This window comes from Pinus tabuliformis, chromosome 2_1 (genome assembly GCF_031772625.1).
Source record: "Pinus tabuliformis cultivar Carrire ecotype Pingquan chromosome 2_1, CPIR1, whole genome shotgun sequence".
Taxonomy (NCBI): domain Eukaryota; kingdom Viridiplantae; phylum Streptophyta; class Pinopsida; order Pinales; family Pinaceae; genus Pinus; species Pinus tabuliformis.
In genome coordinates this window covers 813,434,462-813,506,550 of record NC_142299.1, presented here as the reverse complement: position 1 = coordinate 813,506,550, position 72,089 = coordinate 813,434,462, and the positions used below count along the sequence as shown (strand labels likewise).

Sequence of the window (72,089 nt, the reverse complement as noted above, 5' to 3'; positions counted from 1 at the left end):
CATGACATGGTGATGGGGAGAAGAAGGGTCGCAACAAGAGTAGACATGAGAGGTAGGAGAAGGGAAAGAGACTAGAGGATGAGGGAAAACCAGCACATAGTGAGTAGGGTTATGAAATTTAGAAATAGGGGTAGAGAATAGAGCCAGACCTAAGTGAAGCATAGAGAGGCATAGCAAACAAAACCATAAAATAGAGAAGCCTCCTTGAGAGGGAGAGAGGTTGTGAACCCTTCGCATAAGATGAAATAGGTTGCAACCACTAACCATAGGATCAAAACCGACCACCTAAACCTGATAACAAGTGGCACAAAAATGAAACTAAAACACTATTTGGAAAGGTAGTAGGGAATAAAATTTACTAGTAAGCTTCGAAGAGATAAATTCCAGCAAAACACAAAAGAAACTTAGAGCATGTCATTATACCTTTAAAGGAAACAAACATCCACATTCTCTGTAGATGAGAATCAAGAGTTATAATGTAAAATCAACAAAAGAGAATGAAAATGGAAGGCCATGCTGAGAGGACCTACACCTTCCTTAATCAACTTGCAACAATCTTAAAAAAAGGGGATGATAAATCCTATAAGTGGTTTGAATACATAATAAAGACTCTAGATAACTACAAAGAGCCACTAGCTAAACCAATAAGATGAAGTGGGAGAGGAAGCTCTAGGTTTATTGCTTTGGGGTGTCGTTACCTTTGGTATTGTTTGAATGCATGGGGTTATTTGGCTACAACACCCCCTATTTAATTTATGGGTTGGAAATGGGCTTGCTAGTTTCCCCCCTCCTTCAACATGAAATTAAACATGTCCATCGAGGAGTATTGATCATAGGGGATGAGGATGCTTAAATGGTCACACCGCTCTTTCCATACTTCATTTCTCTAAGGGGAATAAAGATTGATATTTTGGTTCTTACATCCTAGTTTTGCAATATAGTCAACCACTTTATTTCCATATTGACAAGAGTGTGAAGGAAGGAGGACATGAAAGGATGGAGACAAATAATTAATGCGAGAGATGAAATTTCCAAGCCTCTGGATTTGATAGATATTTTTTGGAGAGGGTCCATTAATAAGAGTCTTCTAAGTATTAATAGCTAGTTGGGAGTATCCTTCCACTTGAAGCTTCATAAATCCATTGATAATAGCTAAGAAAAGGCATGATTCCAAAGAAAAGAATATCGTTGCATTATGATTTTTGACTTCACAACTACTAGTAAACAAAATAAGTATTTACTATCATAGTTTCAATAGATACCTCTAAAGCCAGCCAACCTCAATTTCCTTGTAAATCACATCAAAATTTAATTTGATAAACCCTACTGAGGAGATAAATATTTTAGGTGATCCAATGCCATGATGTAAGGAAACATCGTCCAAAGGGGGACAGATAGCAAGGGAGAGCTCAAGTCTGGCTAAAATAGTTATTCATGTGGGCTTGCTTCCCAATATTGTTGATTCTAGTGGGAGGATAAATTTTTTTCTTAGACACTATGTAGGGTGATTCGCCAAACCACAAAATCTACAGAGTGAGCTTGATGTTCTTCTCTTCGCATATGAGTCAAAGGAGAAATCCTGGCATCATACTACCAAGCTTTGTTAAAGATAATATTATTGAATATTCCATTATAATATCAATAAAAAGTACCTATGAGGCCTGCATATTTTCTATCAAAATTCCCAAAGAGCATCAAAACCCAATCCCATGTTCTTTCTAAAACGTTGCAAGAGTTAAAGAGGTGCTCTGTGTCTTCCTTGTTGGCTCTATAAAGAAAGAAATTGAAGGACCCTCAAACCCTTTTCTTCTAATTCTATTCTAGGAGAAAGCTCAACATCGGTAAGACTTTAAGCCAGAGATGTTGAAGCCGAATTATGCTCAAGATAAACCATTTCATTTTTTTGCAAGAGCTCAATATAAATTTGCAACTCAATACACCCAATTAAATAATGAAATACACATAAGTATTGTACTAATGCATAGATAGGAAAGAAACTAAATGTTCGGTGGACACATAGTTATTGTACTAATCCATAAATAGAAAAGAAACTAAATGTTTAGTGGACAAATAGTTATTGCACTAATGCATAGATAAAAAGGAGACTAAATGTTCAATGGACAAATAGTCTTGTTGTGACGTTGAAGATGATGATGTGCTTTACAATTGAATTCACATATTGTATGATCATCTTGATTCTAATGGAGCATTTTGAATATTTTAATGAAAAAACATGTGGACTTATTAAGTGGAAAGGTGTTGTCTATATTGGAACCAAGGTTGGGGAAATTTGTTTTTTATTAAATGGATGTATAAGATTTCCTCTCTTGAGAATATTCTTTTGTCTTATACATAATTGGAATATGTAATTAGGGATTTCTAAAAAGTTTCTTAGTTACAAAATTTATAGCAATTGCATTTCTTCCACCTCCATTGACTCACATCCTCCATCACCCATCCTAGCCATGTTACAAATTTGAATCATGCTTTGTGTTTTGAATTCATTAGTATATGCATTTATGATTATATTGATGGAGGAATTTCAGTTTTCTTGCTGAACAATGGCATGCAAGCATCGAGTTGACGTGAAATTGAACCAAAATAAATTAGGTTTGTGGGGGAATACATAGGTATGAGAAATATTACAATGACTTTTAGTGTGACTATGCCTTTAACATGGAGGTCATGAGTGCCATTTATGTATTGTGGAGTGGGTTGCATGATCACATTTATTGTTTTTTATTTTATCATTCCACTAGAACATGGGAGCAGAGAGCTAAGGTCCTATGTCCTTGAATATGAATATATATTTGTGCAAAGCAAAGAATGATGGTGCAAAGAAGAGAATGGAATACTACCATCCTTGCCATTCTTCTTATTTTGAGGTTGACAAGTGATATCGTGCTATGCAACAAAACAGGTAGTTTCAAGAACCAATCATAAAGAAGTTCTTGATGGTCAACTCTTGGATGCCAAAATGGTTGTTGGACAAAATAATCTAGATTGTTTTGCTTGTATTCTCATAGAGGCCATGTTGTGCCATGACATTTTGGCAAACCCTATGGCAAGAATCTCGATGATATTCTTGAGAATAACAGAGGAAGATGCTACCAAATTCCATTTTTGTAATACCATATTTCTCCTCTTCTTGCTCACTGAATAGATATGTATACATATTATTTGAATTGATGAAATTACTTGCGTGCTAATCTTTTTTTTTTTTTTTTTTTTTTTATCGCTAATATTTTTTGTATTCAAACAAAGAGAAAACTATTGATGCATGGTAAACTATAATAGAATATTGTTATAAGGGATTCCTAGGCTGCAAAATGGACCTAAAAATATTCCAACAACCTCTTGGACAACATAACTTAGGTAACCTTATTGGTATTATGAACCTTAGCAACGTAGTTTTCAATGTCCACATACAGTAAATAACCCAAAAAAAAATTGAAATGGGAATGGAGGCAATGGCCATAATTATTCCAATAAAAAGATTAGAAAATAAAATATTGCAGGTCTATTAAATTTTGGCAATTCCCTTAATATATTTTATTCTTTAGTTAATTATATATATATATATATATATATATATATATATATATATATATATATATATATATATGAATGGTGATTTAAAAGTGTTTTTTATATATATATGAATGGTGATTTAAAAGTGTTTTAGAAAATTTACAAGTAATAAAATTCTCGATATTTCATAACTATAATTTTGAAAAATTTATATAGAATTTTAAATAAAGTTAACTACAAAAACATTTAAATGACTTTAATATTATCATATTAAAAATTTTATTTAGCGTAATGTAAAGCATTAACAATATACACTTATATATTAATAATATACCTGTATATCAACTATAAATACTAGTATAGTTGTACTAATTATAATAAAGTATACAAATTATATAATCATCTTTATTTCAATGAAATATTTTCAATACTTAATTATTAAAAATTATGAGCTTATAACAGGTTTTGTTCATCCCATCCCTATTCTAGTGAAACATTTTCTAAGATTTCCTCTCTAAAAAAATAGGTAAACTTATTAGTCCCTGCCATCTGGCAATGGGCAGGGACTATAGTCATCGAACAGCCTTGCTTTAGCATTAGTTTCCAGTTTTAGTCCACTGTTATTCGGTGATGATTACAAAGTTCTCAAACGTGCTGTGCCGGGATGTGCCGAGATAACCAAAGTCTTATTTGGAGTTGAAGCTTTGCCATCTTATTTGGCCTCTTCCTGAGGTGGAAGAGGCTGGAGCATAGCCTAAATTGCTTTAGGTCTTGTTCATTATCACTGACCGTCAACGGTCTCATGTTAATGTTAACATTAATTTGTATTATCGGCACAATTGTTTGCAGGTTAGGCTAAGGTTTGCAGGTTAGGCTATTTGAGCATGTTAACGGGTGTTGTGCAGCAGGTGCTGCAGGTGTCCATGCATGGCGGGAGGTGTCATGAACCACTGCCTATGTCCTTGCCTACTGTGCCTCTATACCCACCTTTGTCTTTGTGGGATCAACGGGCTATGCTTCCACTCCGGCTGGGCAGACTTCATCCTTCAAGGCCAGAACGGGGCTCAGGGGAACAACTCGGATGTTTCGTTGGGGGATTGGCAGACTTCATCCTTCAAGTCCAGAACGGGGCTCAGGGGAATTCCGAGCTCATCGTCTGAAGCCTCCAGCAGATAAATCAGATCAATCCCCAAGTCTGAAGCTAGGGTTTCTCGGCCTTCATGGCCTCTAGACTTGTCGTAGGCGGCACTCCAGATCTCGGCTGCGTTTTCTGAGCATCTCAGACATATGTTGAGCCATTTTGCAAGCCCAAACTCGCACAGTTTGAAGACATCTGTGTTGAATTTCTCGGGCAATTCGTACATGAAAATCCTTCGACCTCTGCAACTGTCCTCAAAGTGCCAATTTTCACCAAAGGATTCAAGATCCGGGTTGTTGAACAAACACTCGGATGTTTCGTTGGGGGATTGGCAGACTTCATCCTTCAAGTCCAGAACGGGGCTCAGGGGAATTCCGAGCTCATCGTCTGAAGCCTCCAGCAGATAAATCAGATCAATCCCCGAGTCTGAAGCTAGGGTTTCTCGGCCTTCATGGCCTCTAGACTTGTCGTAGGCCATTGAATCATCCCCAAGGTTTGAGGACGGATAAGAAGTCACGCCAATTTCTTCCTCCAGCCTTCTCATGACTTCATTTACGGCCTCCTCGCTAGGAACGTACTCTTCTTCTACTGCTGCTAGGGTTTTATCTAATAGCAGAGGATGATGAAACTGATCCATTTCTTCAACCTGGAAGCGTTTCCACTCCCGGACATCAGTGTAGTCGGGCAGGCACTCCAGATCTCGGCTGCATTTTCTGAGCATCTCAGACATATTGACAGAGCCTGGAGATAATCACAATCACATCAGTGAAAAGAGAACAACGATGCTAAGGAGGTTCCTGAGCAGCTCTAGCCAGCCAGCAGGTAGAGACAGATGCGCGGAATGGCTGGTAAGATCCTAAGTTCAATAGGTTATATGGCAAGTTAATGAAGCTTAGTATTCTAATTTTTATATTAATGCTAAAGCGTTATAACATACATAAAGAAACGTGGGAGACCTGACATTCAGTTCCTCTAGATTTACGTGTCCGAACCCCTCCTATGTGTACTAAAGTTATCCTCAACATCTGTTGGGCCATCACCTAAGCTGATTTGATGGGGGTTAAGGTAATCTAGGCCATTTGTTGGGCCATCACCTAAGCTGATTTGATGGGGGTTAAGGTAATCCAGGCCATTTGTATGTGTATTGTGTACACATTTCATTCCATTCCACATTATGCATGCAGCGGCCGCTACGTGTAAGTTACTTTTGTTCTTATATAATAAGGTTAGAAATGATTTCGTTGTTACCTTGCTTCTGCTTCTTATTTTGCTTGCGGTCCACTACATTGATCTATTTCAGGTATTGTTTATGTTATTACATTGTTTTGATATATTTTAGCCTCTGCAGATTTTCAGCTCAGCTTCTATGTCTTGGACCTTACCAACAAGTTCACATATCTTCATTTCATGTTGCTGGATTTCTGTATACCTCCTCGTTTCCGTTTTGGATATCTTCTTTCTGCTGTTTTCAATTTTGTTAATCAAGTTTAGAAACTTTTCATCTATTTTTAGCATTTCTCCATAAGCTCTGAATTACAAGAGATTTACAAGAGATTTCACTATGCTTACAGCCCTGCACATTTTCAGTTATTTAGATTCACATAAAATTGAGTTTATGTGGGCAAGTAATTGATTTATTAGTTTATCTTCTTTGATATTCTTGCTGTTAACTATTAATGTGATTGAATAAGCTTAAGTCTCTTTGTGGATGAAACCTCATGTTCCTACATATGTATCATTAGATTTTTTTCCTGACAATGGCATTCTATATGTATGAGGCCTTCTGTAAGTAGATGTATGAGGCCTTTATGTATTATTAGTTTTTTTCTGAGAATGGCCTTATATAATACCTGAGATCAATAACTAGATGTACGAGGGAGTGTCATTTCTCTGTGTTTGAAACCTCCTGTACCTACATATATCATTAGTTTTTCTTTCTTTCTTTTCTAATAATGAGGGGGCACCCATGCTTACAGCCCTGCACATTTGCAGTTATTTAGATTCACATAAAATTGAGTTTATGTGGGCAAGTAATTGATTTCTTAGTTTATCTTCTTTGATATTCTTGCTGTTAACTATTAATGTGATTGAATAAGCTTAAGTCTGAAACTCTTTTAGTAATCATCTGAATTGGCCATGATAAAAAAACTGCCTTCCCCATATGTTTCCAATAGTTAAGCAGACTATTGATAAGTTCGTTCTACTTTATCTAGTCAGATCCTAGACTGGGTTTTTTAATATGATAGGAAAATCTCAACTATAGACCGAATGGGCCTGTCCTTGAAACTTGTATGAATCCCTTCTCATGAAAAGGTAAAGGGCATGCTGTGTTTCTTCCGCAGAAGAGATGACAATGTCCTTATGTAATATCTCAGATCCATAAGCAAATGTATGAGGCCAGTGTCACCTCTTTGTGGATGAAACCTCATGTTCCTACATATGTATCATTAGTTTTTTTTTTTTCTGACAATGGCCTTCTATATGTATGAGGCCTTCTGTAAGTAGATGTATGATGCCTTTATAGCCATCCGTTTACCTTCCTCATCACTCTTAATCACCATGTCGGGCTAGGGGAGGTAGTAAGGGAACCTAAGCTAACTCACTCACGATCTATTTACTTTCCATAACTAACTACCTTGTATTGTATCTATAATATTCACAAGGAGCTTACTTATATAACTCTGCTTTACTAGCATCATGAATTAAAGGAATACCGTGGTACTCATTATATTGAAACAGAGCAGTATCGCTCTCTGATCATGTGATTACTGACATATCGCTAGTATCGTTCTCTGATCATGTGATTACTGACATATCGCTATTGTATAACCTTGATATGTATGATCTTATTAGAACAAGCTTATACATCATGATTAAGCAGTAACCTCAAGTGATGCAATCTACTAACACACTTGAAGTGAATCCTTACCCTTATATTGACACTACTATGATTTCGATTACTCCCAAGTCCATTTAGATCAAGAATAACTGTCACCGTTTGCTTCATACCCGTGTTCTCTTACTTCCTTTTTCACTTATTCATACACGTCATCGTATCGTTTAATAAACATTTGTTCATAATTGTATCACATCTAGTTGTGTCCTCTGGAGGCATATTCGGGGATGGTCAGGTCGCATATCGGGCACAAGAACATCTATCTTCTTGGCGAATGGTCAAGGATGGATGGAGGTAGACCCCTGAAAAGCTGTAGTAGGGTAGGAATAAACATATTCTAAAATGGAAATTGAGACGGTTTTCAATATTGGTAGTATTTTCTTTTCCAACCTGACCTTAAGTTTCCTCTTGTCTGAAAAGAATTGAGCTACAGCTCCTAAACTACTTATATGATAGTACACCATGACTCACGGTTATGCTGCTTGATCTTTTCATATTATGCTTACAGCCCTGCACATTTGCAGTTATTTAGATTCACATAAAATTGAGTTTATGTGGGCAAGTAATTGATTTCTTAGTTCATCTTCTTTGATATTCTTGTTGTTAACTATTAATGTGATTGAATAAGCTTAAGTCTGAAACTCTTTTACTAATGATTTTAATTGGCCATGATAAAAAACTACCTTCCCCATATGTTTCCAATAGTTAAGCAGACTATTGATAAGTTCATTCTACTTTATCTAGTCAGATCCTAGACTGGGTTTTTTAATATGATAGGAAAATCTCAACTATAGACCCAATGGGCCTGTCGTTGAAACTTGTATGAATCCCTTTTCATGAAAAGGTAAAGGGCATGCTGTGTTTCTTCCGCAGAAGAGATGACAATGTCCTTATGTAATATCTCAAATCCATAAGCAAATGTATGAGGCCAGTGTCACCTCTTTGTGGATGAAACCTCATGTTCCTACATATGTATCATTAGTTTTTTTTGCTGACAATGGCCTTCTATATGTATGAGGCCTTTTGTAAGTAGATGTATGAGGCCTTTATGTATTATTAGTTTTTTTCTGAGAATGGCCTTATATAATACCTAAGATCAATAACTAGATGTACGAGGCAGTGTCATTTCTCTGTGTTTGAAACCTCCTGTACCTACATATATCATTAGTTTTCCTTGCTTTTTTTTCTAATAATGAGGGGGCACCCATGCTTACAGCCCTGCACATTTGCAGTTATTTAGATTCACATAAAATTGAGTTTATGTGGGCAAGTAATTGATTTCTTAGTTTATCTTCTTTGATATTCTTGCTGTTAACCATTAATGTGATTGAATAAGCTTAAGTCTGAAACTCTTTTACTAATCATCTGAATTGGCCATGATAAAAAAACTGCCTTCCCCATATGTTTCCAATAGTTAAGCAGACTATTGATAAGTTTGTTCTACTTTATCTAGTCAGATCCTAGACTGGGTTTTTTAATATGATAGGAAAATCTCAACTATAGACCCAATGGGCCTATCCTTGAAACTTGTATGAATCCCTTTTCATGAAAAGGTAAAGGGCATGCTGTGTTTCTTCCGCAGAAGACATGACAATGTCCTTATGTAATATCTCAGATCCATAAGCAAATGTATGAGGCCAGTGTCACCTCTTTGTGGATGAAACCTCATGTTCCTACATATGTATCATTAGTTTTTTTTCCTGACAATGGCCTTCTATATGTATGAGGCCTTCTGTAAGTAGATGTATGAGGCCTTTATAGCCATCCGTTTACCTTCCTCATCACTCTTAATCACCATGTCGGGCTAGGGGAGGTAGTAAGGGAAGCTGAGCTAACTCACTCACGATCTATTTACTTTCCATAACTAACTACCTTGTATTGTATCTATAATATTCACAAGGAGCTTACTTATATAACTCTGCTTTACTAGCATCATGAATTAAAGGAATACCGTGGTACTCATTATATTGAAACAGAGCAGTATCGCTCTCTGATCATGTGATTACTGACATATCGATATATAAATATGGAACTGATTAGTACTTCTCAGGTCCTCCAGTTGCTGTGTTTTCCCATCCAGCTCTTTTGCAATCTCATCTCTGCACTCATCTTTTAATCTATTATCTGCTTGAAGTTTTGCAATCAAGGCACTCATGACTTTGATCCTGGTCTCCAAAAGAGAAGTTTACAAAACCCTCCTATTGGAAATGAATAAATGCATTGGTCTAGAAGACAGGCATACACTTTAGACCTTCATATGTAGTTTTATAATGCTGCTAACTTGGTTCTTTTGCAGCCTCTGTCATGAGACTTAACTGTCTGTCTTCGCCTCCACTGCTGCTGAAATAGAATATAATAGTCTTTGTCTCTGCTGCCTTTTCCGCTACTGGTGCTCCTGGTTGTGCCTTCCCTGCTGCTGAAACTACTATTGGTAGGCGTTTATGTTGGGTGCACATTGTATAAACCTTGTAGGATTTTGAGACGATAAGATAGACAGCCTAATTTTTATAGAACAAATAGACAACCAACTCATCAATGAGTCCCATTACTTTGCCAATTGTCCTTCAAGATCCAATTCTCTTGCCTACATCCAACCCTGGTTCTAGAAGTTTGCATGACCTTCAGCTGAACCATCTGCTAAAGGCACAATGCCTCTGAATCTAAGGAAACCAATTAGATCATTCAACAACCTACATTATCCATTTCTAAGATCCACGGACCCTCCCCAATTTGGGGTTTTTGGCCAGTTCCAATTTTACAAGCAAGCCATTTACCTTTAAGGAAGAACTGAGTAAGATTTTATAAATTGTAGAAGCTCCTTCTACTGACTTTGTTCAGGTTCTGATCCAATCTTCAGATAAATATACTCTGATGTAACTACATCTTGTAATAACCCTGGACAGTGTTATGACCTTCCTTCCAAAGGCTCACAAGTGCCTTTCGTTCTCTGATCATGTGATTACTGACATATCGCTATTGTATAACCTTGATATGTATGATCTTATTAGAACAAGCTTATACATCATGATTAAGCAGTAACCTCAAGTGATGCAATCTACTAACACACTTGAAGTGAATCCTTACCCTTATATTGACACTACTATGATTTCGATTACTCCCAAGTCCATTAAGATCAAGAATAACTGTCACCATTTGCTTCATACCTGTGTTCTCTTACTTCCTTTTTCACTTATTCATACACGTCATCGTATCGTTTAATAAACATTTGTTCATAATTGTATCACATCTAGTTGTGTCCTCTGGAGGCATATTCGGGGATGGTCAGGTCGCATATCGGGCACGAGAACACCTATCTTCTTGGCGAATGGTCAAGGATGGATGGAGGTAGACCCCTGAAAAGCTGTAGTAGGGTAGGAATAAACATATTCTAAAATGGAAATTGAGACGGTTTTCAATATTGGTAGTATTTTCTTTTCCAACCTGACCTTAAGTTTCCTCTTGTCTGAAAAGAATTGAGCTACAGCTCCTAAACTACTTATATGATAGTACACCATGACTCACGGTTATGCTGCTTGATCTTTTCATATTATGCTTACAGCCCTGCACATTTGCAGTTATTTAGATTCACATAAAATTGAGTTTATGTGGGCAAGTAATTGATTTCTTAGTTTATCTTCTTTGATATTCTTGTTGTTAACTATTAATGTGATTGAATAAGCTTAAGTCTGAAACTCTTTTACTAATGATTTGAATTGGCCATGATAAAAAAACTGCCTTCCCCATATGTTTCCAATAGTTAAGCAGACTATTGATAAGTTCATTCTACTTTATCTAGTCAGATCCTAGACTGGGTTTTTTAATATGATAGGAAAATCTCAACTATAGACCCAATGGGCCTGACGTTGAAACTTGTATGAATCCCTTTTCATGAAAAGGTAAAGGGCATGCTGTGTTTCTTCCGCAGAAGAGATGACAATGTCCTTATGTAATATCTCAGATCCATAAGCAAATGTATGAGGCCAGTGTCACCTCTTTGTGGATGAAACCTCATGTTCCTACATATGTATCATTAGTTTTTTTTTCCTGACAATGGCCTTCTATATGTATGAGGCCTTCTGTAAGTAGATGTATGAGGCCTTTATGTATTATTAGTTTTTTTCTGAGAATGGCCTTATATAATACCTGAGATCAATAACTAGATGTACGAGGGAGTGTCATTTCTCTGTGTTTGAAACCTCCTGTACCTACATATATCATTAGTTTTTCTTGCTTTTTTTTCTAATAATGAGGGGGCACCCATGCTTACAGCCCTGCACATTTGCAGTTATTTAGATTCACATAAAATTGAGTTTATGTGGGCAAGTAATTGATTTCTTAGTTTATCTTCTTTGATATTCTTGCTGTTAACTATTAATGTGATTGAATAAGCTTAAGTCTGAAACTCTTTTACTAATCATCTGAATTGGCCATGATAAAAAAACTGCCTTCCCCATATGTTTCCAATAGTTAAGCAGACTATTGATAAGTTCGTTCTACTTTATCTAGTCAGATCCTAGACTGGGTTTTTTAATATGATAGGAAAATCTCAACTATAGACCCAATGGGCCTGTCCTTGAAACTTGTATGAATCCATTTTCATGAAAAGGTAAAGGGAATGTTGTGTTTCTTCCGCAGAAGAGATGACAATGTCCTTATGTAATATCTCAGATCCATAAGCAAATGTATGAGGCTAGTGTCACCTCTTTGTGGATGAAACCTCATGTTCCTACATATGTATCATTAGTTTTTTTTTCTGAAAATGGCCTTCTATATGTATGAGGCATTCTGTAAGTAGATGTATGAGGCCTTTATAGCCATCCGTTTACCTTCCTCATCACTCTTAATCACCATGTCGGACTAGGGGAGGTAGTAAGGGAAGTTGAGCTAACTCACTCACGATCTATTTACTTTCCATAACTAACTACCTTGTATTGTATCTATAATATTCACAAGGAGCTTACTTATATAACTCTGCTTTACTAGCATCATGAATTAAAGGAATACCGTGGTACTCATTATATTGAAACAGAGCAGTATCGCTCTCTGATCATGTGATTATTGACATGTCGATATATAAATATGGATCTGATTAGTCATAGAATTTTGGCTGCAGTTATCTATTGTTTACCACAAAACCTTATTGTTTACTACAAAACCTTCAATTTCCACTGGAAAAATAAGCAATTTAGTCATCTATAGAACTGAATATTGTTTGCTAGTATGATAGGTATGAATACCACAATAAGAAAATGGATTGGCATTCTATTATTTTGGAATCTGTGAATGAATATAAGTTTGCTAACATAACATATTCAATTTACAAGAGAAGGCAACAGCATATAGTTTTCATGCTATTTTGTTGACCAAAACAAATGCTTATTTTCAAGGTCAAATGTAATGAATAAGCATCCACATGTGCTACACTACTTCTCAGGTCCTCCAGTTGCTGTGTTTTCCCATCCAGCTCTTTTGCAATCTCATCTCTGCACTCATCTTTTAATCTATTATCTGCTTGAAGTTTTGCAATCAAGGCACTCATGACTTTGATCCTGGTCTCCAAAAGAGAAGTTTACAAAACCCTCCTATTGAAAATGAATAAATGCATTGGTCTAGAAGACAGGCATACACTTTGGACCTTCATATGTAGTTTTATAATGCTGCTAACTTGGTTCTTTTGCAGCCTTTGTCATGAGACTTAACTGTCTGTCTTCGCCTCCACTGCTGCTGAAATAGAATATAATAGTCTTTGTCTCTGTTGCCTTTTCCGCTATTGGTGCTCCTGGTTGTGCCTTCCCTGCTGCTGAAACTACTATTGGTAGGCATTTATGTTGGGTGCACATCGTATAAACCTTGTAGGATTTTGAGATGATAAAATAGACAGCCTAATTTTTATAGAACAAATAGACAACCAACTCATCAATGAGTCCCATTACTTTGCCAATTGTCCTTCAAGATCCAATTCTCTTGCCTACATCCAACCCTGGTTCTAGAAGTTTGCATGACCTTCAGCTGAACCATCAGCTAAAGGCACAATGCCTCTGAATCTAAGGAAACCAGTTAGATCATTCAACAACCTACATTACCCATTTCTAAGATCCACGGACCCTCCCCAATTTGGGGTTTTCGGCCAGTTCCAATTTTACAAGCAAGCCATTTACCTTTAAGGAAGAACTGAGTAAGATTTTATAAATTGTAGAAGCTCCTTCTACTGACTTTGTTCAGGCTCTGATCCAATCTTCAGATAAATATACTCTGATGTAACTACATCTTGTAATAACCCTGGACAGTGTTATGACCTTCCTTCCAAAGGCTCACAAGTGCCTTTTTATAGGCTAACACTAGGAATATTTGAACAAAATTCAGCTAAACTCTACTTACTTCTATACAAAGCTATGAGTTGGGGGGCATGATCTTCTTTGGAAATTGAAGCTATAACATAGCCCAAGGACATAATTTTAACAGCCAACAATACTAGCATCATAAAATGACATTGACTGAATATTTATTTCTAAGACCAGTGAACTAATGTAAACTACAAATTTAAAGGTAGTAGAATATTGTATTGTCGTCCATGCATAAAAAAATAAATAACTGTAATTGATTTTCATCTTCACCTACTTAATAATTGTGTTGAATTTCATTTGAATTAAAGTACATATTTTAAATCCATCAAAATTTTCATCTTTTCCAGAGCTTCGACAATCATATTCAATTTTCAATCAAATTCAAGTTCCAAGTTTCTTATCCAAGAATATCTTTTGTAGGAAATCTTTAATTTGGATAGCAATACTTAAATACAGGGAAGATGAATGCAAGACTGCCCGATACAATGCCAATGTAATCGGCAACATGTTTATCAATTCATAAATATAAATTACAATACGTTCTACGATATAAAAACATTTTATCATCGTAGCATTACAATGAAGCAAGTGCTTCAGCCAGCTTCGTGCATTACAATGAAGCAAGTGCTTCAGCCAGCTTCGTTTTACAAAAAAATAAATGCAAGACAAGAAGAAACAACAATTTTATTCCTTACACCTTAATATTTGCCACAGGTCCCTTGAACCAATACCTTGCACGTAGAAGCCAACTCCCGTAAGTTAAAATAAATAATCCCCCCACTGCAACAGGTGTATAGTTGAGGGTATCTTTTGCAGCCTCCGTCATGAGACTTAACTGTCAGGTGTCGTGCTTGTATTATATTCTTCACATGTTACAGTCTGTCAGTCTGTCATAAGAAATGATTATTTTCAAGGTCAAATGTAAGCTTCAAGGCAGTTTTCATGTTACTGGTGTCTTGAATTGATGACATGCTAGCATTCAGCATCGATTATGCTTTATGTAAACTGCCTTGATTGCATTGCTATTGAAATTCCTTGTTATACCCGTCATCTTTTAGTATGGTACACAGATCAAATTCTCTGCCCCAATATAGTGATCAGTTGTGTGGTGTACGATTTATGCGTACCTACATGAAGCATGGACTACAGGGATACTTTTTAAATTTTCCATGCTCTAGTGCATTCCTTTCATTAGTTTGATTATCCAATAATGGGCATTTGGATTGCAGAAGCTAGCAAGTATCTAATTTCTTGATTCCACTTATTAATTTGAAGCTCTCTTCGACTGGTCATTGGGTTGATATAGATTGATCAATGGATTTACAGTGACTAATCCTAACGTACAACAGGGTCTGTAGGTTCTTTTTTATCTTGGCAGTCATATTTTGAACTTTGGTATCAAAACTGTGCATTGGATGCTACCTGACATAAGCAGCCTGCGCAGCTTAGTAGACATTTGCAGTCCCAAAGGTGCACACAATCACTTCGTGTTCTATATTCATTTTCATTGTTCAACTTGCTATTATGATTCTGTGGTTGTAATTGCATTGCATCAATGGATTTACAATGACTGATCCTAACGTACAACAGGTTCTGCAGGTTCTTTTTTATCTTGGCAGTCATATTTTGAACTTCAGTATCAAAATTGTGCATTGGATGCTACCTGACATAAGCAGTCTGCGCAGCTTAGTAGACATTTGCAGTCCCAAAGGTGCACACAATCACTTCGTGTTCTATAATCATTTTCATTGTTCAACTTGCTATTATGATTCTCTGGTTGTAACTGCATTGCATCAGTAAACATAATATTGCATCGAACACTTAGTCGTCATCATGTCTTCTATGTCTGATAAACACAAGTTGCAATTAGTATTGCAAAAGCATCACTTATTTCGTGTGGACAATTTCTCATATCTAATTGGAGACTGTTTATTCGATAGTTTAGAACTTTTGCTAGATTTCCGATACACATCAGTGGAGCTAAGGAAAGGAACAATAGAATATTTTAGAGACTGTCTCAAAAAACAAGATAGTGAGGCAATTTTGTCTTATGAACATGAACTGCATGAAGCCTCACTTAAAGAAATGCATAACATTAGCAACCGTGAAATCTATTTAGACAAAATGGCTAGATCTGCCTCAAACAATATACCCCTAGCATCTAGAGGTCTATGGGGAGATATTTTCTGCATCCATTGGCTGTCAAACTGGTTGAAAATTCCAATTAGGGTTTGGTCCAAAACAAAGATGAGAGTGTATTTGCACTTCAATTCAAGTGTTACAACAAATACTCGTGACATATTGTTCCATGACGAGGATCCTCTGAATGGGCACTTCGAGCCTTTGGTTCATAGGTAGCCTACAATTGGTTGTACCTTCCAACAACAAACCGATACCTCAAAGAACAATACTGAACCACAACCTGAGACAAAATGTCAATCAATTGAAGCTAAATTAAAACCACCTTGTCACTTAAACAAGCACAAGAGAAGTGTATCTTCTCATGTGCTTAAGGACATTGCTCCAAACAATCTGAAAAGACAAAAAATAGGCATTGAGTATAACAAAGTTACAATGAAACAACAAGTTGTTCTAGAAAACATAGAAGCTGTTAGTGGCTGTCATTTAAACAAGCACAAGAGAAGTTTATCTTTGCATGTGCTTAAGGACATTGCTCAGGAAAATTTGAAAAGGCAAAACATAGGCATTCAATATAACAGAAGTACAATGGAACAACAAGTAGTTCTAGACAACACATAAGATGTTTGTGACACATCGCACACAAAATATGTTAGTGACACACTGAGATTTCGATCACTTAGAAACTTGAAAGAACATATTAGAAGCAATAGACAAACAGAAATTGTAACTTCTTGTCCATTAGAAAAACAGTCAAAAAGTCTATCTTTGCATTTGCTTAAAGGCATTATTAAGAAAAAATTGAAAACACAGAAAATAAGACTTGCATTCAACACAACAATAATGAAACAAGAAATAGTCATAGAAAACACGGACTACAATACATTTGCAACAAGATCAAAGGATCTATCAGCACAATCAACGAACCAAGTAAAATCTGAGACACTGAGATTTCGATCACTTAGAAACTTGAAAAAACATATTAGAAACAACGCACAAACAGAAATTGTAATCCCTTATCCATTAGGCAAAGAGACAAAAAGCTTATCTTTGCGTTTGCTTAAAGGCATTATCCGGACAAAATTGAAAACGCAGAAAATAAGACTTGCATTCAACACAACAACAATGAAACAAGAAATAGTCATAGAAAACATGGACTACAATCGATTTGCAACAACATCAAAGGATTTTTCAGCACAATCAAAGAAATCAGGAAAATCCGACCTATCGATTCAATCAAGATCAATGAACAAATTAACAGAATTATCAAAGTTTGATCAAATATATCAAAGACAAGTAACTGACACACCTATTTTCAATTTTTCATCATGTGAAACAACTTTTTTCAAAAGAGACATCTGCTTTGTGAAACAAGAATGTCAAGCAAAACAAAATAAGATTAGGAAACTATCAACTAGTTTCGAGAATGTTAAATCTCGTGTTGAAAATTGCTACATTTGTAAACATTGCAAAAAAGCAATTGAACATGAAACAATTGCTAAATATGCAGTTCCTGAATAGATAAGAAGAAACAATGGCACTAGAACACTCACAGAACTCACTGAACTAGAAGAAAGACTAGTTGCATTAAGATTGCCCTTCTTGCAAATAAAAGAAATGGGCCATCGACATAAGAAGTCGCAACTAGGCTTAACTGGAGGAGTCATCAATGTCCCCACTAACATTTCCAGAATTCAATCTGCATTGCCTCGAACTATAAAAGACACTGACACGGTTGCCGTTGTTCTCAAAAAGAGTTTAAGATTCAAAAGTGCTTATGCATTTGGTCGAGTTCGAGTTCACAAAGTGATGAAAGCATTAAAACAATTATGCAAAAGGATGCTTTACAAGCTCGAGAACGCTACCATAAATGACAATTGGAAAGAGGCATTCCTACAAAACCAAGAGGCATATCAAAGTTCAAGTGACGCTGAAGATAGCGAACACGATAACCAAGACAACGATGAACCAACGACAAAAACATTGGTCCATGGATTCATTGATGCACACACTGTCCATGACCTTGTAAATAAACAAATTAACATTGCACCTACTGCCGGATACATGCCATTAGGAATATTCAAAGATAAGTACTCAGAAGAAATGAGTTTCCCATCGCTTTTCTATGGCAACAAACGCCCAGCTGACATCTCCAAAAACTTTACATATCAAAAGATTTGCCACTGGGAAGTGCTGCATAAAAACCACGATTTTGCTTATCATACTACAAACCTGTTCTATAAAGCAATTCGCATTATCATAAATCAGGTGTTGAATACAATGTGGATTAGAATTAGAAAAGGGCAGTTGAAAGGTAGAAAACTAGTTGCAAAAGACGTTAAGTCAAAACCAAACCTAGATCGTATTTTAAATTCTGACATTGGGTACATGGACCTAAAAACAATTCGTACCTCACCTGACTACCACCAGCAAATACGGAACAAACTCTATGCAATGATACGACAACTAGGGCCACCCACTTTCTTTGTTTCCTTTAGTAGTGTGGAGTATCTTTGGGATCCTTTAATGCATGCATTGAGAGACATAAAACAAAACACTAGAAGACCAAATACAGGTGAACTTGATGAAAATGAACCTAGCTCATTAATAAGAAACGACCCTGTTACTTGTGTACGTTACTATAGATCTAGGAGGGATGCATTACATCAATTGATATCTCATGATCACAAGTATTATGGAGAGCTCACTGACCACTTCTATGTAACTGAATTCCAAAACTGGGGCAGTGAACATGAACATGGCTTACTTTGGATAAAATATGCACCAATCTACGGTCAAAATACAAATATTGAAGTCGAACAATTCGTTGACAATTACTTGTCAACTAATTCACTCTTACTTGCAAGTGAACTTAGAGTTCTACAACACCATTGTCACACAAAAAGTTGTAGGAAGCGTGCAAATTCTAATTGCAGATTTAATTTCCCAATACCACCGATGAAAGTAACAAAAATACTTGAGCCTCTTGAATTCGATAGTGATAAAACAAAAGCACATGCAAAGCTAATCTTCGAAGCAATAAACAACACAAGATACAGTGAAAATGATACATTTGATAGCTTTTTAGCCAACCTTGGACTAGTACACAATGAATACATACATGCTATCCAGTGTACACTAAATCGAACAACACTCTTATTGCAAAGGAAACCAGTTGACACCTGGACAAACAACTTCGCAAAACATATTCCAGGAATTTGGATTGCAAACACTGATTCCCAATTTGTACTTGACTCATATGCAGCTGCAATGTATTGCAGTTCCTATATGACAAAAGAAGATAAAACACTCACAAGAACATTTAAAAACATACGCGACAATCATGTGAAAACAAAATCTGATATCCTAAATACCATTAGTTCTTTAGGGAAAGCTTTGGTCAACTTGCAACAAATGTCTGCACAACAAGCAGTGCATATTGTGTTATCACTCCCACTAAACTCTAGTTCACGGAAGTGTGTATTTATTAACACATCTCCTGTCGATGATCGTGCATTTGTTCTTAAAAGACAAAAAGACCTGCAAAAGGAAGCAGATGACTCAGAAGACATAATGTGCCCATCAATTATTGACTACTATGCTCTCCGACCTATCGCTATTGAACATGTATGCTTAGCAGAATTTGCATCTAGTTATACAAAGAAAGGACAAGAACGCAAAAAATTAAGTAGACCATATGTCATTCGATCTGTTAGATATAACAAATACAAGGACATTGAAAATCACTGTAGAGAGCAATTAATGTTATACTATCCCTATCGAGGAAGTGAAACTGCAATTAAGCAACATCACACAAGTTGGCAAGCTGCATATCTTGCGGTCGAAGAAATAGTCAAGCAAAATGAACAAAAGTTCAAATTTGCTACAACAACTACATGGGGTGACATAGATGACACAATGCACACAGTAGAAACAGAAACTGAAGAAATATTTGACATAGATAGTTTGAAATCAAATGAAACAGAAACTATAACATTTAACAAATCGATAGATGACAAATATGAAAACTACGACTTCCAAAATGACTTGGAACATTTGCAAGATAGCAAGAAGTTTGCTCTACCATCTACAAGGCCATATGAAATCGTCAAACAACCACATATACTTGAAGACGTAGAGTACTATGAATTAATGCGACAATTAAACACAGAACAAGCAAGCATAGTTACTGATGTTATAACAAGGAAATTGTACAGACCAGATGAGCTGATCTACCTGTTATTAACAGGAGGTGCAGGAATAGGCAAGACACACACAGCCAAGGCAATCTTCCAATCCTTAGTACGCATACACAATGTGGCATTGCCTTATAACCCGTCACAACTAATAGGAATAATCGCTGCATACACGGGCAAAGCTGCCTTTAATGCTGGTGGTGTGACATTGCATTCTGCATTCTATTTGCCCTTTAACAAAGCAGATTTCCCCTCACTAAACAATGAAAAATTGGACACATTATCAAAGCATTTCCAACAATTGTGTGTACTCCTCATAGATGAGGCATCGCTCGTTGGTGCAACAACACTATATCAAATTGATAAGCGCCTGCGACAAATCTTACACACACCAACTTCATACTTTGGTAATGTTGACACGATATTCTCCGGCGATCTTTACCAGGCAAACCCAGTCAGAGACTCTCTGATCTTTGAAAACCCAAAAATCAACAAAAACACAATTCCATACGACTTCTGGCCAGAGAAAATAAAATGTTATCAACTGCACACAGCCATGCGCCAAAAAGACCCATTGTTCATTGATGTACTAAATAGGATGAGATTAAACATGCAAACAGATGAAGATATTGCTTATGTAAACAATAACTGCTATAGGATCCCACCTTCAAGCCCAGTTTTCCCATACATTTTCTATCGCAACAAAGATGTCCATATTCACAATGCGAAAATGCTTTCCCTAACAAAGGGGGAACAAATAATGCTCGTTGCAATTGACAACTACGAGCTTCCTGGGTCGAGTTATTTTGCTTTTGATAAAACAATCTCATTTCCATAAACAATTACAGTTAAACAGAACATGTTAGTTGAACTATATGCAGGAAATTACAATACAAACGATGGATTGGTTAATGGTGCTGAAGGGATTTTCAAATCCTATTCATCTAATAACAACAGGCCTGACATTGTCTGGATAGAATTTTCAGACCCAGAAATTGGGAAACAACAAAGAAGCAAATTCAAACAACTATACGACATAAATATATTGCCAAATTGGACACCAATCTTTCGAATTGCAAAATCGCTAGCAATGTCTCGTAACAAATTACAAATTACAATTCGAAAACAATTTCCAATCCAATTAGCCTGTGCACGAACAATACACCGAACACAAGGGTTGACATTGGATCAACTTGCATTTGACCCAACTGGTGTCACAAAACATGGTCTAGTCTACACTGCATTATCACGTGTTAGAACTATTGACTCACTATACTTGATTAACAAATTGACACAACAAAACTTCCATGTCAAAAACAAAATAATCAATGAGATGGCACGGCTAGAAACAATTGGTGCATGGAAACTAGAATTCGCAAAGAAGAAATATGTTAACAAGGATGTTTTATCGATTGCAAGCCTAAACACACGTAGTCTACGTGCACATCTTAGTGACGTGATTCATCACAATGACTTAATGGACAATATGATTCTTTGTTTTCAAGAAACTCATTTGTACACTCCACCAATAGTCAAAGAATTATTATCATTCAATTTTGCCGCTGCACATTCTACACATGGAATTCTTACTAGCATAAACAAAAAAATACCTATTAGAGCAACAAAGACATTTTGCAAAAACAAAACAAAGCTTACCCTAATTGACATGTACTTTCAACGACCAATTTGTTTAATGAACATTTATGCAGCACCATTTGAACAAGTATCCACGATAATGCAAATAATTAAGGAAGCAAAATCGCAAACTACATATACTGATTGTGTTTTTTTAGTTGTTGGTGATTTCAACATTGACATACAACAAGAAACAGCTCATAGCAAACTCTTTGTACAATTTATGGAAATGGAAAACTTACATGAAATAACAAGCAAACTATCTCCGCACCGAAAAACAGTAATAGACCATATCTGGACAACTTTGCCTATGAAACAGTGTGAAATAAATGTAACATGGGCTTATTGGTCTGATCACAGCATATTCTATGTGCTACTACAGCTCTAACGACCCTTAGTACAAACCAATTTTAGCGTGTAGCAAAATCAAAGTAGCATTGATACACAAGTTTCTCTACAATTTGCTAAACTTCATATTCAAACAAACTTCATATTCAAACAAATGTTGTGTTATGCGAGCAATATCAATCTCCAATGGCCATACTAAAAGTCTATTTCTTGTAGCTTCCTTGCAACACTCTGCGCGAACTCATCTAGGTATGTAACGACACATAGAATAACGTTATGCACAGATTTATTATTACATGGAACACATTTTGCTTGTAGACCTAATAGAGTACAGATTTATTATTAGATGGAACACATTTTGCTTGTAGACCTAATAGCTTGTACTCGTGTTGTACAGATAACTAATATGAAAAGACAGCACGAAGAAGTAACTCCTCCAGAGGCTTGCTCTCTCTCAGAGACTTGCAACGTCTCAGAGACTGATAAACAAATAACTAATATGAAAAGATAGCACGAAGAAGTAACTGCTCCAGAGGCATGCTGTCTCTCAGAGACTTGCAACGTCTCAGAAACTGCTAAAAAGTAACTAAATAACCTTCAAATCTATTCTTACAAGTTTTGTAGTACAAACATAATGTTAATTCAGATTCTTTAATATTGTTCTACAGGCAGAAACAGGAAAGTAAATCTGAAATAGGAGCTAAGCATCAACTATGCACACCGATCACAATACAGGAGTTGAAAGGCCTGAAAATGGGAACAATCTTTCACGGTCAGATTCTTGTAATATACAAAACACTGGTCGATCAAGTCCACGGAATTCAATTGTTACGTGCTGACCTAGTGGATAGAAAAGGGAATATGACAATCACACTGAATGTGCCACATAACCTGATTGCTGCTATTGAAGCCAAACTTGTAGTCGGCCAGGCAATTTGTATCACAGATTTCAAGGTCTCTCCCAAGACAGTTTATGACCATGGAGACTGTCCGTGCATACTTGTTTTACATGAGAAGAGCATCTTGGAAGCAATCCCACCTATCTGTACGGAATACAGATTTGTACCAACGACGACTATTAACCAGCTCACCAGCACGACAGCTGCATTCGCAACCGGCACAATAGCCGGCCTTGTAACAGCTGCGAAAGAAATAGCCGGTCAATATGTGCTAACTATCAAGGACGACCCATCTCAAAAAGACAAAGCTACGGTATATACAAATTCAATCATTTATTCTTTTTAACATTTAAATCATCTATACTTTTTAACATTTACTTAAAAGCAATTACATTTAACACTAGTACATTTTGCAACGCAGGTTCATCTTTTCAGTACATTTCAAGCAATTTTCAAATCCATACAACAACAAATTTCGAAACAAGAAGTACCAATGATGCTGTTTCGAAATCTTGTCCGAGGCAAAGAACATGGATCATTACGCACTTGCAAATCCAACTTCATTACAGTTGTCACTTCGAACAGAGTACTTGTAGACCTCAGTAAACTACCCGCGTCAACAACAAAGGTTCTTTCATAGTGCACAAAATATATATTATAAATCTTTATTTGCTGTTCTCCTAAATTATGCTCGTTCATTTAACGTCCTCTTAGCATTTTTATTACAATATCTAACGCTAGACCTGTACTGAAACATGGACCAGGTTAAAGGAATGTTGACGATAGCAAACATACATGCAGAACCCTTTGTTACAATCTGCAACAATTGCTCTCTGCCCGCCGATACATTTGGAACAGTTTTCATGGATCAACTTAATTGTTCCACATGCAGAAAGTTAACCACATATCGACGCAGTTTACAATTGAATTGCATTATCCAAACAGAGGCAAATGTTCAGTACAAGTGCATTCTAAAAGACAGTTTGCTGCTCGAACTTTGTCCATCCTTAACAGGACTGACGTATGAAAAATATCTAGAAGACGTTGCTGATGTTACATACAGTTTACGAGATTTCCACGTACACAGCAGCTTTCTGTTGGATAGTTCGGATGTCATTGTCCGTACAGATTGACATATTTTATCCTCTGTAGGATTTGACTTTTTCAGTTTTCATGGTGTATTTCTCTCGAATCAGAAGCACACGCTAGGAGTGCCTCATCTCCTAGATGGCTTCATAGACACAGTTGATGTATATAGTCACTATAGTCACTTTCAGATGCACATTTAAGGGTTACAACTAATGTTCTTGTTCCTGTAATAATTAGGCTGTCTTGTAAAGATGTTTTACTGGCAGCAACTTTGTTTGCACTATCAAAACACAAAGGAGGTGAATGGTAGCAATCCCTTTATTGTTGCATTGTTGAGATATCATGTTGTGAGGGTCATGGTAAAGTACCCTTGTTACACTTGCATGTGTTCATTTTGATTCTTGTGGCTGAAACCATAAGGGATATGTAAACAAACCATTTGCTTGAATGACTTAGTAGTTAATTAATTGATTCGACAAAAAAGCAGGAGAAGCAAGACGATATGAACCAATGGCCCTTTTCATAGCTTAGATAGCCACATTACCTTTTCGAAAGTGTTTTAATGCAACATCAAAGCTCTCTTACAGCTGAAAAACACTTATATCTTGTCCGTGTTACTGGTAGCCTGGTTCTATGAATCCAAGGTAATGAAGCTAACTAAGCTTAACCTATGTAATCAACTAAGCTTATGTACTTTATATCTATACCTATTACAGTAAGTGTGTTTAGTCATTTACACCTATTTAAGGCACAGATCTACCTTTATATGCACCACTTTCACAGGCAACAGTTTGGGCACACACTTGATTTTACCTCTTTGGGCTTATGTTTTATACCACAAGTTGAGGCCCATGTTAATGAAAATGTTGAGTCTGATCTTTCAACAGGTTGGTAAAACTTCTGCTTGCCTATAATAATGGTTAAACAATTTAATGGCATGTCTCCTTCAACCCCCGCTTAGATAGAAAGAATTTAAGTGGTTTTCAAGCAGTTGTTACAACAGGCAGCAAAGCTTAAACAAGCAGTATCTTCATAAGTCTTAAATGACACTATTTACTGGCTTCTTTCAAACTACAATTTCCTCATTGGAAAAAAAATAAAACAGATATAGCATAACTCCTCAATCTTCCTTCAAAACACTGTCCCAGTTACAAAAGTTGTTTCTTATATGCGAGAATGAGACAAGAGTAACTCATTAAAAGTTAAAAACTTTCTCCGCAGCATTGAGGCAACTTAAACCTCTTCTCATATTAGATATTATTCATCATCCAAATAGTATTTTGAATGCACAATGAAGTTATGAATATTTACTTGAATCTCATCATAGTACTTAATGGGTGGGCATGATTTCCTTCAACTCAACCAATGTGCAAGTCATAAAGAGTGCGTTTGAATGCTACTTGTGTGCCTCTCATGCACTTTACTTTCCATCAATTACCAACTCACTGTCTTCTGTAGGGTTCCGGTCCAACTATTGCTGTGAGTATTATAGCTTTTCCGCCAAAGAAGAAAGTCTGTCATTCCTATAAAGTTCAACCCTCCATCTCACTGAAAGTGGTCCAATTTTAATTAGAACTTGTATTCTAGACACTAATAATTTAGTTCGAACTTCTTTCCTTTATCTTTTTATTTCTGCTAATTTTGAAATATTGGTTTTAGTTTCTTTTTTGGTGTGAAAATTGGAATTTGCTAGGGCTTATTATCAATTATATTTTGTGTCTTTTCTAACCTTTCCACTTTGTGTCAGCAATTAAACAAGAAAATTATGAGCCGACATTGCGTTTAGGCTTATGTTTCTGAATTTTCTTACGCATGTTGCATGATAGAGAGGTCAACTGCTGGAACTTGTTTTTGCATTATTATATGTTGTGTATAATAAGTTCTTTAAGCGACTGCTGCTTGTATTCTCAGGATATCAAGTATTTCCTTCAACTCAACCAATGTGCAAGTCATAAAGACTGCCTTTGAATGCTACTTGTGTCCCTGTCATGCACACAACTTTCCATCAATTACCAACTCACTGTCTTCTGTAGGGTTCCGGCCCAACCATTGCTGTGAGTCTTATAGCTTTTTGGAAAAAGAAGAAAGTCTGCCATTCCTATAAAGTTTAACCCTCCATCTCACTGAAACTGATCCAATTTGAATTAGAACAACTTTCCATCAATTACCAACTCACTGTCTTCTGTAGGGTTCCGGCCCAACCATTGTTGTGAGTCTTATAGCTTTTTGGAAAAAGAAGAAAGTCTGCCATTCCTATAAAGTTTAACCCTCCATCTCACTGAAACTGATCCAATTTGAATTAGAACTTGTATTCTAGACAGTAATAATTTTGTTCAACCTTCTTTCCTTCATGTTTTCACTCCTGCTAATTTTGAAATATTGGTTTTAGTTGCTTTTTTGGTGTCAAAATTGAAATTAGCCAAGCCACTACACTATATGTAGGTACAGAGCCCAGTAGTGTAGCTGCATCAAGCTAAGAATCTACAAATGTAATTGATATTTGTCTAATGTCTGACAGAAGCGATCGATCCATAATGACTTCTACCATCTTCTAGCTGATTGTTGTTCTTCCACTTTGTGGGTATCTTGTGGCAGATTGTTGTTGTTGCACTTTTTGGGTAAGTAGGGAGTGAAGCCCTCTACCACTGCTGTTTGAATTTCTGCAAATATAATTCATATTTTTCTAATGTCTCACAGAAAAAAACGACCAGTAATGACTTCTACCATCTTCTGCCAGATTGTTGTTCTTGAACTTTGTGGGTATCTTCTGCTATATTGTTGTTTTTGCACTTTGTGGGTAAGTGGGGATTGAAGCCCTCTACAACTGCTGTTTGAATTTCTGCAATGTAATTCATATTTTTCTAATGTCTCACAGAAACGAAATGAACGACCGTAATGACTTCTACCATCTTCTGGCAGGTTGTTGTTCTTGCACTTTGTGGGTATCTTATGCCAGATTGTTGTTCTTGCACTTTGTGGGTAAGTGGGGAGTGAAGGCCTCTACAACTGTTGTTTAAATTTTTGCACACGGTTCTCAATTTGTAATGGCCACAACATTCAGGTACTCCTGCTAATTTTGAAATATTGGTTTTAGTTGCTTTTTTGGTGTCAAAATTGAAATTAGCCAAGCCACTACACTATATGCAGGTACAGAGCCCAGTAGTGTAGCTGCATCAAGCTAAGAGTCAACAGGATAACCTGCTGGTAATTGGCAGTGAAACACTGTACAACTGTTGTTTGAATATCTGCAAATGTAATTGATATTTGTCCGTTGTCTCACAGAAGCGATCGATCCGTAATGACTTCTACCATCTTCTGGCTGATTGTTGTTCTTCCACTTTGTGGGTATCTTGTGGCAGATTGTTGTTGTTGCACTTTTTGGGTAAGTAGGGAGTGAAGCCCTCTACAACTGCTGTTTGAATTTCTGCAAATGTAATTCATATTTTTCTAATGTCTCACAGAAAAAAACGACCAGTAATGACTTCTACCATCTTCTGCCAGATTGTTGTTCTTGAACTTTGTGGGTATCTTCTGCTAGATTGTTGTTCTTGCACTTTGTGGGTAAGTGGGGATTGAAGCCCTCTACAACTGTTGTTTAAATTTTTGCACACGGTTCTCAATTTGTAATGGCCACAACATTCAGGTACTCCTGCTAATTTTGAAATATTGGTTTTAGTTGCTTTTTTGGTGTCAAAATTGAAATTAGCCAAGCCACTACACTATATGCAGGTACAGAGCCCAGTAGTGTAGCTGCATCAAGCTAAGAATCAACAGGATAACCTGCTGGTAATTGGGAGTGAAACACTGTACAACTGCTGTTTGAATATCTGCAAATGTAATTGATATTTGTCTAATGTCTCACAGAAGCGATCGATCCGTAATGACTTCTACCATCTTCTGGCTGATTGTTGTTCTTCCACTTTGTGGGTATCTTGTGGCAGATTGTTGTTGTTGCACTTTTTGGGTAAGTAGGGAGTGAAGCCCTCTACAACTGCTGTTTGAATTTCTGCAAATGTAATTCATATTTTTCTAATGTCTCACAGAAAAAAACGACCAGTAATGAATTCTACCATCTTCTGCCAGATTGTTGTTCTTGAACTTTGTGGGTATCTTCTACTATATTGTTGTTTTTGCACTTTGTGGGTAAGTGGGGATTGAAGCCCTCTACAACTGCTGTTTGAATTTCTGCAATGTAATTCATATTTTTCTAATGTCTCACAGAAACGAAATGAACGACCGTAATGACTTCTACCATCTTCTGGCAGGTTGTTGTTCTTGCACTTTGTGGGTATCTTATGCCAGATTGTTGTTCTTGCACTTTGTGGGTAAGTGGGGAGTGAAGGCCTCTACAACTGCTGTTTAAATTTTTTCACACGGTTCAGGTTGTTGTTCTTGCACTTTGTTGGTATCTTATGCCAGATTGTTGTTCTTGCACTTTGTGGGTAAGTGGGGAGTGAAGGCCTCTACAACTGCTGTTTAAATTTTTGCACACGGTTCTCAATTTGTAATGGCCACAACATTCAGGTACTCATGCTTTTATATATAGATATAAATCAATTTTTATATTGCTAAAAGAGTTAGTCACAATAGATATAAATCGATTTTTATATTGCTAAAATAATTACTCACACTAGTTGTACCATCTTCTGGCAGATTTTTTGCTTGCACTTCGTTCTCTAACCTTTCCACTTTGTGTCAGCAATTATACAAGAAAATCATGACCCAACATTGCGTTTAGGCTTATGTTTCTGAGTCTAAAAGATACCCGTGAGCAGCCCATAGCTTCTTCGGTAAAAGCAGGTTGTTATGGGAATAGGTTTAATATCTACCCGTGGGCAGTAGGTAAAATAGCAGATGGTGAAACTTTGGTAAGTCGTGAACATGTTTATTCGATAACTGAGTCCATTTGGGAAGTAAATAGGCTTGACCTTGTGTATACAAGCCAATGTGATAGCACATGTTAGTGCTCTTACTGACGCTTATGTGAAGCACATATCAATCTGTCTCTTAGCTTGCCACTGCTCAGAGAGCAGTTGCAAAAATACATGGGGCAGCTATGATTGTAGCTGCAAAGGTGACCTTCTGTATATTAGAAACCATGCTACCTGCATAAGTAAGTAGTTCAGTCATCTGCATTAGAGTCTTATACATGGAGGCACAATAAAATAGAATATATCTAGTATTACGTAGTGTGCTTTATAAGAAAGGGCTTTAGTTACACCTGTTGGCTTAACATGTCTTTCATACACTCATTACTTGTCCTCTTTAGCCAATTGTTTATTAGAATAGCTTGGACCCAATCTACCACCAAGATTTCATTTGAGATCTGCCCCTGATGTCAGATACATCACCTAATTTCGCATTTACTTCTGCCGTCACATACATCATTTCATATGCCATTTGCCCCCATGTCAGATAGATCACTTAATTGCACCGATTGCTCACTTAACGTAAGCTTTTCGTTTTATGCCGATCATTAAATACTGGCCTGCTCCAATAAATGCTCCTCATATTGGATTATATCCCCTCCAATCTGATCTTCAAGTATTTCAGCTCCATTCCAAATCAATCCGTATATGTACTTACTTCTGCACGTGTCAGGAATCTACCCCGCATTCAACTCTCGCGATCTAGCACGCCTTTCCTTATTTGGTTGTACAGTAAAATATTATCAAAAACCCAGTTCCATTCACACTTAAAACCAGCTTGCAAACACGTTGAACTCTTTTATAAATTGGCAAAAGCAATGCCTAATTTCTCGCTTACAAAACAAAACCACCTTCTGCACCTAGATATTGACATACATCTCCCCGCTTCACATAACATGGAATCCATTAGCATAAGCCAACTTACTCAACTCGCGGCATTGTTTCTCTTAGCACTTGTTCTCATGGCTCTTCTGATTATTGACATCGTAAAAGTCGAAACACAAAGAAAAAAGAAACCAAGAAAACAATAACATCTCGAACGAAGAGCATATGAATCTACAACAAGTACTTGGCATGATTATGGAGTATATTTGAGTTACAGCTCACATATTTGTGGAGAGATAGTCAAAATTCTGAATCTCAGGCCTATTTTTGCATTATTTTACGCGTTGTCTTAATTCCCCGCTTCCTTCTCTGTTACAGGTCTACGACGGATGCTTCAAATATGCATTTGGATCTGCCATGGTGGTGCAACTCGCATTTTTTATGCTTCTATCGTCTCTGCTGGGATGCCGGTCTAATGTCCTAATTGTTAGCATTCATGCTTGTCTTGTATTCTTCACATGTTACAATCTGTCATAAGAAATGCTTATTTTCAAGGTCAAATGTAAGCTTCAAGGCAGTTTTCATGTTACTGGTGTCTCGTTGTCTTAATTCCCCGCTTCCTTCTCTGTTACAGGTCTACGACGGATGCTTCAAATATGCATTTGGATCTGCCATGGTGGTGCAACTCGCATTTTTTATGCTTCTATCGTCTCTGCTGGGATGTCGGTCTAATGTCCTAATTGTTAGCATTCGTGCTTGTCTTGTATTCTTCACATGTTACAGTCTGTCATAAGAAATGCTTGTTTTCAAGGTCAAATGTAAGCTTCAAGGCAACTTTCATGTTACTGGTGTCTTGAATTGATGATATGCTAGCATTAAGCATCGATTACGCTTTATGTAAACACAAATTCTTTGCCCCAATATAGTCATCGGTTGTCTGGTGTACCATTTATGCCTACCTACCTGAAGCATGGACTACAGGGGTACTTCTTAAATTTTCCATGGTCTCGTGCATTCCTTTCATCAGTTTGATCATGCAATAATGGGCATTTGGAGAAGTTACAAGGTAGCTATTACTCCATTTTGGCTTTCATGCAATATTAAACAAATGTCAGAAATGAGGTTTTCAAATGTCATTAACTACCAGGCATCACACTCTTATAGTGTTAAGATTAGACTAAATTTGCTTCAAGCTCGACAGCTGGCTGGCTTCCATTCTTCTATTCCTGCTTAAGTGTGCATTGACTGTGGATTTCAAATTCATTCTTGTGCAGTCTATCCTTTTAGTCTATGGTTTATACTTTACTGTATATATGTATGGCAACCAAGAAACAGAATGGCACTGAACTCTGAGAATGAGAGGCAACACAAACATTTCATCATGCATCCGAGAATCTGAACAGAGTACATTGTTCAGTCTGCCCATCAAACAAACAAACTCACGAAGAGCTTGAGCTTGAGGAGATAGAAGCCTTGGAAGTATGCCAACACACCTTGGCTTAGTTAGTCTCATCAAATCATCAAACCATAGAACCATCTTAGGATTAGTCCCTGCTTACCGCATCACACTCTTACGGTGTTAAGATTAGACTAAATTTGCTTCAAGCTCGACAGCTGGCTGGCTTCCATTCTTCTATTCCTGCTTAAGTGTGCATTGACTGTGGATTTCAAATTCATTCTTGTGCAGTCTATCCTTTTAGTCTATGGTTTATACTTTACTGTATATATGTATGGCAACCCAGAAACAGAATGGCACTGAACTCTGAGAATGAGAGGCAACACAAACATTTCATCATGCATCCGAGAATCTGAACAGAGTACATTGTTCAGTCTGCCCATCAAACAAACAAACTCACGAAGAGCTTGAGCTTGAGGAGACAGAAGCCTTGGAAGTATGCCAACACACCTTGGCTTAGTTAGTCTCATCAAATCATCAAACCATAGAACCATCTTAGGATTAGTCCCTGCTTACCAGACTTCATGAGAACCTGAACCTTGAGCTTGAAGATTACATTAGCTTTGGAAGTATGCCCACACATTCTGACATACTTAGTCTGGTTAGGATTCAGACCATTATTTCTAGTTGAGCCACAGAAGCCTTGGAAGTATGCCAACACACCTTGGCTTAGTTAGTCTCATCAAATCATCAAACAATAGAACCATCTTAGGATTAGTCCTTGCTTACCAGACTTCATGAGAACCTGAACCTCGAGCTTGAAGATTACATTAGCTTTGGAAGTATGCCCACACATTCTAACATACTTAGTCTGGTTAGGGTTCAGACCATTATTTCTAGTTGAGCCATCTAGTTTAGACATATTATCTCGAAGAAAAGCAACCTCATCTGAAGAAGCCATAGCTCCCACCCACCCTCATTAGACATAGTCACAGTGCCAACAGCACCAACTCCAGCAGACGTTTAAGGCATGTGATGCAACTTCTATTGGCTGTGGTGCATTTGGAAAAGACCTAAAGTTCAACTTGATGCAAGGACTTGCTGCCTGGCAGCTTCCCTTGTTTGATAATAGGATTTATTAACCTATTTAAATTTAGGATTTATTAACCTATTTAAATTTTAGCGTGAATCGCCAACCCATAAAAGAATGAACACGCAATATGTCTATTTTATAATTTATTTGGCAATCAGTTAAATGGCCTCGCATTGGATATGATAGTGACGGTAATAACGTGAGGCATTTCTTTACAGACATGTAATGTGTAAATTATAAGCTGGTAATTGTTATGAATTTTATGTTATTAACTTTAAAATTAATTATTAAATATTCTTACATAGATTGTTAGATTGTTATTCGTTTGCCAGTAACACACACCATTCGAAGGGTTATCAAATTATATCACATTGCCTTTGAAACATACGTAACATCAATGTGTGCACCCTATGATTCCAAGAACATATGGGTTTAACATTTTTTTTTTAAATCAACAAAATTGTGAAATAATATATTTTCTTTTGGTGATGTAGCGTGAAGTGGATCCTGATGATAAAAGTAGTCGCTGAATCCACTGTCGACCGACTTGAAATAACTTTAGTAAATATTTTAACTTTAGAAAGATTTAAACGTATTACAATATAAAATATAATACATCTCTAGTGGCGGTGCAGGATAGGATTTGAATTAATATTTGCTGCATGCCTGCTGTGGTGCAATGAAGAAATTGCTTTGTAATTTCATGCCACTTGCAACGAAGCTACCGTGATGTTGCAACTTGCGCTTTCCTCTACCGCCCATGCCCGGTGAGCTTCACCTGTCACACTCTACTCACGGTCCACAATACGGAACACGCGTTGCCGTCATCGGCCGTACAAAAGTGGTTTCCTTCCCTCGATTAAAAGGGCGAAAATAACAGATCGTTCAAGGGAAAATAATTCCTGCTCGATGCCATTAAAGGTCAATAGCATCCACCCACATTTTTAATTTGCTGTCACCGACAACCCAACGACAGAATGATCTGGTCATCGGAATCCTTCGCTGCTTTCGAAGGCAATGTCGCCGTCTCCACCGTGCTGTAAGGAGCCATGCTGTTCAATCTGAGCTCACGCAAAAAAAAAAACCACTGCTTCAATACAAATTTGCGTATTCAATCATCTCAATTTAAACTAAAAATAATCGATAAACGATCTATTCGTTTCATTTCCTATTGAATCATCTAAATACACAGAGGGGAAATTGTAGATGAGTTAGTGTTTGATTACCTCTCCTTGCGCTTTTGGAGGAAGCGTTGCAGAGATAATTTCTTCACTATTTCCATGCCTGCACGCGGAACAAGAAACCATGTTAAAACAATTTATACCCAAGAAAACCTTCATTTACCCTTTCACATTTTATCCAACCCCTATTAAAAATAACATATGTGCGATATGCGTCTTACCTGCTGCCACTTTTTGAGGTTGATTTTCATTGACAGCGTTCAATGCAGATTTGGAAGGCTGCTGTCCCGATATCTCTTCAATTTTGCCGCTGGTAATCTTAGAGGTTCTTTTGTTGCTCGAGCTATTGGAGCTGACAAGCTTCATAATGTCTTCAACCTGCCAAGAAAATGGCAAAGTACTCAGTCGGAAATAAAGTAAAAGGCAGAAAGATGACAGAATCATGTCGTTTTATTAAAATTTACACAAATTTTCTTGATGTATTATATGAGTTGCTCGGATCAAAATAAGACCTTGTCAGCAGGAATATCGTAAACATTCACCACTCCGTTATAAAAAATAGTGAATTGAGATGTGGATAGTTTCTCTGGCACTTCTGCTACAACGCAGTTCAGATTAGTGAGGCCGATTTCCGAAGGCAAGCTTATATTTGATTCTGTAACTCTTGGGTTTGAACCGAAACCGGTGGCTAATGGAAACAATTCCATAATTTCAACCTTCTTGCCCTCTGACTGTTCGTTGGATGAAAGCAACTTTAGCATCATCTGCGGTTTTATCCGCGACAGATGTTGCATGACTACTGTTCCATTCATGAAAAATAGATACAATATATCAGCAAAAACATTCCTTCAAAACACAAATGGAAGACAAATTTATTGAGAGAAGGCATATTGCACTGATCAATCCGAAAACATAGCAGCAAGAAAGATTGAGGGTGTTTGCAAAAGAAAGCATACATCTCGTCCTGGCTTGGTGTTTTTCAGGACCGAATTCCATACTATATTTACCGTCCTTCATTACTCTTCCGTTTGCTTCAGGGGCGTTCTGAACGTGTAGATCCTCGAAAGCCACAGATGCACCTGGCGACATAGCTTGCTAACTCAAATATTGTTCCGATAAATCACCAAAGTTCCACTGCAATCTACCCTTTTCCCGAAACTATACTCCTTCGGGAGATCTATCAAAGTGCCGATTAAATATAGACAATAAGAATTCAGGGGCACGATAAAGCCTGATAAACAGCATGTGGAAGTATTATTGCTTTAATGAATGGAAATGGATCGCAACTTCAGCCCGGTGTCCCTTTAGGCTAACCACGTGAATCACGTGCTCTGTTTTCCGTCAGACCAAAAGAGAGAGACTTTGTAACGTGTCATTATCGCGTTATGCATATTCCCCAAAGTTTCCACGGGTTTGACGTCATGAATCCTTTTGGTTCATTTCCAGCACGGGGAAAACATGGAATGAATTGTGGGTTGCTTATTGGTACGTTAGATCTGATTTGATATATCTTAGAGCGTTAGAAGTTGGAGTCCGAAGGAAGGATTTTACTAAATTGGAATTTGAAATCCAAAATGTTTAATTAAAAAAAAAAGGGATAATTAAATATTATGAAAAATGGTCTGAAAATATTTTTTAAATGTACGTGTCGTAAATAATATGCATTTTATAATAATGTTTTAAATGTTGTATGGCATATATTTTTGGATTCGCAGGTAGATTTTTATTGTATTTAATGTACTATTAAGAAGTTTATATTGTTTACCATTATTTATGATGTGTATATTCCATTTAGATGAAGTTGAGTTATTTTATATTTTTAGTTTTTTTTACTAAATCATTTATTACCAAATTTTTTTGGTAAGATTATAATTTTTTTATTATTTAAAAGTTATAATTTTTTTTATTATTTAAATTATATTTCTAATTATATAAATAAATTTAATATTTAACAAAATATTTTAAACACTTAAATTACAATAAATATATATATGCCAAATTTAACCAATTTCAACACACCAACCTTAACACATAACTTTAAACTTTGACATTAGAATCATTACCATCGGACACTACATACATGTCACCATGTGGATTAAGAAAAACAAGGGCTTGAGTGTTTAATGACTAGGTCTTGCTCTCATAAGAAGTGTAGGAAGAAACGCAAACAAAAACTGGTCTTCTGCCTCCCGTCACTTCATTTTCTCTCCATGTATGTTCTTTACTAGGTTTGTTTGGTTTTAACATCCATATCACACTTTTATATATATATATATATATATATATATATATATATAACGGATTATTAGTATATATATGGATTATTAGATTGATAAATTGAAATATAAATGAAGAGAAAGAATGAATTTTATTTTATTAAAATACATAATATTAAATTTAAATTTAAAATATATATCTATATATATAATATTTTCTATAAAACAATTTTCACTCAAAGTGCAAAAAAAAATCATAATAAAATCCAAGCAACTTAAACATAATATAAACAAAATCAAATCTTTTTCTATTTTTATGATACAAATCCTAAATTATTTAAAAGGAATAAAACAAAGATATTATATTCTACTTAATAGACTTAATGAAAGAAAAGAAAGGCACTGATATACTAATGCTAATTCAATATTGTTTTCAGTAATTCTGATCTCCTTAATATTCCCAACACAAACGGGGCAAGTGGAGACAAAGTTACAAATTAAACCATTCTTGGAATGATAAGAGTGATGGCATCCTAAATCACTTTTTCGTAAGTTTCGTATCCACATGAATGCAAGTTATAACCCTTAATCACTTGTGATGGAGACTTTCTTGTGTTCTTAAGGCTTCTTGCAAGGTTTTCCATGAATAATATGTCTGAATTTTACAATTTTTCTCGAATAAGATAGTTTGAGCTAGAATAATAGTAGTTCAATAGTAAATTTAGACAAATTTGTTCGGCAGATGCCTACAATGATATATGAAATTCACAATTTGTTTTCAAGGTGGAGTAGCTCCAAAAATAACAAGGCTATTTTTTTACTAAGATAGAGCAACTTGATCGAATAACCTATCTCTTTAAATTGAAACTATTTTTTTAGTTTTTTAATAGCAATTATTGTTAAATAAAAAAATTATTCAGATTTTTTCAAAAATTCAACATCATATTAAATTTTTAAATAAATACTTGAAAAAATAAAAATAAATTATATTTATTTTTTAGAATAGTTATAAACTCCTAATATATTTAAACAAATCATCATATCCATCTACAAACTATAAGAACTATATATTATATTATTTAAAGTATTCAAAGCCATATTGAATACTTGAATAAATGTTTAAATGAGTGAAGAAAGAAATGTGGTGTCTTTTTTGAGTTTTTTTTCTCTTTCCTTTTCTTTAAATACATCCTTTCTTATTTGTATATATTTTTTTTGATATTATGTTTATGTAATACATCCTTTCTTATTCGTATATTTTTTTTGATATTATGTTTATGTTTTTATGTTATTAGATGTATTAATTTTGGAATATATTTTATAAAATTTTAATTTAATTATTGATAATTATTAAATATTTGGTAGAGATTTGATCTTTATGAAATATTTAAAAATATTTTTTTAAGTAATATTTGTAAATTAAAGATTGAGATTAATTTTCAAAGTAATTATATTTTTTTGTTATTTTAATATCAATTGATTAATTGAAAGAATTGCCATATGAAATGAGTTATAATTTTTGGGCATATGGTGTTGATAAACTATGGTATTATAACAAAATTTATTTACACATTAAAAAACCCCATGGTAAAATAGATGGTACTAAATCTGCATGGTTAGAAAGTGTTTGTTGGAAGGAGAAATTTCCATGTGAGCATAGAAGTGCATATTTATGAAAGAAACTACATGTTCAATGGACGAATAGTCTTGTCTAGAGAGTGAAGGTGCATCATGTGATTTAATTTTTATAGCACAAAGTTGTATGATTTTTTTTATTTTGTTAGGTAATGTGAGTTTTGAGATGACTAGCATATTTAATAGGTGATTTGAGTAGTTTTGACCTAGGGTCATCTAAGTTGTCATGTCATCAAAATTGTCACACCAACCCTTAGCATGGATAGATTTTTACCTCTCAAAATTTCGAACTAGTAACCTTTTCACAACAAAATACCTTAACAAAACACCCTACACATCTAAGTCGTCATGTCTTGAAAATCATCTAGGGATCCCTGAATTATACCAACCCTTAACATAGCGATCCCTAACTTATACCAACCCTTAACATAGTCAAAAAATTCCATATGAAATTTCAAACTAATAACTTTTTTATCATATAATATGTTAGCAAAATACATTATCACCCTGTAAAGTTAAAATCTTATAATCCTTTTATAAATAAATATATATAAATATATATATAAATATAAACCAACTCTTTAATATTTATAACTTTAAACTAATTCACACGTTTATTACAAATGAATACCCACTCGGACTCCCTTTTATGTTTAATTTAACAATCATTTATATAGCCTCCCATTGAACATGGACATAAACACCATTAAAATTAGCATACACAAGTATCAAAGTATACTATATTTTGTCGAACCAATATTAATGCCTATATTATATCACTTGAAAAAAAATAATTTAAAAACTAATAATTTAATTTAATATAAATAAAATATTAAGTTTCATGTTATAAATTAATAATTAATTTATTGCTGTTTACACCCTATTAATTTATTGCTGTTTACAGGGTGTAGAATTTATGGTAATGGGTGGGCTGTACTAAATCACTCTGTAAAGTAAAGGTTACCCATTTAAAATTCCATAAGAAGAAATAGTTATATTAAGCATTAATGTGGTGTAAATTAATATTATCATTAAATAATTTTAATGGGTTAAATGCCTGGTAATAATTTCTCAGACCAAAAATTAAACCAGACCCAAAAAAATTAATGCTTCTGGCTTTATAATATAAAATTAAGTACAATAAAAATAATAATAGATCTATTTATTTGCATATGTATCTATGCAGTGGTAAAGAGGGAATGCTGCCGCATTATCAAATTGCCCTGCACTTTAATGCTCACTTGCAATGAAGATACCTTACTCTTGCAAGTTGCACATGTCACCTGTCACGGTATAATCCTTGGCAGCTTTCCAAGGCAATGTCACTGCCTCCACCGTGGTGTAACTACAATTAAACAAATTGAAATACTTTCAATGATTCATATTAAATATCTATAATATTTTTAAATAATATTCAAAATTATTAATTATATATTTATTACAAATAAAATGTCATATTAAAACATCAAACAGTAAACCTTCGCTTGGCTAAGAAGTTGTTTTTTTCGGAAATAGGTTAACTGCCCAAGACCCAAAGACATCTGGCAGGAGTGAAACCCTACTCCCTTATGAACCATCAGGTTATTCCAAGTGGCATGGTTTTCATTGATAACAGTGATGCGTTGACCGACATCCCTACTCCCTTACGGACCACCAACAGGTTATTACAGGTGGCATGGTTTTCCTTGATAACAGTGATGCGTTGACGGACATTTCGCTGATAGCAGCCAGAGATAGTTGTCCTCACTGTTGGTTTGACAACTAAGTTTGATAAGTTTTTCCACCAACAAAAAACAAACAAATAAACACTAAACTAAATTGAGAAATTATAAAAAAATAAACATACTATTTTTATTGTTATAAGAAGAGCTTCGGTATAAATCACATATAGAAAGACCTTTGTTGAACCAACCAGTGTGGTTCATCGTCAAGACTATTTTTATATTCCGTTCAATAATATATCTTAATATAATTAAACAATATTTTATAATAATAAATTAAAAAAATATATTTTGAAATTTATGTAAATATATTACTTATATAATTTAAATATTTATAATATAATTAAAAAAATTTAAATTAATCATTTTCATTTTGAAATTTATATAAATAAATTATATATAATTTAAATATTTAAAATTTATTTGTATTATGCAGTAATAATATTTAAACAAAACACAAATAACTTAAAATGGTAAATATATAAAACAAAATAAACTAATAATAATTTTTTTATATAGTTAAAAAATAGCAATTAATTTTACCAATATTAAATTTTTTTTACACTATAATGAATATAAAAAAAATGGTTCAACATCATTCCAAATAAGGTAAGGGAATCCAGTATTATTTAAAAATAATTTAAGTTATTCATTATTTAGTTTAAAGATTCATATAAGATATGAAAACAATTTTTTAATGAGTGAAATCAAAAGCATTTTTATCTCAAAATTTTCAGTTTTTTTAATTTTTCATCTTATTTACTATACAGAAATAAGTAATTAAATAATTTTTTATTTTCTAAAACATTTGTTGAAGTCCAATATTAAATCATTTCTTATTTTGTGTAAATAAGTGGATCAAAGTTTATTTCTGTTTTCTTTTTTAAAAAGTTATGAAACATATGGAAGGAGACGATCAATCACATCTTTAACAAGAGAGCCACTACCGTGGCGGTAGTCCCTGCTGGGGTCTGCCACAACCACAATGCAAACTCTTAGAATAAGCAAGACATAGAATAATCAAGACATGTAGAAAAGAAGCCTAGAACCAGCAGTTTCAGAACAAGCAAGCCATTGTTTCACCTTTCTTAACTGTTTGTCGTTGGTGTCATTTGTCGATTGTATAAGCAGAAGAAAAATCGTACTTTAAGGCTTAAGCTTGTCATGACATTACTATTATACAATAAATATTATGTTCATCAGGCGCATTGCCAAACTTATGGTTTAAACATTATATGATTTATGCTTACTCGCTTTCTCTCATATGATTTGCATATTTAACCCACGAAATAGAGATGGAACCAAATGTTTTTTTAAAAAGTGTAACCATCCGCAGGTCCGTTGGATTTGAAGATTCTACTTTTTGTCATGATAAAAAAAAACAACAAACTGTGCAGCATCAAGGAAGGTTATGATCATGATTCATGATTAAGGAAAACCACACTTAATGCACAAACAACATGAACAACCATGCTCAATATATATATTATAAATAGTGCAGAAATCTTGTACCGAAGAGGAATTGAAGATTGCTAGTTTGTATAGATCCAACCAATGATGAAAATGTAAAACTTTACACAACAACAAAGGCCATAATGACAATTCACAAAAGTTTATGTTTAGAACCAAAAAAATACTAATGACCATAAAAAAAAATTGTGCCTAAGAGGACTTGAAGACTCTCATTAAGATTCAAAATAAGGATCAAAACTTTGCTCACTGTACAGATGCAACAACAATGCCTGTAAAACAATAATAACACCCATTGCTCTCAAGGTATGTGGTATAAATAAATCAAGAAATGCTAAAATTTTTGACTAAACAGACAACAGACAAGGCAGTCCCTTCATCAAAACTAACAATTCATTTTAATAACCAATCCATATAGAGAAGATTTGCAACCTGTCCATCTACAATTATCAAGAGAACATGGTACTGCCCACCACTCTGTTCCACAATACGGATTGCTGCTTCAATAATTGGGGTAAAAGATGTTGGCCCTAAATAAGAAAAGAACATACAAGAAATGTATAAGAAAACACAGGACATACGCAACATATACACATATCAAGTAAACCAGTCAGACACTCTTTCCTAGCTTAAGGCTTATAATGCTAAAGGTAATTAATCTTCATATCTTCAGGTGGAATGTCAAAGTTTCATTAACCAACCAGGCAGTTGAAGATGTGGGACTATCTCCCTGTAGCGTCTCAACGCTTCTTCAAATCCATTGCATAACCTATCATCTGGATATAAACTAAACACACTTTGATCATGTGTCAAAGCTGTGAAAGAAACAACACGTTATTAGCAATAACCATATTGCTGCATATGTTATGAATTCATGTTAACCAACATAAGAAAAATAAATTGAGCCAAATTCAAACAAGATTTTCAGTCGAAATAGAGATCAAAACTTGCCATCCCCAAAACCAAAACAAGGGATCAAGTTGTCTTCGTCAAATACAGATAAGGTCCTCCCAATTATCGAAATCGCTTGTTCATAAGGGTTTGGAGTGTCTCCAATGTGGTGCAAGCTTCGGCGATTAAAAGACCTTGCACCTAAAATCCATAATAAAATGTTGAAGTGGTGACTTTAATTTGATTTGGATTGAAAAGTAAAAAGCCTGCAGAATTATCAACTTAAACTAAAAAACTGATTGAAGTTGTATTCAATATATATGAGCTGCCTACAGAAACACACTAACAGTTCTTGAGCAAATAAACATAGCGGGCCACATTTAGATAGAGGCAGATTGGCTATTTTAAAATTTTAACTTGCATGAAAATTATGACATTAAAAACTTCAGGATCATGGATAATAGAACTTACCTGTCCACTCATTGCTCTTAGTGAAGTCAATCCCTACAATCAAATTGGAAGATTCGAGGCCAGCTTGTGCAAGAGCTGCAGTCACCTACAAAAAAGATAAAAATAGAAACAAATCAGAGAATTCTCCCCATAGCGCTTATAACCATAACTTATCAAGCCAATTCACACTGAAATACATGCGATAATACAAGCTAATTACTCAAATATCATAATCAGGTACATTGAAACCCATGCAAAGCCAGTTCTTTAGAGCATTACAATCTAACTAAACCTTTGACCAAAATTGTTGCGTTGTTTGTTGACCTAAATAAATTACTTAATTGTCTTGAATTAATACTACTGAATATGATCTCAACAATGAGCATTATTTTTCAATTCAAATTAAGTATTCCACTGGATTTAAATGTTTACTAAGCTTTAAGAAATATGAAAACCGGTGAAACGAATAAGTTATATAATCTAAGGCACATATCTGATTAATAATAAGAAAAAACCATATGACTTCAAATCCATCACAAAGAAATGACAACAACCCATCCTGAAAATGCATAGTAAACCCTTAATTTTTAACATGTATGGCATCCAAAAACCAAAGTGCAAAGTAGTAAACACTTAATTTTTAACAACATATATGGTATGCAAAAACCGAGGAGAGTAAGAATACCTCATCAAGTGAATTGTAATTGTCAGCGATTCGGGAGTATCTCCTTTGCAACTTCTGTTTAGTCGCTGGTTGTGCTGGTTGTGCATAAGTTTCTGAGGGAACTGCTGGTGAAGGACCATAGGATGAAGAATCCCATGATGGTGAAGGGCCATACGAAGAAGAACTGTAACGCCTCGGGCGAATACTTTTTGAATGTCTGCCTCCCATTGCCTAGATTTTGAGTTTTTGCAAGGTTTCGCAGGTATGGCACATAATATTCTCCACAAACTCTAATGAATTGAAGATAAACTTGCCTCAGAAAACATAAACAGAATCCCAGGAAATTGGATCTGAAAAATGGCAACATTATAAAAGGATTACCAACATAATAAATTAGAATATTGACATTAAAATTGCAACATAAAGAAAACGGTTCCTGGAGAAACAGTTTTTAGACATGTTCATTAACCAAATTAAATACAACTTATTTGAAACTTTTTGATCTTGTGAAGAAAAAATATCTTTAAGACTTGCCAAGCTAAACATTGTAGCTTTTAAACATATATATATATATATAATAAGAAGTGGATCAAGCTTCGGAAGTAAAGGACAAAAGTTTGCTGCAAAACCCGGCCTTGCTACTAAAAACAAATTGATAACAGAAAATCCCACCATTTCTCGCCGATCTCATACCAATGAAAAAGAAACAAAATTAGAAAAACAAAATGCAGTGATATATACCAGGTTGTAAGTACAACTCAGCACATTTACAGATAACATGCAAATCCCATTAACACTCGATGCAAGAGGCCTCGTGCGTTCAGGATGATGTTTTGTAACAAATCCTTGGATTTCCGATATTTAAAAATACACAGAAGGCAAATCCGCTCAAAACAGAAGCACAGAACCCTGCTCAAGATTGAAAATTCCACCGAGGCAACTTCTGAGAGCCTACCTTCTAGAATATTACGCTCTGAAGGCAGCGGAAGAGAACTTTCTCCATCCAAACCCTTCCACTGATATACAAAGTAAGCGGAGTTGCAGTGAAGCTCCTGTTATGATTCCCGGTTCAATGCCTTAGAAAGTCTCTTTCAAAATCGAGAATCCACGCTATAATGCAATTTACATCAGATATACACTTCACAAAGGGCTAAGACAGCAGGAGCTTGGAAACAACATAAAATAATCCCTCGCCGAAAATGTTTACCATCTTGAAAAATTCAGGAAAATTACAATGAACTTCAAATTTGACGGCATGGAGGGCATGGAAGACCCACAAACAACATTTTTTTTCGCAAACTTTACAATTTTATCATATGTATATAATTTCATTCAGACTTTAAAAACAGAAAACAAGAAAGTCTGATCAGCACTATTTTGAATAAGACCAGTTCGGAAAAGTTTAAAAGCTCACAAAAGAATGACTCCTCGCTCTAACACAGTAAATTTTTCGCAATTCCTTTAAATATCAACGGTTCCTTTCCTTGCGATGTAAACTGGAACTTTCCTCTACAACTAAAATAACAAGATAATATAGCGAGTTTTTTGCGTGTAAAACTAAGTTTCCTCAATCTGAAGCCGAAGAGTTGATTTATTCAACCAAATTTACCTAAAGCCGGCACATATGAAGCTTCCTAAAGCCAAGTGCGCTCACGGAACAGATCGAAACAACCAGGAAAGTGGTTGGGACCAAGATAGTCGCAGAAGCGGGAATTCTTCCAAGTTACAGTTAAATATTGCGGTCGTTTACTTAATTTCTCGGGCAGATCCTGGAAATGGAGATGAGGGAAAGTGGGAAGGAAGGAAACTCATTTCGAGCATGAAGTTTTGATTGAAGACGGTGGAAACTAGAGATAAGCAATGGAAATTGTGTCGATCAATTTGGCTTACAGAATCACCTTTCCTTCAGAAATTAGGAAGGTACCTTAATGTGGTAGCGAGCTACTTGAGAGGTGGTAGACGGTGGCAGACAGTGGTAGCCAGCTGCGTGAGAGGTGGCAGCTATATAATAAACTTTGCATGCACCTAAGTTTCATGTTTGTCACCATAATTTTCCAGACTTTGGATAAAATACAAATTGGAAATGGTATATAAAATGACATGGTATATAAAATGACAGAACTTTGGTTAAAATAGTATTGCCACAATTTTCTTGCATCGGGCCACGTGAAGCCTGCAATAAGAGGTACAATGCGCTTTCAGAGTTAAAACTTTAGATAAAATTTAAGTGAACAAAATTGCTACGATTAAACTTTGGTTAAAACAAAAGAAAACATAAAAAAAAACGGTCAATGGATGGATTAATAGGCGATCAAACGTTCGATCGAACGCTATAGTCCGGGCAGGGACTAATAACTAATCATGAGAAAAGGATGGAATATGGGAAAAACATTGTAGATTGTTTGAAATAGTACTACACCACCCTTGGTCATTATTAGATAGTGTAGTTGGAGGTTTTAATGCCATAATTTTATATAATATCTAATTGTTTCCATCTCTTTCTATCGATCATTTTCCTCTGATAAACCCATGTTCTAGCCCTCTAGCCTCTTGGAGCCCATCTCCCCTTGGATTCCTTAAACTTAATTTTAACGGACAATTTAAAGGAAATGTAGGTTTTGTTGGTCTTGGATAAACCTCTTGGAGCCCATCTCGCCTTGGATTCCTTAAACTTAATTTTAAGTGAGAATTTAAAGGAAATGTTGGTTTTGTTGGTCTTGGAGGAATCTTCTGTGACAATCATGGGAAACAAGTTTTTCTGTCTGTAGATTTTATGGGACATTCAAGTAAAAAAAAAAAAAAAATCAAATTTGTAGCTCTAGAGACTTGCCTTATTATTGCATTAATGCAAGGCTTCTCTAGCTGATTATGGAGGGTGATTCTCTATTGGTCATCTTAAGAATAAAGAAATTGATCAATCAAATTTCTCCAAAAAAAAAAAAAAAATTCCACAACTTTAGATTGGAAAAATATATCACCCATATTAACCATCTAGTACATATGATTCCAATCATTTTTTCTCTCACATCAGGAGAATAAAAAATAAGGTAGCGAACCTTCTAGCCAAATTGGAATGCAATAACATTCACCTTCAAGCTGGAACAATCACTTATGGAAGGACTAGAGACCTGAATTTATTGAAAGTATAAAAAAAGATGAAGAAACCCTATTGGAGGTGGAAGAACATGAAGGACTAGCAAGAATTGAGGAGGAACTATGCAACAAACCAAACCTTGTAACTTCAATTAATCCATCCATTCCTGACACTACTGTTATTTTCATGTCCTCTTGACGGTTTTAGTGAAATTATTATTTTTCTACTTCACTTGGAATTTACAACTATAATGGCATAATGAAGTTGTGGTCAATAGATTTTTTATATGTATGTGGTTAGTATATGGATGTATATGTATGTGGTTAGTATATGGATGTATAGGATAAAAGGCATTAGATTTTGTCATTGGTGTCCTCTTGATGGTTTTAGTTAAATTTTTATTTTTCTACTTCACTTGGAATTTACCAATATAATGGGATAATGAAGTTGTGGTCAATATATTTTTTATATGTATGTGGTTAGTATATGGATGTATAGGATAAAAGACATTAGCTTTTGTCATTGGTCTGGTTTCAATATGTAGAACACGTTAAAGTGATGTTGATATTATATAATTTGGTATTAGTTTAGTACAAAAACAAATATTTTCTAGAAAAATATTAGATGTTTTTAAGTTTGCCCCCTAAATTTGATGATACAAATTTTGGCCAAATCACTAATTTTAATTTTAAACCAAGCCTTTCCGTAGAAATCACATAAAGCTTAAATAGAGCAGACCATGGCAAAGGCTTAAATAGAGAGCAATGTAGAGACATAATTTCAAGTAATGACTATATTTGGAGAATAATATTTAAAAAATAATATTAATTTATTAATATATTAAAATCAAATATTATTAAGTAACGACTATATTAAACAGCTAGTTTTTGAAAAAAATATTTAAATAATGATATTATTTCGTTATTTATTAAAAATATTAATAGGTAAGGGCTATATTAAACGGCTAGTTTTTGAAAAATAATTTAAATTAATTTATTAAGACCAAATATTACTAGTTTTTGAAAAATAATATTTAAATAATGATATTAGTTTATTAATTTATTAAAAATATTAATATGTAACAGCTAGTTTTAAAAATAATATTTAAATTGTGATAATAATTTATTAATTTATTTAAAAACAAATATTAATAAGTAACGGCTATATAAACAACGAGTTTTTGACAAATAATATTAAAACTAATTAAAAAAAAAGTCAAACTTTAAAGGAGGGGAGTAAAAAATTATAAAAACGAGTGAAGATGCTAATCGAGACAAGATCATTTGATTAATAAAATAATTAATGGAAATAAGATAAAATAAATTAAAAATAATTAATGGAAAAATAAATAAAATAAAACAAAAACATACATAAGTCAAAAGATATAAAGATATATATATATATATATATATATATATATATATATATAGATTATTCTGTAATGACCCCAAAAGATGTAAATGTGAATTTTACTATGGTAAAAGACAATATAGTAGTTTTTGTTTTATGTTTGAAAGAAACAAAACATTGTTAAACTGCATTATTGAATAATTTAAATATTTTCTTGAAATGCTGGCAGCCTCTGGGAGGTGGATTTCAAAGAAAGAGATCAGATGGAATAACTGATTGAAACTGCCCTCCCAAACATGAAAAGTCCTGGTTGTAGGGAGGAAGTTCTGTGCTGTTGGGACAGACAGAAGAAATCTTTTCTAAGGAAAAGGAGAAAGACAATACAAGAAAGAAAGAGGTTAAGTCTGGTAAGGACCAGATAACCAGGCATAAGTGCACATATCTTGTTGAGGGCTAGAGGCCTGCAAGATGGCTCGGGGGGAGAACTCCGTCTGATGGATGGGTCTCATGGCTGGGTGGAAGAGCAGAACTAGCATGCAGGTGAATTTACTGAAGAACTCATTTGCATTCCTGGTGAACCAGGTACGAATTCATACTGCTGAAAGAGACTGAGTGTATAAAGAATGAAAAATACGCAGAGGATTTATAGTAGTCAAGATGTGGCTGTGTGTTTTATTCTTTTAAATTCTACTGCAGAACAACTAAATGAATAACGAATGTTGCACGTTCAGAGAACTCATTTCTTTAACTACTATCATAAAGAATAATTTAGGTTGAACAGTGGTAGTTAACTTAAATGTCAGATTATCTTTATGATAACATAGAAGAACAGATGGCAGTCAACTTTAAAAATACAGACCATTAACCTCATACATAGTAAAAAGAACAGAGGTACAGAGGTGATCCTTTGTAAGTAAAACGCATGCAATAAAGCGACTAGAAATGATGCTATAGAACTGAAACAGTTAAGAATATAGCGAAAATAGCATTGGAGAACTCGTTGAGCCATGTAAGGAACAACCAGCCAACAACCTTCTCCCTTAAGCTTGACAGATAGAAGTCGAATCTACAGTAAGATACAAGCGAATGATATATAACGGAGAATATCATATTCTTTAAAACAGAGAGCAGACACCCTGCGATCGCAGGAAATACTGGAACCCTACAGTATCTAGTGCCATTTAAATAGTGCTCAATACATACAACCAACAGAGGAATTTTAAATACACAAGTTACGGAAATATACCCCACACTGTAATTAAGAAAGCATAACAGTCCAGAGCATGCATTACCGCAGCCGTGAGCCGGCGGTGAGAAACCATTCTCTGAAATACCATATCAACAGAGAACCTGTATACGCTACCATGTAATCTTATAGGAAATACAATCTATTCTTGCAGAAAAGGAAAGTATTCAAAACGCTGTCGTGTAACCCGAACTAGCATATCATTAGCTAAATCATTCAACGACACAGATTATACAGAGGGTACGAGTACATTCCCTTGTTATCAGTCGTTAAGAAACGGTAAAAACCAGAGAATACTGTTGTCCAGGTACAGACAGACAGTCGGGTTACAGCCAGAGGCAATAATCATTATCAGCAATGTTAATGGCAAATTATAGTAGATAGTATTAAAACATAAATATTTCGTGAGAAATTTCGACAGCAGACAAATCTTGAGTACAAGATAGGAATTACACCGATATTATAAGCCTGGAAAGTAACATTTATATACACATAACTGAGTAAGGAAATGTACAGTATAGTTCCGTTAACCCGAGAGTTGGGCATACAGTCAGTTCATTACATTTGCCATGATAATTAAAAAAAAACAGAGGCATCAGCGCCCAAAACCTCTCAATGGGCAGCAAACGTTCAACACAAGCCACTGTAAGTGTTATCGGCCAAGATCTCCGGTGGATCTTAACTCACCGTAGCCGGACATGGCTTAAACAAGACAGATAACCTTCATAAGCCGTGAGGTTTTCCCTCAGGAAGTACCTCTTCAACACGAGAGCAAAAGAGAATCGACCACATAAAGACCAGACTGCAATAGACAAAACGAGTATGCATTAGGGTCAAGGGAGCTTCAAGCTCTCGCACCCAGGAGGAACCTTACAAGAAATGTAAACCAACCTGTAAAATCGTAGAACAAGCCGAGGCGTTGGGGTTATGCTGCCGAAGGAAACTTGAACGGATCCACTTGCACGCAATACCAACAAGGAATTCATTCAGTATAAACCTCTGAAAAATACATATGCAAACTTAGCCTGAGCAAGAAATCAAAGGGGAAAGAGATTAGTTGCAAATGAATGTGCAGACGAGATATCGTGTTACCTGAGTAGGTGCGATGGACAAGTCACGGCACTGGAAGACTAACAGCACCTGAGCCGGAGTCTGAAACCCGACGATAACACAACGCTGTGTAACAAATGAACCCGGTTTGCAGCGTGAGGGTTTATGTATTAACCCTATACCCTTAGGCTCACTCCAGCCCTCCGATCTGGAGCTTAGATCCTGACCGTCAACACTGCGCGGGAAGCTGGAGCGGGAAGAGCGAGGTGTGGAAGCCCGAGGTGTCACATGGCCCCGCAGGCAACCCATGCCACCCGTCAACGTGTGAGCCCAAGACTTAAAGGCGAACGATGACTTGGCGCTGGCAGAGACAGCGGCCGGACCTCCAAACACTGCGCCTATTCAATGTATACCAAGTACTAAGGTGGGGGTAGGTTAGTGTTAAACAAAACCCTTTCCACCGAAATCTATCACCGTGCAGCATATGAGCATTATGCAGTAAAAACCTAAGGTTAAGCATGAAAATTAAATTGACATAAAGTAATGCGAAGGAAACCAACGGTTAAAAGTGATACCATCGAATTACATGGGCTTGTATTAATATCATTTCCTGCATTGTAAATTTTTTTTTATGTATAAGTTATGAGGGTGTGACAAATTGGTATCAGAGCCCAGTTTCAACACTGTGGCCTCAAGCATGACATGTTTCACTGTGCAGAAGCTTACACCATGCATACATATGAAAGCTAATAATTTACTTAACTGTTGTTCTGTCTATTTAGGGGTGAGATACAGAATTATAACAGCTAATAGTTAAGCCAGAAAAAGTAACGAAATGCAAGGAGCCGGCAGTAATCCTCGGGAAAACCCAGAGCTGTGGGTACAGTTGGGTGAGGAAACACGAAGTACCAATCTTGCAATACTGGAAACTGTTCAGGAATTGAAAAATGAGATGGCACGATTGCGAGAAGACAACGCGCGTTTGACGGTGGAACAAGAGAGAATTCTGAAGAGTCTGTCGGACAGGCAAAACCCACCCTTATCTAACCCCAGCGCGGAACAGCAGAGGATGACAGAAGAACAAGACTATCAGATTGAACCTGAAAATTCAGACGGCAAAGAGGATCATTCTGATAATGTACCAGAGCAGCAAACCTCAAAACGTCAGAGAATGGAGCTGCAGGGAGAATTTCGAAAAATTAAACCCCCACATTTCGATGGAGAACAGGAAGAAGCAGCTGAAGCATGGTTAATAAATATGAACAAATATTTTCAGTTGTATGAGTACGATCATAACTTGAAGGCGAGACTGGCTATTTTCCAGTTACAGGGTAAGGCAACCTTGTGGTGGGAGGAAATCAAGATTGTCAAGGGGGTAAGTGAACGGACCATTACATGGGAGAAATTTCAGAAATACTTCAAAGAAAGGTACCTGACCGAGCGCTTCTACGATGAAAAGGCGAGAGAATTCCATGATTTAAGACTGGGGCAGCAGACTATGGACGAGTTCATTAATCGCTTTACCTCTCTGCTACGTTATGTACCTTATATCAAAGAGGAAAAAGCCAAGGTCCAAAGGTTTGTGAGCAGCTTACCTTCATATATAAGAGAGAGGATTGAGTTTGACAATCCTAGAACCATGGATGAGGCTATTCGTAAAGCAAGGATCTGCTACCAGCAGAATAAACAGAAGGGGGATACTTCAAATAAAAGATGGAATGAAAAAAGGAGTAGTCGGATGGTTGGAAGCAGCAAGGGAGGTCGCAACAATGGAAGTAAGGGAGCTGGTAAAGGATTAAACAGTAGATCTGTAGCAAAGAGTGCGCCCCGAGCTAGGCCAATAAGTGAATCAAGAGTAAGTGAGCAGCCTGTTAGGCCAGAAGGTGAAGGGATGACCAGACCCCCAGTTCAATGCTGGGGCTGTGGAGGACCTCACTATGTTAAAAACTGCCCATAGCGAAAGGGGACGGACCAGATATCCCAAATTCATGAAGCATCGACCGTTGGGGACGTGGCACGTAGTGTACCCAGAATTAATGCAGCCTTGGAGGACCGCCAAGCGGAATACCAGCCGTCTATGGTTGAATTTGAAGGTAAAATTTCAAACCTTTCTATAGCTGTTCTTATTGATCCAGGAGCTACTTTAAGTTATGTTAGCCCAAAGATAGTAGAACAGTGTAAGTTACAATCTGAAAAATTCAGAAATCCGTGGCTGGTCCAATTAGCTACAGGAGCCAAGAGACGGGTCTTGGCCAAAATAAATAATTGCTCTTTAACCATAGCAGGGCAGCCAATAGTGGCAGACTTAAACATACTACCCTTGGGTTCATATGACATCCTGATTGGGATGGATTGGCTGGAGAAACACTGGTCCTTAGTGAATTGCAAGACAAAGACCATTTACTATAAGGATGACCGTGGAGAGCAACAGGAATTACAAGGAATCAAGCATCCCGTACAAATTCGACCCATTACAGCATCTCAGCTAGATAAATGCATCAAGAAGAAATGTCAATTTTACGCTATTCAGGTGGGATACGCAAATCAGAAGGAAAAAACTGCTATGCTGGGTAACATTCCGGTGGTACAAGAATTTGCAGATGTTTTTCCCGACGAAGTACCGGGATTACCACCTAAAAGAGATGTGGACTTCACCATTGAATTGATTCCGGGAGTAGCACCCGTGTCACGAGCACCATACCGAATGAGCGTACCAGAACTAACAGAATTAAAAATGCAGCTGCAAGAGCTGCTAGACAAAAATTACATCCGTCCTAGTGTATCACCCTGGGGAGCCCCAGTGTTATTTGTCAAAAAGAAAGATGGAACTTTTCGGATGTGTATTGATTATCGTCAGTTGAATAAGCTCACGATCAAAAATAAATATCCTTTACCCCGGATTGACGAACTCTTTGATCAAGTGAAGGGGGCAACGATGTTCTCTAAGATCGATCTGCAATCTGGTTATCATCAGATTAGAATTAAAGAGGAGGATATCGCTAAGACAGCTTTCAGAACGCGGTATGGGCATTACGAGTTCGTGGTGCTACCTTTTGGTCTGACCAATGCACCTGCTACCTTCATGTGTTTGATGAACAGTGTGTTTCATAAGTTCTTAGATAAATTTGTGTTGATATTCATAGACGATATTCTGATTTACTCCCGATCAAGGAAGGAGCATGAGGAACACCTTAGAGTGGTGTTGCAAACTTTGCGAGAACATCAGTTATATGCAAAGTTTAGTAAGTGTGATTTCTTTAAGGAGGAGATACAATACTTAGGCCATGTAATCACAAAGGAAGGGATTGCAGTAGATCCTGAAAAAATCAGAACTATTATGGAGTGGCCCGTACCAAAGGACGTGGCAGACATTAGGTCCTTTATGGGACTAGCTGGTTATTATAGAAGATTTGTGGAAGGCTTTTCAAGGGTAGCATACCCTATCACCTCCTTACAAAAGAAGGGGAAGGTATTTAAGTGGACCTCAGAATGTCAGCGGAGCTTTGAGCAGCTTAAACACTTACTCACCACAGCACCCATTTTGAGTATAGCTGATCCTAACAAGGATTACGTGGTTTGCACTGATGCGAGCAAAGAGGGTGTGGGAGGAGTGCTGATGCAAGAAGGAAGAGTAATTGCATACGAATCAAGAAAACTAAAGGAACATGAGCAGAAATACTCTGCCTATGACTTGGAACTAGCAGCTGTTATTCATGCACTAAATATGTGGCGACATTACCTCTTGGGAAGGAAATTTCTGCTATTGACCGACCATCATAGTCTAACAAATTATTTCAGTCAACCCACCTTAAATACGAGACAAGCTCGTTGGGCAGACTTCTTAAGCGGGTTTGATTTTGAAATTAAGCATTTGAAGGGAAAGGAGAACCGGGTAGCTGACGCATTGAGTCGAAAGGTGCAATGTGTGTGCAGAATTTCGATCAGTAAATGGCAGAGTACTTTACTTGAAAAGATAAAATTAGCGGTTGATCAAGATGTTGTTTATCAGCAAATTAAACAGCAGGTACAACAACTTTCTGATAAGGAAATACAACAGGGATACGAGTTAGACGATGCCGGAATGCTGTATTTCCATAAAAGGCTGTATGTGCCCAATGAAGATAGTCTTAGAAAACTGATTCTAGACGAATTTCATATCAGCCATTACACCGGGCATCCAGGATACCAGAAAATGGTCACCGCACTTCGGAAGGAATACTATTGGCCAAAAATGAAGAAGGAGGTAGCTGAATATCTAGCGCGATGTCTAGAATGTCAACAGATTAAGGCGGAGCATTTGCATCCAGCAGGGTTGCTACAACCCTTACCCATTCCGGAATGGAAATGGGAAACTATTTCCATGGACTTTATAACCGGGTTGCCTCGAACGAAGAAAAATAATGATTCCATTATGGTGGTAGTGGACAAGTTAAGTAAGGCAGCACACTTCATACCGGTACAATCCACGTATAAAGCTGTGCAAATCGCTCATATTTTCATGCAAAATGTATTCAAGTTGCATGGACTTCCGAAGGTAATAATCTCGGATCGTGATGTTAAGTTCACATCAACTTTTTGGAGGACATTGTTTGCTGAACTGGGAACACAACTGAACTTTAGCACAGCCTATCATCCTCAGACCGATGGTCAAACGGAGCGGGTGAACCAGGTAGTGGAGGACATGCTGAGAGCATGTGTTATGATGAAACCAACCCAATGGGAGGAATACCTCCACCTGGTTGAATTCGCGTATAATAACGGGTATCATACGTCAACACAACTGAGTCCCTTTGAGGTTCTGTATGGGCGAAAGTGCCGCACACCCTCAAGCTGGGGTGGACCTGAGGATAGGTTAAGGTTTGGCCCGGATATGCTCAAAGAAATGGAAGACATGGTGAAAAAGGTGCGTAACAACTTAAAGGCTGCTCAGGACAGACAAAAAAGTTTTGCAGACCGAAAGAGAAGGTTCAAAGAATTCCAGGTCGGAGATCATGTTTTTGTAAGGATCCAAACCAGAAGGAGTACCTTGCAGTGGAGTGGGTGTGCCAAGCTCGCACCTCGCTATTTTGGACCTTTTCAAATCCTGGCAAGAGTGGGGCCAGTAGCTTATCAACTCGCCCTACCAAGCCATATTAAGATCCACAATGTTTTTCACATTTCCGTATTAAAACAATACGTCTACGATCCTAAACATGTGATCCAATGGCAGGATGTTCGGGTAAGAATTAATCTGATCATTCTAGATAAGCTTTGTTTTTAAACAAGGAAATAACTAAATCTGTTACTGTTTGCAGGTCGAGCCGGAAGGCGAGGTTCTGGTCGAACCACTGAACATTCTCGACCGGAGAGAAGTGCGGCTGCGGAAACGGGTTATTTTCCAAGCTAAAGTGCAGTGGCAGCACTATGGGCCTGAAGAGGCCACTTGGGAGGATGAGGAACTCCTTAAAGAAGCTTACCCGAATTTGTTTAAGGGAAACAGACATCGGGACGATGTCCAATCACAGGAGGGGGAGATGTAATGACCCCAGAAGATGTAAATGTGAATTTTACTATGGTAAAAGACAATATAGTAGTTGTTGTTTTATGTTTGAAAGAAACAAAACTTTGTTAAACTGCATTATTGAATAATTTAAATATTTTCTTGAAATGCTGGCAGCCTCTGGGAGGTGGATTTCAAAGAAAGAGATCAGTTGGAATAACTGATTGAAACTGCCCTCCCAAACAGGAAAAGTCCTGGTTGTAGGGAGGAAGTTCTGTGCTGTTGGGACAGACAGAAGAAATCTTTTCTAAGGAAAAGGAGAAAGACAATACAAGAAAGAAAGAGGTTAAGTCTGGTAAGGACCAGATAACCAGGCATAAGTGCACATATCTTGTTGAGGGCTAGAGGCCTGCAAGATGGCTCGGGGGGAGAACTCCGTCTGATGGATGGGTCTCATGGCTGGGTGGAAGAGCAGAACTAGCATGCAGGTGAATTTACTGAAGAACTCATTTGCATTCCTGGTGAACCAGGTACGAATTCATACTGCTGAAAGAGACTGAGTGTATAAAGAATGAAAAATACACAGAGGATTTATAGTAGTCAGGATGTGGCTGTGTGTTTTATTCTTTTAAATTCTATTGCAGAACAACTAAATGAATAACGAATGTTGCACGTTCAGAGAACTCATTTCTTTAACTACTATCATAAAGAATAATTTAGGTTGAACAGTGGTAGTTAACTTAAATGTCAGATTATCTTTATGATAACGTAGAAGAACAGATGGCAGTCAACTTTAAAAATACAGACCATTAACCTCATACATAGTAAAAAGAACAGAGGTACAGAGGTGATCCTTTGTAAGTAAAACGCATGCAATAAAGCGACTAGAAATGATGCTATAGAACTGAAACAGTTAAGAATATAGCGAAAATAGCATTGGAGAACTCGTTGAGCCATGTAAGGAACAACCGGCCAACAACCTTCTCCCTTAAGCTTGACAGATAGAAGTCGAATCTACAGTAAGATACAAGCGAATGATATATAACGGAGAATATCATATTCTTTAAAACAGAGAGCAGACACCCTGCGATCGCAGGAAATACTGGAACCCTACAGTATCTAGTGCCATTTAAATAGTGCTCAATACATACAACCAGCAGAGGAATTTTAAACACACAAGTTACGGAAATATACCCCACACTGTAATTAAGAAAGCATAACAGTCCAGAGCATGCATTACCGCAGCCGTGAGCCGGCGGTGAGAAACCATTCTCTGAAATACCATATCAACAGAGAACCTGTATACGCTACCATGTAATCTTATAGGAAATACAATCTATTCTTGCAGAAAAGGAAAGTATTCAAAACGCTGTCGTGTAACCCGAACTAGCATATCATTAGCTAAATCCTTCAACGACACAGATTATACAGAGGGTACGAGTACATTCCCTTGTTATCAGTCGTTAAGAAATGGTAAAAACCGGAGAATACTGTTGTCCAGGTACAAACAGACAGTCGGGTTACAGCCAGAGGCAATAATCATTATCAGCAATGTTAAAGGCAAATTATAGTAGATAGTATTAAAACATAAATAATTCATGAGAAATTTCGACAGCAGACAAATCTTGAGTACAAGATAGGAATTACACCGATATTATAAGCCTGGAAAGTAACATTTATATACACATAACTGAGTAAGGAAATGTACAGTATAGTTCCGTTAACCAGAGAGTTGGGAATACAGTCAGTTCATTACATTTGCCATGATAATTAAAAAAGAACAGAGGCATCAGCGCCCAAAACCTCTTAATGGGCAGCAAACGTTCAACACAAGCCACTGTAAGTGTTATCGGCCAAGATCTCCGGTGGATCTTATCTCACCGTAGCCGGACATGGCTTAAACAAGACAGATAACCTTCATAAGCCGTGAGGTTTTCCCTCAAGAAGTACCTCTTCAACACGAGAGCAAAAGAGAGTCGACCACATAAAGACCAGACTGCAATAGACAAAACGAGTATGCATTAGGGTCAAGGGAGCTTCAAGCTCTCGCACCCAGGAGGAACCTTACAAGAAATGTAAACCAACCTGTAAAATCGTAGAACAAGCCGAGGTGTTGGGGTTATGCTGCCGAAGGAAACTTGAACGGATCCACCTGCACGCAATACCAACAAGGAATTCATTCAGTATAAACCTCTGAAAAATACATATGCAAACTTAGCCTGAGCAAGAAATCAAAGGGGAAAGAGATTAGTTGCAAATGAATGTGCAGACGAGATATCGTGTTACCTGAGTAGGTGCGATGGACAAGTCACGGCACTAGAAGACTAACAGCACCTAAGCCAGAGTCTGAAACCCGACGATAACACAATGCTGTGTAACAAATGAACCCGGTTTGCAGCGTGAGGGTTTACGTATTAACCCTATACCCTTAGGCTCACTCCAGCCCTCCGATCTGGAGCTTAGATCCTGACCGTCAACACTGCGCGGGAAGAGCGAGGTGTGGAAGCCCGAGGTGTCATATGACCCCGCAGGCAACCCATGCCACCCGTCAACGTGTGAGCCCAAGACTTAAAGGCGAACGATGACTTGGCGCTGGCAGAGACAGCGGCCGGACCTTCAAACACTGCGCCTATTCAATGTATACCAAGTACTAAGGTGGGGGTAGGTTAGTGTTAAACAAAACCCTTTCCACCGAAATCTATCACCATGCAGCATATGAGCATTATGTAGTAAAAACCTAAGGTTAAGCATGAAAATTAAATTGACATAAAGTAATGCGAAGGAAACCAACGGTTAAAAGTGATACCATCGAATTACATGGGCTTGTATTAATATCATCTCCTGCATTGTAAAATTTATTTTATGTATAAGTTATGAGGGTGTGACATATTCGTTCTAAACTTCTTTTAGTATTTTTATTATTTGTTTAATGTGCATGAGCCCCATATTTTATTGTTGACCCAGTTTTATTTATTGATTATTTTTCTTTGGATATATATATATATATATATATATATATATATATATATATATATATATATATCTATATATATATATATATATATATATATATGATGATGATGATGATGATGATGGTGGTGGTTAACATCCCTTCTGACCAAACATTGGTCTATCGGACCTAAAGAAACAAATTATTTATTTTGATTTAAGATATTATTCCCATGCTCAAACCTCCCGAGCTCACTATAATTTTGACATTGTAAAAGGTTAGGAAGGTCAGTATTGTAACAAAGATTGTGAAACAAAGATCTAATATGGTTGTACTCGGGGCACTCTAAGAGGAAGTGGTTTTCATCCTCGATGTTCCTATTTTCACATATATGGCAGATCCTTTCCATCCATGGTGTTTTAGGAACTGCCAAACGACCTATTTCACTATGGACCTCATGAGAATTTGTTCTAATCTTTGCTATATTACTTTTCTTCTTTGAGCTAGTTAAAAAAGAGAGATACTTTTGATCTTCTAGGGTGGGGTTGATGACCTTCTTATAATCACTTAATTTTCTTTTAGCCGCTAAATATTTCTCACACCACATTTTTTCTTTGAACTTAGAAGTAACAATATCTTTAATGTTATTTATGTTTTGCAATGTATCATTCTCATTGATCTCCCAATAGTTTAACCAGGCCCTTGTGTCTTTATGCCACCCCCGATTGAGCCTTAGGTGGTTTTGGCTGGAATTTAAAGCTAGCTTAGGAAGTCTATGATCATCTATGTTATTGAGTTTGTGCTTTGTACAGTAGAAACCTAATCATAGCTAGGCTCTCAATAGGGGAAATACCTACTTCTATAAGGAGAATAGGATAGGGTGTATTGCTTTTAATTTTCAGGTTATAAGTTATAAAACACTTCTGGATTTGCTCAATCTTTCTCCGTGATTCTCTGGAGACGCTGCAACCCCAAACCTCACAACCATATAAGATAACAGGAGTGACTAAAGTTTCAAAGAGGAACTTCTTTTTATCCCACATTACGAGGTTTGTTGTTTTACAATTATTTTCAAGACCAAAATAATCTTTATTATTATTGATATTTATTTATTTATTTATATATTTCTTTTGACTTGTTTATGTTTTTGTTTTATTTTATTTACTTTCCCATTAACTATTTTTTATTTATTTTATTTTATTTCTATTAATTATTTTATTTATCAAATGATCTTGTCTCGATTAGGGTCTTCACTCGTTTTTATAATTTTTTACTCCCCTCTTTTAAAGTTTGACCTTATTTTTTTTTAATTAGTTTAAATATTATTTCTCAAAAACTAGCTATTTAATATAGTGGTTACTTATTAATATTTTTTTTTAATAAATTAATAAACTAATATCACAATTTAAATATTATTTTTCAAAAAACTAACCATTTAATATAGCAGTTACATATTAATTTTTTTAATAAACTAATAAACTAATATCATTATTTAAATATTATTATTAATATTTGTTTTTTAATAAATTAATAAACTAATATCACAATTTAAATATTATTTTTCAAAAAACTAACCTAACCGTTACATATTATTTTTTTTAATAAATTAATAAACTAATATCATTATTTAAATATTTTTTTCAAAAACTATTTGTTTTTAATATATTAATAAATTAATATTATAATTTAAATATTATTATCCAAATATAGTCATTACTTGAAATTATGTCACGCTACATTGTTCTCTATTTAAGCCCTTTGTCATAGTCTGCCTCTTCATCTGGTCCTGATGATGAACCACACTTGTTGGTTCGAAATGCGTCAGCCAAAAAAAAATTCTCTTATGTGATTTCTACCGAAAGACTTTGCTTAATTCATTATGGACCACAGAAGCTTGAATACAAAAAATTTAATTTTTTTAAATGTTTTTTTAAATCAATTTATATAGATTACACAATTGAAACTTAAGATTCCAAAATTTCAACCAATTTTAAGAAAAATATGTAAATTCATGGCATGTTTTCAACCTGAAGTAATAACCAAGCGTTAAAAAAAATATATCTCATTAAAATATCCATATCCTACAAATTACACCACTAAAATTTAAGATACCAAAATTTCAGCCAAATTTAAGAAAAATATGTATAAAGAAACAAAAAAAAAATCTAACAATCACACAGCTACATAATGTCATAACAATTTTCACCACACTTGAATTCAATGTCATGCTTTCAGTGTAAAGTAATAACCAAAAGTTTAAGAAAGATACCCACTTAATTTTCCACATCCTTTGTGTTTATACATGGGCACTGTTAGCTCTGCTACTCAGTGATCATTTTCTGAGGTCAGGAACAGGCTGGGTCTGCTTGATTATGTGCAGAAGGACTCCACACAGGTCACTATCTCCTTCCTTCCCCTATCCCGCTTATCCTCCTTCAGTTCTGTGCCCTCTATTTTTCCTATAAACTCTGTAAAATTGCCCTTTCAAACCTTAAGCCCCAGGCGCTTAACCCATGAACTCGTGCCCATACGACCCTCCATGATCACACAACCTCGCGCTTCTGTTACCCTACGTCGTCCTTTGATCACAGTCATTGATCGTCCTGATCCAACGGTCCCCGCCACCAGCATTTTTTTCCCGTGCGCGTTAAACCCTATTTATTTTCACCACCGTCCGATCGTACGTCGCATGATCCCACAACGTTCACTCCTCTCGATCCCGCGAACTGCCCGCGTGTTAACTTTCGGGGAAAATTGTATTGCTCTGGTCCCGTCTGCCATCTGTCGATCATTGATTGTGATCGCGTGCCCGCGTACGATTACCGCCCAACCCCCATAAGCGGTGCGATACATACCACTTACCGCCTATCTCACCCATCCCCACGCGTTATCTCCCTCGCTACTCTTCCACTTGATAGCCATCAGATCTGTCCATCCGTGATCCAACAGCTCACGTTTATCCACTTCCGCTTTTCCCAATACCCTCTGCAAATCGTTTCCCATCGTCGATCCATGCGATTCAACGATTGATCTTTCTCCACCATGCCTCCGCCATATTGTCCGTGTCCATAGCCTGTCCCATGTACCCGAAGGAAGAAGGAGGCCAGAATCTAGTACCCGACGCATTATATCCTCAACGACTGCATTTAACTTGAAGAATGGCCGAAGAACGAGAAGGACAAGCCACAACCAGTTAAACACATTTATCAATTATGGAATGTCTTCCATATTGCACTCTGCTTGCCCGAGGAGTACAACAGAGCATCCGAAAATATCAAATCCGTCCACTGAAGCAGCAGACTGCACCAAAATACTCCATCAGACAGTTAAAGCGGTTGGTGGTCCATTGTGACTCCTCCATGCATAGAATAGCAAAATATCTTTGTAATGAAACTCTATATATACCCAGAACACAGATGTAATCAGGGGAGGGTTGATGGTTGTAGTTTTGATGTAAGGTTCAACTTCTGGATACTATAACTACTTTGATACTTGCAGCGTTTGGTCTTCATTTTCAACTAATACAAGCTTCTTTTGATGTTAATTCCTCACTTTCCATTTCTACTCTGTTCTAGGTTGTGCCTGTTATGCATCTGTTCATGTGCTCTTGATATTTAGCATTAGAGAGGCTATCATCCCACCTCTGTGTTGAAGTCTAGTATGTATCATTGAATGTGTTATGTAGGTTTCTGTTTACTTAGTGCTAGAGAGTTGTCATCATGTCTGTGCATTAGGAAATACATTTGCATACCTCTTTACTAGTTGCAGCTGGCCATCACATGGTCTTGTGCATCCGCTAGTGTGGTCAGTATTCTCCATGTACACCTAATCCTCAAAATGTGAGTAATTGGTGGTCTAAATCCTTGTAGTCTGGGGGTGTTCACCCATGTCTGGAGTTAAGCATAGTAGAAGTGGTTATCTTGCTTGAACAAGCATCATTCCTTCCATTCATCCATTTCCAAAATTTTGTTGAGTTTGTAATGTTCCCAAGCATCTCTGAGATACAACGTAGGAGAGTTTCCTAGGGTGATAACATTAATTGGCGTTGTTGCTGGGGAGAGGAGATTGAAGCTCAGCTTCCCTGGGAGACGAAACAGTTCCAGATTTTGATGATAGACAAATTTTGGGCACATTTCTGGTTGTAATCATCTATCTAGTGACTCCACTAGAGGAATACCAACCTTTGGCGACTCCATATTGTAGTTCTGGCTCAGTTTGTGAGACATGCTCGAAGAAATATTCAGAAATCACCAACTGTTCCAGTGCCTGACCCTGAGAAGATAGTTAAGCGAAGAAAACTTCACAGAAAGGAGCATCAGGATCAGGTAAGCCCAAAAAATCCCACGTATCTCTGCTAGTGAAGAAATCACCTTCAGAGATGTGTTGGTTAGGTAAATCCCCTCTGCGGACAGAGGCGATCCCACTAGCTTAAAACAGAACTAGCCACAATCAATCCACGCTGCCACGCAAGTTCCTAGTTGTACATTAAAGGTGAATTAAGAAGACCAACCTGGTATCCAACGCTATAGTTGAAGCAGAGTTGGTGTTCCCGCTCCCTCGCTCCGGCAGGTCACAATCCTTGAGATCCTTGCAAACGGACACCTGCACATGCAAAGGAAGAAACAGATACAAGCATAAAATCCACCAAGGCACAACTATATTTCAGTCAGAAAGGAAATAAATCAACATCACTATAATAGACAATGAGATTGGAACTATAATAACAGTCGTTCATTAATTAATAATAGACAGGAAAAGTTACAACCAAGGTTCTGACGTTGAACCTTTCCTCTGGCTGGGCGAGCAGCTATATGCCTTGCAGTAGACTTCCTCTCTCTCGGACTCCCGGCAGCATAACCTCTCTAGCATTACTCCAAAAACTCAAGAACTCAAAACTACAGCACTTCGAAACTCATAAACTTGGAACTAGCTTGTCTAATGCATGAGGACAGGCTTTTATAGATGAAGAAGGGAGAAAGATTCAATGCACCAGGACACCCATTATGGAATGGCAACATCCATGAAAAGCTACTGCGGATAGATATGATGACTCTCGAGCTTTATCAGATGGATTTTTCCCTCAAAGGACTTCATGATCTGGGAGGAAAAAATCATACAGTCGTGCTTTTGGCAAAAAACATTACTAAACTCGACTGGCGCAGGCATTGTTCTAAGACAGAGTGCCAATGGGCGCGCCCCTTTTTGAGGATCTGAGTTATTGGCGCGGGTCAGACATTGGGTACCTGCGCCAATGGGAAAAGGGCACTTTTCAGGGATAATTTGCAGAAGGTGTCTTGAGGGAACATGAAGTACATACTCAGGGGAACATAGTGCAAGTGTTTTTAGGCTATGTCACTGCTCACAGGTCCCGAAATGCATCCTCCAATGTACTGGAATCGGGGCAATAGGGACGGTGACCAACGATGACAAATTACTGTGTAACAGATGCCCCCCAAAGCATGAGGCCCAAGCGAGAGAGAGGGGTGAAATGCTTTGCAAGAACACATATAGCTGCTACCGAGAACCTGCATTGAGAGATACTATTGATAGCTCAAATACATGATGTACGTGGTATGGTCGTAGCCATCCATAAGAGAGTACATGATAATTTAGATCCATAGTATGGATGCAGCCATCTGGGTAGGATCAATGAATTGACTCAGGTATGGTCGCAGCCATCCAGTGAATGAGTCATGTATCAAGAATCACGCCTGGATTACAACAGACACAATCCAGGGTCTTGCGCTCCATCTCGACCCGAACAGAAGTACAAGTTCAAGCATGTGAATATGTGAGCTGAAGTCGAACATGCATGAACATCGTCTGATTACCAGTCAATATTTGGAACTGTTAACAGACGCGAGAGGTACCACCAATAATGACAATGGCCCTCAAGGTACTATCGGTACAATCTACGGCGTGCGAATTAGTGATCTGACGTCGAACACCCGTAGAATCATTCGATCGGAGGCCAATGATGAAAACCTCGCATCGAACACGAAGAACCTGCCATTGAGGCATGCAGGCTCCAAGGCACCAGAAGGGAGTCTCTAGATCAACTTCCTGGATAATGAGCTGAAGTCGACAGGAAGTGACCTTGATCGAAGGTGGGCCATAATGTTTCCCACATCATCGACACGAGACAGAGAGATGATGTTGTGAATCAAAATTGTATGAGCTATCAGAGGGAGGTTGTTTCTTTGCAGAGGTCAACTTCTCTTGAACATATCGGCGGCACTAGAGTGGAGTTGGCAGTATTTGACATCGATGGATCAGAGGTCATAGTGACGAGGCAATGAGCAGATGAGAGGTCAAATAGGATTACCCAATCCCACGGAGGCAAGTGAAAAATAAGATGAGATGTCCCCACCCAGACACGAAAGCAGAGGAGTGCCATGTTCAAGAGTGACATACTGCCGACACAACAATAATTATGGTTCCAAATTTATTTTTTTTTCCCCCACCATTTCTGGCGAGTACCCCAATTATTTTTAACAAGCTTGATGGGGATAGCATATGCTTGTGGTGCGTCATTTCGACAAAATCCGATGTCATTAGGTTTTAACGAGTCTGACAAAGGAAGAACTCGACGTCTTTTCATATTTAGAGAATTTGAAAAGACAGCGAAAAGGAAACTCCAGGGGTGTCCTTTTTCGTAAAGTTGTGTCTCTCGGGCCCGAAAAAGTATAAAATAATGCCCGAAAGAACCGCCCGATCGTTACGATCGAGGAGTACTTTTCATAAGTAGTGATTTCAACCTGAAAAAGTAAAAAAGTGATCAAAACCACGTCGTTTCGTAACCATTAACGAGTTTGAAATGACAAAAACCCGGTAATCTTTTTAAGTTTTAACGGTCGAAAAAAAGAACTTAAAACGACCGCCCCTTATTTACGTTTAACGAGTCAAGGGGAGTAACTCGGCAATCTTTTCCTCTTTAAATGGTCGGAAGAGAGCTGAAAAAAGACCTTCAATTTTATTCTCTTTAACGAGTCAAAAAGGGAAAAATACTCGGCAATCTTTTCATATTTTACGAGTCAGAAAAGAGCTTAAAGGCGACTCGTCCTAGAGGAACGAGTGGTATAAAGGGTAGCAACTGGTTCCGGTAGTGGTGGAACTGCTTAAAACATGTAATGGTCAAGAGGCTGGCTAATAAAACCACTCATCGCTGTGGTTCCTCAGGAAAGGAAAACAACCAAGTGAAAGCATATGATCGGCCAAAAAGATGGTGGCGATGGAATGAAACAACCAAGGCTCATCTAGCAGAATTTAGCAGATAAATGGCAATCACAGGATGTAAATCAGGTATGGGTTCATTTTTACACAAGCTTGAACCATGGAGAACTCTGCTTGGATTCGGTTTCATGTTTACACAAGCTTGAAATGAAAAAACTATGCTTGTTATAAATTTGCATACCCCCAGCATGATAATGCAAATCGAGGTACATGCCCCCCAAGCTTCATGGCATTCACGGAGTGGATGGAATGAAGGTTCACTTGGAAAGACTCGATTTTGAAAAGGAGGATGCATGCCCCCCGGGCTTCAGTCACGCACCCGGGTCAGCTGCCGTCATCAGAATGACGGATTGGATGTTGAGGCATTTCCTGTGGAAATAAGACCATTTAGGAATGGTAGATGACTATATGTAAAGTGTGAACCGGGGAAGGAAAGTTGGTCTATGATCTTCATCGTTCTTCTTTCGTGCGGAAAACACATCACTCTGAAGAGTGAGGACACAATTGCACGTATGCGATAAATATAGTCTCGCCCAAGGAGTAAATTGTAATCTAACGGGCCTTGGACTACCATGACGCCCATTTGAACGGTCTTCCCTTCTAATGTGATAGGTACATGGGGAAGAATTCCTAAAGGTCGACTGGTTTCTCGATGAAAACCTGTAAGGTTTCTCATCTCAGGCAGAAGCAGTGGCAAACCAAGTGCTTCCCAAGCTGTGGAAAAAAGGATGCTCACAGGAGATCCTTCATCAATAATGGTACCAGCCATAACCATTCGGTAGACTTGGACTATAATTTGAAATGGTCTGGAAGCTGGTAACCGAGAATTGCCTAGTTGATCCCAATTGAAGGAAACAACTAGGTCGCTTGGAGGTGGGACCGGATAAACGGCCGGGTATGACTCTGATGGACTTCCTTCCTGCTGTGAAGGAATGAGGGGGATACTCACTTGATCATTAGAGTCTATGTTTATGTATAGAATTTGGACGGTGTGATCTTCATCCTTTACAGTGATAATATCATCTGAGATTGGAACTTCTGAAGGCAAAACCGGGTCAACTGTTATCTGGACCTTTGGAAAGACCGGGTCACTTGTCATCTGGACCTTTGGACTTTCATCTGGTTTGGATTCAGGTGGTTCATCTTTGATGACAAACGTTTCCGGAACAAAGTGGTGTGTAGACGACGAAGGTAAATCAACAGCGTTTCCGACCAGGGACTGGTCTGGAACAGGCTGAAAATCAACACTCTTTCCGACCAGGGACTGGTCTGGAACAGGCTGTAAAGCAACACTTTTTCCGACCAGGGACTGGTCTGGAACAGGCTGTAAAGCAACACTCTTTCCGACCAGGGACTAGTCTGGAACAGGCTGTAAAGCAACACTCTTTCCGACCAGGGACTGGTCTGGAACAGGCTGAGCACAGCCAGGTTCAGGAAGAGAAAGCTGGACCAAAGAGGAATCATGCTTGATTGCTTGGTCAACAGGGGAACGTTCTGCAATTGCAGAGAGATGTTGATAAACAGCAGGAAGTTGAGTTGAGGGAGCTGTAAGACTTTCCAATACAATAGAGGCTCTATCCATGAATGGACAAAGGTGAAGGGGATGATTGCCTTCACAAAGTCTACAGGGGATTCGAATCTTCCCTTTTCCCTTAACATTTCCAGCTGATAGGGTAGCATCACCATGATCTCCAGAGGACGATACAGGGCGGTCCCGATTGTGAGCCCATACTTCTAAGACCCTGGGGATGCCAGGACAATCGCGAAGAAGATGGTCTTCCTTGCATAATCTACAAGGAAATTTAGCCTTCCGCGGTGGAGCAGGAGGAGACTTTACTTCAGGTATATTCAGGGTAGATGGGACCTTTCTTTTGGGAGACTTCTTCTTTTTGGTCTTCTTCTTCTTCTTCTTAGCCACCTGATTACTTAAATCCAGAGTTTCACCAAGTGAAGTAGAAGATGAGGACACAGCAGTAGGCGAAGAAGGGCAGGGGTCCACCTTGGAATCAAAATGATGTTGCTCGGGTGGAGGAGGTGGTGGTGGAACAGGAGTTATCACACTCGAGACCACTGAGTTTGAGAACACCCATACGGGTAAACCGATGGTGAACCCAAGTAAAGAAAAAGTTGCTATATACTGAACACCAACATTTCCGACAGAAGGAATCGGACCAGTCGGGGGACCACCTTGGCCGGTGGGCTCAGGGAAGGATGCCATTTGAGTGAGAAAGAACCATACTCAAGCTAACGCAAGCAAAATTTAACCGAGTTATATGTGATCGTGGTCAAATAAATTTTAAGACACTGAACTTTGAACTTGACCTTTTCACTTTTTAAGAGTCGAGAAAAGGACGAAAAGATGACTCTAGTCTCCTTCGAATATTTAATGAGCACGAAGTGACAAGACGCTCACAGGCACCTTTTCGTTTAAGGAGTCCGAAAAGGATCAAAAGTGACTGCTCTGGAATTCTAGGTAGAGGGTGTGCCAAACTTTTCGCAAAACCACAGAATACTTTTTAGGGTACGGGTGGTCGATCTTCGTGAATGCTGTGTTCACTGCATTGCGAATCGTAGGGCGGTCGACACGGCTTCCTATGAATAAAATCTTTATTCCTATAGGGGTCTCCCAATGTATACGCGACGGTACGTGGGAGCACAGTCCGTACTGGCACCTATCGTTTCACCGTGGAGGAATCACCCAACCACTCGACGGTAAGCTACCAAGTTTAACGACGCCGGAACACGTCTCTAACCTAGACCTCTAGAATGTTTGCGTTATGTTCCAATGCGTTGTTAGGTTCATTGAGTTTATTTTATAGTTTATCTTCAATTATGTTTCAGTTTTTTGGTCCTACCGTATGTGGTCTCTCCAAACTTCCTAAATGCAATCTATATGTCAAAATTATATCGTTTCATTCGATGAATTCTACCTACAGAAGAGTAGAGATTTTTTTTTTTTTTTACACAAACAAAATGATCATCAAGCAAGTAACAAAGATCCTAATGCAACTAATAACAAGAAATAAAAGTTTTTTCCTTTTCTTTTTAAAAGCGACAAATAGCAATAAATGCTAACTAATATAATGCAAAAAGCTCTTTTGATATTTTGATTTTTTTAAATGGCATAATGCATGTAAACAAACCTCAAGAGATATCCACGAGTACAAACACAATTCACTCAATGGACATAGAACCAATTTAGAAACATGAAGATGAACTGTCAAAGCAAAGGAAAACACGAAGACGTTCATTGAACAATGTGATCTAAGTTCAAATGAAGTCAAGCAAGATCCAAGCAAGCTAGAAGTGAATCACTCGAAGCATAGAATACCAAATTTTAACAACCACTAGATGAGTGCGGAAAACAACCAACAAGCTGACTGGATAATCAAACCACAAGGTCCCACAGAAGGATCGACATGCAAAGCCACTAGGTACTCTAGGGCTGGGATACAAAATCGATAGAAATAAGCAAACAACTGAAGGATGAAGGTAACAACCAGTCACACAGAGGTCCAACACACTCCCAGAAGCAGCAAAAGATATGGAAAAACAAAAAATCCGAGTTTAAGGAGCTTTCAAGTACCAAACTGGCAAAATTCACAGAGCTGGCGCGACTGTGAATCTGCAACTCGCGCTAACAGTCAATTGGCGCGGGTCTATATGGAGCAACATGCACCAACTGGCGCGACTGTCAAAAGAAAAAACGCGCCAGCCGCGTTTACTGACCCAAAAAATAAATATAACAACCCAGGGTCTGATTGACAGTGCCCAGCAGATAGCAATTTCAAGACTGACCCAGAAAGTTCATTAACTCAGGCAAGCGAGAGAAAACTAATCATGCAAGACAAACTCCAAATAGATTCTCCCCAGCGGAGTCGCCAAATTGCTGGTTAGGTAAATCCCCTCTGCGGACAGAGGCGATCCCACTAGCTTAAAACAGAACTAGCCACAATCAATCCACGCTTCCACGCAAGTTCCTAGTTGTACATTAAAGGTGAATTAAGAAGACCAACCTGGTATCCAACGCTATAGTTGAAGCAGAGTTGGTGTTCCCGCTCCCTCGCTCCGGCAGGTCACAATCCTTGCGATCCTTGCAAACGGACACCTGCACATGCAAAGGAAGAAACAGATACAAGCATAAAATCCACCAAGGCACAACTATATTTCAGTCAGAAAGGAAATAAATCAACATCACTATAATAGACAATGAGATTGGAACTATAATAACAGTCGTTCATTAATTAATAATAGACAGGAAAAGTTACAACCAAGGTTCTGACGTTGAACCTTTCCTCTGGCTGGGCGAGCAGCTATATGCCTTGCAGTAGACTTCCTCTCTCTCGGACTCCCGGCAGCATAACCTCTCTAGCATTACTCCAACAACTCAAGAACTCAAAACTACAGCACTTCGAAACTCATAAACTTGGAACTAGCTTGTCTAATGCATGAGGACAGGCTTTTATAGATGAAGAAGGGAGAAAGATTCAATGCACCAGGACACCCATTATGGAATGGCAACATCCATGAAAAGCTACTGCGGATAGATATGATGACTCTCGAGCTTTATCAGATGGATTTTTCCCTCAAAGGACTTCATGATCTGGGAGGAAAAAATCATACAGTCGTGCTTTTGGCAAAAAACATTACTAAACTCGACTGGCGCGGGCATTGTTCTAAGACAGAGCGCCAATGGGCGCGCCCCTTTTTGAGGATCTGAGTTATTGGCGTGGGTCAGACATTGGGTACCTGCGCCAATGGGAAAAGGGCACTTTTCAGGGATAACTTGCAGAAGGTGTCTTGAGGGAACATGAAGTACATACTCAGGGGAACATAGTGCAAGTGTTTTTAGGCTATGTCACTGCTCACAGGTCCCGAAATGCATCCTCCAATGTACTAGAATCGGGGCGATAGGGACGGTGACCAACGGTGACAAATTACTGTGTAACAAGATGCATAAAGCTCCTGTTCATTCATTTCCCTTTCAAATTTCAGCCCAAAGAAATCATCCCATGCTGTCCATCATAGTCCTCTGTCTCTTTCCTCCATTTCATTGATCCATACTACTCAATCTACCAATTTCCTTCCACCCACCTTAGTCATGGCAGGTCAACAAGCTCCCACAAAGATAGAAAGAATCGTTGCTGCTAGGTACTGACCTTTGGTCTTGCCCGTCCTTTTAAATTCCATGCCTGCAGGAGATTATCAAGAATATATGCCTAAGTTTACTGGTACAAAAGGAGTAACAACTGAAGAGCACCTTGATTCTTTTTCTAGCTATGCTGATAACCTCGATATAAATGAAGAGGATGTGTGGATGAGGGTCTTTGTCCAAAGCCTAGAGGGAGAGGCTAGAAAATGGTTCAGAGAATTACCCCCTAGGTCTATAGCAGACATTGAGGCCTTAGATGATGTGTTCGTAAAGCATTGGGGGAATAAGAAGGATCTACTCTATTATCATACTGAATTCGGGAACTTGCAGAGGGAGAGTGGTGAGCTGCTATCTGATTTCAACACGAGATTCAACCATGTGTATAGCAGAATACCAACTGAAGTAGAACCTACCCATACTTCTGCTATGCTCACTTATGCTAATGCCTTCGATTCTGAGTTCTTCCTGCTGTTAAGAGAAATAATATGTGCTTCTTTAGCTGATATGCAAGATGCAGCCTTTGAAGTAGAATCAAACATCATCACTGTAGAGAGACTCGAAGGTGATGTTGATAGGAGAAGACAGGGAGGAGAGCTCTCATCATACTCAGATCTTAAGATCGATATATTGGCCAAGATGATAGAATCATTAGCCTCTAAAGTTTCTAGATTAGAAGCTAAGCAGTATTCTGAGGAAGCAGGAAAAGCCCCTTATACCTCTGCAAATACAAAGCAAAATCCATATAAAGGGGCAAAGGCGCAGTTGCAAATTTTGTAGAGAAATAAAGATGCAAACACAGATCAATGGGTGAGAACCCTTTTTCAGAATAAAGTCATGGAAGAAGAGCAAATTGAAGAAGAGGAGGAGGTCCATGGTCTGGAAGATAAGGGCAGTGCCCCTTTCTTAACAAGAGCTACCTATGAAAGGTCATTATCCAGAGGCATTGCTCATGAGTTTGTTATACCTACAGAACAACAAGCTTATCTACAGAAGCAACCAGCAGCAGGTCCTCCCATCCTCAAAGAATCTGAGCTTGAGGCTAGCCCATCTTCTCATGACTATGCAGATATGCAAATTGGTCAACCTGCTAATATCCCCAGCCCAATGATTAAAGAGGATGAAATCAGTTCCCCATCATATTATGCTTCTCTGTCTGTTCAAGTGATAATCCCTCTTAGTTTCCTCTTGGGCTCTGAGGCAGGCGATTCAAAGCCCAAGGCTGATACTGATCATCTCAGTCTTGATATTCTGATGCCTGCTTAGGTGGCCTCCACATAGATTAAAAAGGCAGCTTGCCAGATGACAGAGGAAGAAGGTGCACAGTTTTGGGATTCCTCATTGGATGTGGACTGTTCTAAGAAAAATGAAGGAGAAGATGATATCTCCGTGTCTGCCGCACAAGAATATATTAGTTCACCATTCATATTAGTTGTGCAGGCCATAAATGACAGAGAGAAGTACACAAAAACCATGGTTATTCAACAGGTGTACAAAGGCTCCCATGAAGAACATCCAAGGATGAGAGTATACAGAAAGGGGATGAAATTTGATCCATATCTACCACCTAAGGTCAAATTCCCTAAACTCTTTGAGGTAGTGGATCAAATAAACCCAATTTTGCAGATCTATGATGAACCGGCCGAGAGGCGGAGAAACAGTTTTGATGGCCTAGCAGATGGCTAGTTTTTGAAGATTTATGTTGTTTAAGGTTCTCACACCTTAATTATTATAAGCATTTTCTTTTACAGGCTTTAGCGTAGACTTAATTAGACTCCATGCCCAATGGAATACTAGACAAGATTTTTAAGCTTGTTTTGTATGAAGCCATTGGTCTGCAGTTCTTGAGACCT

At 37.2% G+C, this 72,089-nt stretch overlaps 3 protein-coding genes across 4 annotated transcripts; all 3 read right to left on the bottom strand.

Moving 5' to 3' along the window:
- Positions 1 to 4,595: 4,595 nt before the first annotated feature.
- On the bottom strand, positions 4,596 to 5,399 carry LOC149203093 (uncharacterized). The gene has a single exon (XM_089401762.1). It carries the CDS (start codon positions 5,397 to 5,399, stop codon positions 4,596 to 4,598), a length of 804 nt encoding a protein of 267 aa, XP_089257888.1.
- Positions 5,400 to 32,890: 27,491 nt separating this feature from the next.
- On the bottom strand, positions 32,891 to 34,848 carry LOC149203092 (protein TIFY 10a-like). Of its 2 annotated transcripts, none has more exons than XM_089400108.1 (5): positions 34,595 to 34,848; positions 34,151 to 34,437; positions 33,860 to 34,016; positions 33,684 to 33,741; positions 32,891 to 33,518 (listed from the first exon to the last, which is right to left on the bottom strand). In XM_089400108.1, exons 1-5 carry the CDS (start codon positions 34,725 to 34,727, stop codon positions 33,413 to 33,415), a joined length of 741 nt encoding a protein of 246 aa, XP_089256234.1. In that variant the 5' UTR covers positions 34,728 to 34,848; the 3' UTR covers positions 32,891 to 33,412. The 2 variants fall into 2 exon arrangements, with proteins under 2 accessions (XP_089256234.1, XP_089256235.1); XM_089400109.1 differs by having other exon boundaries at positions 34,151 to 34,434; positions 34,595 to 34,847.
- Positions 34,849 to 38,746: 3,898 nt separating this feature from the next.
- Positions 38,747 to 43,546, bottom strand: LOC149203091 (E3 ubiquitin-protein ligase RGLG5-like). The gene is made up of 7 exons (XM_089401761.1): positions 43,427 to 43,546; positions 42,707 to 43,035; positions 42,043 to 42,127; positions 41,632 to 41,772; positions 41,382 to 41,495; positions 41,087 to 41,210; positions 38,747 to 38,834 (listed from the first exon to the last, which is right to left on the bottom strand). Exons 2-7 carry the CDS (start codon positions 42,911 to 42,913, stop codon positions 38,747 to 38,749), a joined length of 759 nt encoding a protein of 252 aa, XP_089257887.1. The 5' UTR covers positions 42,914 to 43,035; positions 43,427 to 43,546.
- Between the last annotated feature and the right edge of the window lie 28,543 nt (positions 43,547 to 72,089).

Bases quoted from the DNA above. Each gene is read 5' to 3' on its own strand.
- LOC149203093 (XM_089401762.1), bottom strand. From the start codon at position 5,399: ATGTCTGAGATGCTCAGAAAATGCAGCCGAGATCTGGAGTGCCTGCCC.
- LOC149203092 (XM_089400108.1), bottom strand. From the start codon at position 34,727: ATGTCGCCAGGTGCATCTGTGGCTTTCGAGGATCTACACGTTCAGAAC. The intron at 34,017-34,150 runs GTCTTATTTTGA...TTTTCTTGGCAG, and splicing joins ACGATATTCCTGCTGACAAG to GTTGAAGACATTATGAAGCT. The intron at 33,742-33,859 runs GTAAGACGCATA...TTCCGCGTGCAG, and splicing joins ACCTCAAAAAGTGGCAGCAG to GCATGGAAATAGTGAAGAAA.
- LOC149203091 (XM_089401761.1), bottom strand. From the start codon at position 42,913: ATGGGAGGCAGACATTCAAAAAGTATTCGCCCGAGGCGTTACAGTTCT. The intron at 41,773-42,042 runs GTAAGTTCTATT...TATGGATTTTAG, and splicing joins TAAGAGCAATGAGTGGACAG to GTGCAAGGTCTTTTAATCGC. The intron at 41,496-41,631 runs GCAAGTTTTGAT...TTTCTTTCACAG, and splicing joins TTGTTTTGGTTTTGGGGATG to CTTTGACACATGATCAAAGT.